Raw genomic sequence first — 72,089 nt, forward strand, 5'->3', positions numbered from 1 at the left:
GTATAAAAGTAGCCGGAATAACTGTGGGTCTTTAAAACCAAAAAGAGCTGACAAAAGGAAACTGCAGTGAACCAACGAAATGAACAACACTAGCATGCCCTTACCTAGTTTCCTGATAACTATCGCTAATTGTGGTTCAGGTTCAGGCTCTATGAAAGGGTCTAAATAGAATATTTTCATTGGCTGCGTTTCTTCATAGGTTGGATCCAAATTATTAGGTCCTAGAGTCTGGAAAAACTCAAATAAGAACTTGGAATCACAAAGTAATAACCTAAATAATTGCGGATCCTCTAAGTCAATCAGATATGACTTACAAAATTGACCACAGTGAGAATAGTGGTCATTCTTAAGCAAATGTATCGATTCTAATTTCCTAAGGCATTCAGGTTTAGTCTCACAACTTAATATTCGACACATTTGGAATATAAACGTTCCCACAGTTGGAAGAAAACTATTTGGTGGGAAAACAAAATCAATCTTGGTATTATTGCCTGGGTTAACCACATCAACCAGAGGATGGGTTTCTAACATTTGAGACTCTTGTTGGATATCATTAGGTTCTGGAAAACGATTATGAAGATAATCTTGTAAGATGGTTGAGGCATTGATGTCAAGTCCCAAGTGAGGGACCTTACTAAGATTTAAAGCATATGGAGAATGATACTCACCCCCAAACTTAGAGTTTTCGGCGTCTCTAGATAGACTGGTCATAACCTCCCTAATTTCTAGGTCGGCAATTGATTTTTCTAAGTCAGGTTCATCCTCGCTAATCTCTACGAGTTCATCTAAGACTATTGTTTCTAAATCGTTTGACTCGATCTCAAGATAAACTGGTTCCTCTAAACCATCATCGGTTTCGTAAACAGGACAGACTACATCGTCTGAAACGGGGGTATCTCTAGTCAAATCCTCGTCCTTTTGAATAGGTGAATAATTTTTAAAATTATTAGGATCTGAACCAGAAATAATATAATCATTATAAGGCTCAACTGGGGTAACAAATTCCTGATCACTATTCCCACATATTTCAGATTCTTCATCATCATGATACAATTTTTGAAATTCAAGAATTCTCAATCTTTGTTCCAAACTACATGGTCTATGTTTATAATATTTCTCATAGATCGTTAGAGGTGATTCCTCAATAAAAGTTGGAGTATCCATATATCGCTGCCCACGCATATATTCACCAAGAGTCATTTCCGAAGACGTCTCTTGATAACGAGAATTTCTAGACATATATTCTCGCAACGTCATCGCAGGTGGCGTCTCCTCAAAAGGATTCATCACCGAAGAAATATAAACTACAGAGGGATTCTATACAATCACAAACAAGGCCGACTCGACTCCACCAAAGCAAACCTAAAGAATTCTAGCAAACAAAAAGCATGATGGCTCCACTTAGATTGTTTCTAGACCAGCTTCTATCTTTCGAAAGGGAATTCGTTGCAATTTGAGCAAACCCCTCTGGAATCAATCCGAGTCAAAGTAAGTTGAATTGAGGCGAGGGAAGCTCAGTGGAGCTTTGATACCCAAGGCCTCACCGCTATCACAAGGCGGCGCAGTCACGCATTCAACCCACAGAAACCATCATGAACTTTGGAGTGTGCTTAAAGAGCAACCAATATTTTTCGAACGAGTTTCCTATTAAGATCGTTACCCTATCGGTCTCGTTCTATTCCAAATTTTAAGCTTGGGTTCGCGTTAGGTTTCGTTTTCCTAAGGCGGGCAAGAAGGGAACGGTGATGAAATCCGAACCCTTATCTTGTTTAGGCCAGGCCTTGCCCTTTACTAGGAAAATAAAGACAGTCTGGTTCGTCCTCAAACAATTATCACCTTAAGGCAGACAGTAACCCGCTTGCAGGAGATTCGCGGGTGTTTCGATTGGACTTACCTCCCGTACCAGACGGGCGATGAACCGTTGTCGTCGACTCGGGCCACGACTCCTATGCCGTGTGCGAACCCGAGGGGCCGAGACGATATAGTAATCGTCGTCCTTCCCTGCACACAATTTATATAATAATTATTTTTTTTTTATAATAATACCCTTCCGTAGGGTAAAAAAAAAGAATAAAGTCCAAAGTCCAAAATAAATAAAAAAAATTTACAGTTTTCCTCACACACTCTAAAAAAACAAATTTAAAAATTAAATCCTAAAATTGTCCTTTTTTCTTCTCTTTTCGCTTTTCGCTTTAAGCTTTTTCCTCTCCAAGTCCTTAGTGCTCCACTTCGAACCTGTAAATCAAAGACAAAAAGACAAAGTAAAAAGGAACAAATAATAAAAAAAAACCTAAAAATTCTACCTAAGCACAAATCCGCGTCGGCGGCGCCAAAATGATTTAAGATTTTTCGTGGTGGTTGTAGTAATAAAGGTTCAAACTCTCGGACTTGTGAAGGTAATGGATTTTTAGATTTAAAAATATATATACAAATATTGACAAATTGGTAGAGATTTACTGGGACTAAAGATTCGGCCATTTTTCATTTTCAAGTGGTTCAGAATTTAATTCTAAGCGATTATAGTTCAAAACAAAACAAATATTAACTCTAGTTTATTGCCAAGATAGATTTTATAAAATATTACTTGTATTTCTTAAGCATGGCATATCAAAAATCCCTAGGACTAAGCATACTCCATCAAATGAAATCACAAGTAATTAATTTAAAATCTTATTTCAATTAAAATTGGTGCAAAAAGTAAATAAAGAATTAATTTAAATTACCACATGGATGAAACACGGCCTCCTCCGTCGTCCCAGTGTTGGGTTTTAGCTCATCATAGTAAAAATGCTCTCAAAATATTTCATTGATGCTCAAAAGTGTTTTACAATGAAGAGAAATACAAGAAATTGATGAAAAACAGAACTCTGCGACCCACAGAAGGCGTCCAGAATCAACGACAGAGCTGAGTTGCTGTTGTCGTTGAAGAACTACGACCAACAAAGGACAGTCGATGTTGCTATTGATAAACGACTGCTGCTGCGAGTCCGTTCTTCGTGTTCTTCAGGCGTGTTAATGGCAGCAGCAGCAGCAGCATGTAACTTCTCTGCAACTCCTCCTACGCCTCTCTGCTCGCCTCCAAACCTCCCCAAACTCTCGACAGCCTCTCTGTAGCACATTAGGAACATATTTATACGTAATTGAACCATTGAATCTCCTCCATTAATCCAAAAAATCTTCCCATTACTCGGCAGTGAATGAAAATATTCCCGATATATTTTTCTTTAATTCTCTGATTTGTTACGGATTGTTCCATGTTTTATCTCTTCTCACGCGTCATCCTTGAGCTGTAGGGATTGTTTCCATCCAATAAAATCAACCCATGCACGTCTCTTCCATCCAAGAATTCCAAGAATAGAATATTTTTCTTATTTTAGAATATCTTCCCTGATTTGATTACCACCGGTTATCTAACCAATTTTGACCGAATCCAACACCCATACCAGCTCTATCTAGGCCCTAGGAACAAACCCATTTAATTTGGGCCATTGAATCTCCTTTAATCCCGTCCAAACTTCCAACCCTAAATCTGCCAGTTGATAACAATTTTTTCCCGCCAATTTTTTTTTTTTGAATTTGGGAAGAAGATGTCCTCCCCCTAACCAGAACTTGGGTGCGAATAGCATCTGCCTTGGGGTGACCTGGGGGTGCCCCTTAGCAATTAGGTTACCCCTTATCCAAAAGCGAGAGTCCGAATAACACTTGTCCTCCGGGTGACAAAATCAACTTTTCGAGCAGAATTTTCCAAAAATGTTTATTTCCAAAAAATACCTACAAATACATAAAATAACAAAATTAGTACAAAATCGAGTGCCAACAATATATAGTATTGAGATCAAATTAGACACAAAAATGTGTCTATCATAGTCACAGGTGAAATTGACTAAGCTTGATAGACATTCTGTTAAAAAATTACGGATAAATGGGAAAACCTATGAGATTTGAGAGAAACTGGGTGAGTTTGACCGATATTGGGTATTATTGACTGATAACAAGTGAAATTAAACGAATCCATGGTAATTCAGTTTAACTTGATAGATAAGCATATAAATTCATAGAATCACGATGAATTGAGTGAGTTCGAGTCATACCAAGCTTAATTTATGGATAAAAGATGAAAATGGTTAATGTGGATGGACAAAAGGTTAAATTGATGATAATTGGAGAAACCAATCGTTGTGATTCCTTCCAATAAATCGAGTAAGGCCTCAAATATTGGTTAAGATGACATATAAAAAGTGAAACTAAGTAAACTTGATGGAAATTCGGTTTGAATTTAAAGATAACTATATAAACCCATGTAATCCAAAAGAAATTGACTGAGGTCGAGCAATATTGGAAAAGATTGATAGATAACGGGAGAATTGACTAAGATCGATAAACATTCAGTTTAAGTAATGGATGAATAGACAAACCAATAAAATTTGAAAGAAACTGACTGAGGTCGACTTACGCTAGCTAAGATGGACCTGTACAATTGAAACCATGTAAAATCAATGGAAATACGGTTTAAATTAACAGATAACCATATAAATCATTGGAATCGAAATACAAGTGAAGTCAAACGATATCAGATATAATCGATGGATATACATAATAAAATTTTGCAGAAGTGGATAGATATTAATTTGGCGAAGCTGATCTATAATCTTGGAAATCGTTGGAGCTTTGGAGAAATTAATTTAAAATTGTTATTCGTCTTTTTAACAGAGAGGTTTGATGAGAATATTTACAATTGTTATTAGTCTTTTGAAAATAATAAATAATAATAAATCAAATGTAGTTTCAAACAAAGTTTTTGGATGGTAGCCTAGCAACAAGATGGGCTGCAACTCCTCTCTGAATAACGATACCTAATCTATGGAAAAAATTAATCTGATTGTAAGTAAATAAAAAAGCTTTTGGATTGTAAGTAAATAAAAAGTAATTTAATTTAATTCAATTTGATTATATTATATTATTACTGTATAAAATTATTTTTTACATTTTTAACTATTTTTTATTAATTATAATTAATAACAATTAATTAACATAACAGCCTCTCTATAGGAATATTTTATATGGTCTAAAGGTTTTTTTTTTCTGGACGTCTGTACGGGGCAGAGAAAACAAGAGCAAAAGGAAAAACAGGGTAAAGCAGAAAAAAAAAAAGATCAAGTGTGCTGAAATAAAGGCTTGTATGTTAATCGAACTCTATTTAAACAAGACCCTGTTGCCAGCTTATATAAACATGATTTTTGTTAATTTGTATACCCGTATATATGTTAAGGTTTAATAAATAATTATTTTAATTCATTGGAAATTGTGTTTTTTTGTCTTATTCTACTAGAAATTGGTTATTCTTATATTAAAAATAACAAACCTTGTTCCCAATACAAAGAATTGTTGTTTTCATTACAATAAAACAAACAAATCATGTTTTAAGTGCAAAAAAATAATATTTTTAATGAATCTTAACATGTATACGGGTACACAAATTAACAAGACCCTATAAACATTCTAGCGTACATATTAAAAAAAACCGCTTATCAAACCGGATTCCCTAATTAGATTTTTCTTCTTTTGACAAAGCCTCTTAGTACTCTCCCTTAAACGTCGGATCGCTCATTAATCCAGAAATAAATTAAAAAAAAAACCCTAAAATTTACTATCATGTTCTCCGCCTGCTTCTCTACATCTCATCTCCCATTCTCACCGATCCTCTCTGCTAAAACACCATTTCCTCTCATGTTAAGACCACTGTCATCTTCGTCTCTCCCTCACAACCACCACCACAACCAAACCAGTATTTTATCTCTCCCGATATCTCAATCCAATCATCGATGCCAGAGATCCACTTGGTGACGGTTTATGAGACCATGATAGTCACTTTTATATATGAAGTTGCTGGTAGGAAAAACCATTCCCCCTTCAGTTGTGTTAATTAGAATATTCTAGATTTTTTTTAATTGATTTGCGAATTGAGCAGCTGCCTTCGATTGGGTTTAATTTTTGATAACTGGTTGAAATGGTATATGATCTTGGCTCGCTTCATTGTTTAACAGCAGTGGATCACTGGGTTCACTTTAATCGGGTGGATACATGTATCTTCAAAGATTAGAAATTGGATGACCCTTTTCAATGATGTGTAATCAAACAATTCAGTATCTGTCATATCAAAGATATATATATCATAATCCTGTTTCTTAATTAACAGGGGTTAGTCCACGAGTGAGTTGGAGGGAGTTTAATGTATTTTGAATTTTGGGGATTTGGAGAGAGTGTAAGAGAGTATAGGGAGTTTGAGAGAGTTTGGTGTGTTGAGTGTATGGAGTTTGAGAGACTCTCCCAAAATCTCCACTTTTTTGAGAGATTTGGAGTGAGGCAAAAATACACTATAAACTCCCTAGAACTCCCCAGAACTCCCAAAAAAAAACGAACTCCCTATCATTCTAATTTTTACCACTAACAAGGAGTTTAAGAGTTTCTTTCAAACTCCCCCACGACTAACGGAGTTTTTTAGGGAGTTGGGAAGACTCTTCTAAACTCTCCCACGACTAACAGGGATTTTGAGAGACTCACTCGAACTCCCTCACGACTAACGGGAAAAAACACAACTACACCCAACTCCTCCAACTCCCTTGAGGACTAACACCCTGTAAGTAAGTGTCGATCTGTTACGGAGCACTCGTGACGGTTTGAGAGACCATCTCGGTTTGGTGCCGGTTACCGGTAGGAAAAAGCATTTTCTTTAGATTGTTTCAGTTCAAATATTCTAAATCTTATTTAGTTACTGAAATATGTTTCCTTTTCCTTGATTATCTAGGGACTCGTGCAGATTGTATCAAGAGCAGCCTGCCTACCTCAATCTGGAGTAATACATTTTTGATAGACGATTCTTAATGCTTCAGGTATTAAGTAAATTACAAATTTCTACTGCTATTTTGTTTTCCGAAAACCAACTGGTTTTTAACATTTTTCTAAATATTTTTCTGGGAAAAAGGATGCGACTAAGAAAAAGAAGACCTTCCATTTGGTGATCCATTCAAAAGGCAAGAATCACCGATTTTTAAGATGCCAGATGACAATGAATTATTTGTTTAATTATTTTTCTTTGTTCGATTAACCTGTAAACTAACATGTAATTTCTACATAGGGTACAATGATTTAGGTCCAACAAAAAAACATCGTTGATGGGGAGCAAAAAGATGATATTTACAATGAGGTTCTTTGAAGAAGATTTAAAAGAAGAGACATGAGTGTTATGCCTTCTCGGGATTTGGTTCAAAACCAACCAAATCGACGATGAATAGTTCAAGTTATGATTATATGGTTTCAAGTTTTTAGCTTTTGGAATTAGATGAATTTAAATTTCGGTAATTTTATTGTTTTTAGATTTTTTTCCTGGATTTAAATATTTGATGCAATAAAACTTAAGTTTTCTTTTTCGGTATCGATTATGATTTTATGATTGTAAGAAAGAAAACAAATAAAAATTGAATTTTTATTATATTCACTTATGATAAATAAATAAAAACTTGTAGAGAGGAATAATTTTGTCTTTGAAATTCTTTTCTAAGTCAAATAAAGAGTCCTTAATAAAATATTTAGGGACCAAAAAAATCTCTTTGAAGAAGTTGTGTTAGAAACTTGTTTTCTAAGGCAAAATTATTAGTCAAACTTGTTCTCTTTAATTGGAGGCGATTTTTTTTACCTTCAGAGGGGAAGTGTTTGTCTTTAAAAAAAGACATTTTGAGGAAAAATGAGTTGTCCTTGATAGAATAATTAGGGACAAAACATATTCCTTTTTTAGAGAAGAAAAAATTGCCTTCGAAAGTTTGTTTTAAAGGCAAAATGAATTGGTCTTCGACAATATTACAGAAAAAATAAAAGCTTTCAGAGAGGAGTATTGACTCTGAAAATTAGTTTTAAAGATAGAAATTTGGTCACTCATAAATTATTTAGAGACGAAAAAGTTAGTCTCCAAAATTTGACCTTTAGGGGCTATTAATTTGTTTCTGATAAAACAAATTCGAGACCAATTTTTTTGTTCAGATAATTATTATTAAAGACAAATTAATTTGACACAAAATTTCGTTTTTGAGACAATTTTTTTGGTCTTAAAAATAGTTATCATTAAAGACAAATTAAGTTGACATAAAACTTTCGTTTTTGAGACAATTTTATTGGTCTTAAAGAGTTATCATTAAAGACAAATTAAATTGACACAAAACTTTTGATTTTGAGACAATTTAATTGGTCTTAAATAGTAATCATTAAATACAAATTAATTTGTCCTTGAATTTACGTTTTTGCGACAAAAAACTTGCTCGCAAAAAGTGACTTTTGGTGGCTAATTTTTGGTCATTAAAATAACTTTCACAAACAATTTTATTTCGTTGGTGAAAGAGACTTTTGTTGACAATAAATTTTCAGTTGTTAATTAATTTTTCTCGTGACCGTTCATAATTTTGTCGCGAAATACTTTCCCAGACGGGGTATTTGATACAACTTTGTGACAAAAAAAATTTCATCTCAGAAAATATTTCGAGACAAAAAAAGGGGATCTCCTGACAAATTTTTTTGACACTAAACCCCCATTTTCTTGTAGTGATAATATCTTGGTTTATTTCTCAACAACCTCCCTTAAACCAAGATACACTTTGCAAATCACTCCCAACTTTCCACGCAAGTAAATTAAAGTGTTAGACTTCAAAGACTTGGTGAAAATATCTGCTACTTTCTGTTCACTCTCAACAAACTCTACCACTATCTCCTTGTTACTAACAAGCTCTCTGATGTAATGATATTTAATATCAATATGCTTACTCCTTCCATGAAAGCACATGATTCTTAGTTAATGAAATTGTAGACTTATTATCACAAACTATTGTTGTTGGTGTCTTCTGTTCTTCAAACAATGACTTCAGCATCATTCTCAACCACACAACTTGTGTAGCACAATTGCTAGCAGCTATATACTCAGCTTCTGTTGTAGATAATGCAACAACTTGTTGCTTCTTATATGACCAAGGGAAAAAACCAGTTCCCAAGTGAAATCCATAACCTGATGTGCTTTTTCTTCCTTCTGTATCACCAGCCCAATCACTATCAGTAAATCCAACTAGTTTTGGATCTTCTGAAACATTATAGAGAATTCCCATACTGATTGTACCTCTAACATATCTCAGAATACGTTTTGCAGCTTGTAAATGTGATTGTCTGGGTTCTTCCATAAATCTGCTAACCAATCCAACTGCATACATGATATCAGGTCTTGTAGCAGTCAAATATCTCAAACATCCAACAAGACCTTTAAAGTTTGTTGAATTCACAAGCTCTCCTGATCCTTCTCTTGTCAACTTCAGTCTCTCTTCTACTGGTGTTAAGATTGGATTACAATTATCCATCTTGAAACGCTTCAAAATTCCTTCAGCATACCTTTATTGGTTAATAAAAATTCCTTTTTCAGTTTGTTGAACTTCAATGCCAAGAAAATATGACATCAATCTAAGATATGTCATCTCAAACTCCTTCACCATATCCTCCCTAAATTCCTTGATCATCTCAGAACTATTTCCAGTAAATATAAGATCATCCACATACAAACACACTATAATATGATTGCCAAGATCACCATCTTTCAAGTATAAAGTATGCTCATGTGGACATCTTTTAAATCCTTTCTTAATGAAATAAGAATCTATTCTTGTGTACCAAGATCTTGGTGCTTGTTTCAATCCATACAAAGCTTTGTTTAGCTTGTATACTTCATTCTCCTTCCCCTCCACAATGTAGCCAGCTGGTTGCTCTACATAAACTTCTTCTTCCAACACTCCATTCAAGAATGCTGACTTCATATCCATCTAAAATATCTTCCAATTCTTTTGTGTTGTTAAAGCAATGATCATCCTTACTGTATCAAGTCTTGCAACTGGTGTAAATACTTCTGAATAATCAACTCCTTGTCTTTGCCTATAACCTTTAGCTACTAACCTTGCTTTCTTTCTATTCACTTCACCATTTGACTTGTATTTTGTTTTATAAACCCACTTAACACCTATGGGTTTCTTCCCTGGTGGAAGTTCTGTTAGTTCCCATGTATCATTCTTCTCAGTTGACTTCAGTTCTTCATTCATAGCTTGAATCCAACCTTGTTCTTTTGATGCTTCTTCATAAGTTACAGGATCACAATCTCCAAATAGTGAAAAATTCACTACTTCATCATCTCTTGATACAATATAATCATTCAACCTAGTAGGTATGATATATTTTCTTCTTGATCTTGTAGTTTCTTGTTGTTGTACTGTTTCTGTTCTTGCTTCTTCATGTTGCTCTTCAACATTATCTTGAATCTGCACTTCTTCTTCTACTTCAACTGGAACTGTTCTGACAGCAGCAGGTGGATCAACATTCCTTGTTGATCCAATATTATGTGGATCAACATCCTTTGTTTATCCATTGTTATATGGATCAACATTAGTTGTTGATCCATTATTCCAGTTCCATTTTGAATCTTCATCAAAGATCACATCTCTACTTGTAAACACTTTTCCTGCTTCTGGGTTGTATAATTTATATCCTTTGGTTACTGAACTATAACCAACAAGGATACACTTCTCAATCTTGTCATCCAATTTCTTTCTTAGTTCTTTGGGTACATGTGCATATGCAATACACCCAAAAATTTTCAGATGTCTTACACTTGGTCTTACACCTCTCCAAGCTTCTTCTGGTGTTATGTTGTTCAAACTATTTGTAGGACATCTGTTGAGTAAATACACAGTTGTGTTAACTGCATAACCCCAAAAACTTTTTGATAAATCTTTTGTTCTTCTTATAGTTCTTTCCATCTCCATTATGGTTCTGTTCTTCCTCTTTACAACTCCATTTTGTTGTGGTGTATATCTTGCAGTTAGTTAATGCTGAATGTCATGCTCTTCCATAAACTTGTCAACAACATTATATTCTTTACCTCTATCAGTTCTCAAGATCTTGATACTCTTACCAATTTGTCTCTCAGCATAAGCTTTGAAACTTCTAAAAACTTGAAATGCATCACTCTTTTGTTTAAGCAAATAAACCCATGCTTTTCTACTAAAATCATCAATGAAAGTTATAAAATAATTATTACCTCCATGTTAATTTACTTCAATAGGACCACACAAATCACTATGAACAATCTCCAAATGTTGATCATCTCTTCTAGCTTTGTTGACTGGGAATGGATCTCTGTGCTGGTTGCCAAAGATACAACTTTCACATATTGATTCTGGTACCTCTATGAAAGGTAAGCCTGACACCTTATCCTTCTTTGTTAAGTTTTTTAAACTGTCAAAGTTCACATGTCTCATCCTTTTATGCCATAACCAAGAGTTATTGTGCACACTGCTACTGTAACAACTTTCTTTTTGATGCTGAATGTTCAAAGGAAATAGTCTATCTTTAGTCATCTCCACTCTTGCTATCTATCTTCTTCTTCTATCTCTGATGAAACATAAACCATTGTAAATATTCATAGAATATCCTCTTTCAGACAATTGTCCCATACTTAGCAAATTTTGATGTAAACCTGGAACATAATATACATCCATGATGTATGCTTTAGAACCATTCTTAAGAATAATCCCTATTCTTCCTTTTCCCATAACTGGAATTGTTGAACTGTTTCCAAACTTTACTGTAGATCTTACAGACTCATATAAGCTTTCAAACAAATCTTTTCTTCCACACATATGATTGTTGCAACCTGTATCCAAATACCACTTAAGTTGAGGTTATTCTTCTGCTGTATGATATGCAAGTAGCATGTTTTCATCCTTCTTTTCTTCTTCTTTTTTTTCTTGGCTTTCTGCAGTGTTAGCTTTGAAATTTGCTTTGTAATTGTTAGCAACTGTCTTTCTTGGTTTTGGACACTCAGTAGCAATATGTCCAAAATCCCCACAATTATAACACTGCATTCTTGATCTATCAAATGGCTTCCTATAACTTCCATTATTTGATCTCCCTCCATTGTTATATCTTCCTTGAAAATCTCCAGTATTAGATTTTCCTTGATTGTTTCTCCAGCTAACTTGGCTTTGAAGTGCCTCTTCAACTTGTTTTTCAGCAGTTGTCTTCTCTAGTAATCTTTGTTCATATGCTTGTAATGAACCCAATAACTCATTAAGAGTCATAGTTGCAGCAGTGTTACATTCTTCTATAGCAGTTACTTTTACTTCAAACTTCTCAGGTAAGCTTCTTAAAATCTTTTCAACAACTATTGAATCTTCTACAGTATCACCATTAGCCTTCATCTCATTGACAAGATTTAATGTCTTTGAGAAAAAAATATGATATTGTTTCAGTAGTTTCCAACTGCACTAATTCATACTTTCTATTCAAAGTTTGTAATCTAACCTTCTTGACTTTGTCAGATCCTGTGTAGTAGCTTACCAAACCATCCCAAGCTGCTTTAGCTTGCTTAATATAAATAACTCTATCCATGAGAGATTCATGAATACCTTGATGAAGAATATATGTAGCTTTAGAATTCTTCTTTCTGTTATCAGTTAAAACAGTTTGCGCAGCTCCTTCAACTACAGCTCCTTCTGCTGGTTCTACATAACCATCTTTCACAATATCCCATACCTCTTGGTATGTGAAAATATTCTCCATATGCAACCTCCAGTGTTCAAAGTTTTTACCTTTAAACACAGGTACCTTCATTGAACTTAAACTCGTCATCTTATCTAACTCAAACTCTTACCCACAGCCCTAGAATCTGATACCAGTGCTCTGATACCAGATGTAGAAAATCTGATATCAAAGACTTAATGAAAAGAACACAAGACTAAACTCAAACAAGCTTCAACAAGCTTCACTTAATTCATATATTTAGACTGATGGCTTAACAACTTATTTATATGATTCACAAACTTGACTCTCAAGTAAAAAGACTTTCCTAATCAAAAACAAACTCTAACAAGAAACTTCTAGACAATTCTCACGCAAGCAAACTCTTAAAACAGGTAATACTTGTAACCCAAGTAAACTTCTAACAACTGTACCATGGATCAACAACATTTGTTTATCCATCCACTTCATGTCAACTGTACCAGTTGATCCAACCACATCCATGGTAGGCTTTGGGATATGTATAAAATAAGAGCAAAGACAGCCTACAGTGATACCTGCAAGTGCACAGGGTCAGTTGTAGCAATGTATGTGCAAGAACAGGGTCATTCCACAGGGACAAGGTGAGTGAGTTGAAGCTTTCCTACTTTCCTAAGCTAAGATTATCCTACGCAGTAAACTAAGTGGCAGTGATAGTGACAGTGGAGTTAAACAAAGGCAGTGAGCCTAAGGCAGAGAAGCTAAGCAGTAAATGCACTAGGGGATTTGAATTCACCTTATGGCCTAGCTAGGCAGCATCAATCTAGTTTATGCTCTTGTCCCTAATGGACAAAGGTGGAGGCTCATGCCTTCCTATAATCCAGGGCATACATAGATAGAGAGTTAATTTAACTAAGCTCACTAGAATCACCCCTAGCATTGAGTGTCTTCTTACAGCACACTCAATCACAGGTGATGTTTGATCCCTAAGCTTCATAACTTCCCTACTTTAGTTAAATGTGGATGGTTAAGTCCCTAAATTCTCTAGTTCACCCCTAGCATTGAGTGTCTTCTTACAGCACACTCAATCACAGGTGACTTCAATCACCAAGAACACTAACATCCTAATTCAGTTAAACCTACAAGAGTGTTCACTAAGATTTTGCTACCCAACAAGGTCTTCAGGCTTCATCTAAGCCCTAGTAAGAGTAATTAGAACATATTGACAGTAATTGTAAACATGATAAACATAAAGAGTAATTGAAATTGAAACTTGGAATTAAAACAGAAGATTACAAAACCTAACAGTGGAGAGCACTGGCTAATCCAGGCCTCCAAAGGGTGCTCTGGCTAATCCAGGCATGCCCACAACAGCACAAAACACCTTCTATTTATACCCAATTTACATAATTAGGGTTCATACACCCAATTCCCAAAAATCCCCAAATACAGTTGAAATTAGGGTTTGTTGAATCTTACCCATACTTCTCTGATTTGCTTCATAGCCTTCGACCCATTCTTCTGCTTCCTCCCAAGCTTCTTTGGTGCGAGTTGGTGCCCTAATCCTTACCCCTACTCCAACTAGTATTAACCTAATTCTTCACTGAGAGGATAAGGTGAAGATGTAGGTTGATAATAGGTGGATAGAAGAGTGATGGTGATGTGTGAGGGTCGAGTAGAGATGGTGGTGAGGGTTTGTTTACTCGAGCTTTGCTCGAGTTGGTGGAGGCAGCAGGAGAAGGTTGTGGGAATGGTGGTCGCGGAGGAGGTGAGGGAGAGAAGAACGAAGAGAAATTGGGTAAGGTCTGTTTGGTTTGATGGGTATAGGTGTTAGGTGTTGTAGTGTTGAGCGGTTGTAGCGAATTAGATGTCCAGCGAAGATGATACGTTGGATGATCACATCTGGATTGAATCGAACGGCACGAGGGAGACAGGCGTGGAGCGACCGTTGGATGTGTGATACATCAAAACTGACGACTTAGATTGGAGTTAGGTACTATGATGTTTGACAGGAGCTTCAGAGTTTGATGCACGATGATGAGGTGACCGTGGGATGATGTGATCGATCCAATATGACGGCTCTCATGGAAATGAGTATGGATATTGAAAATGGATTTGGGTGAGGGTTTTGGGCCTTGGGTATGCCAAGCCCATATCTTCTTTAAGAACAATTCTTCCTCTTCAAGCCCACTTCTAATTGATCCGGCTCTTGCAAACATCATTCTTCGCTGCCTTTCTGCGGGAGCCTTTCCCGTTTCTTTGCTCTTTTCGCTCCGTGAGTTAACCAGGCTTTATTTAGTACCTAAAAATGCAAAATTAATTAATAAAAATATTTATTCTTGAAAACAATGAAAATACAGAATATGGGATAAAATGTAGAATTAATGTACAAAAGATGAGTTAAATGCCAAGAAAAATATATAGAAATATGCACTTTTTAGCACTCATCAAATACCCCCAAACCTGAATTTTACTTGTCCTCAAGTAAAACAAAGTTAAGGAAATCCTACCTATACCACTGTCGCTGGTCCCAAATGCAATAAGCCTTTTAAACCACTAAGTGTCCCTAGTGGACGAGTGAAGTCTCGTGAAGCTTAGAACGTACCTACAAAGTTCTAGGACAAAATATAAGCTCATATTCCATCAAATGTGACATGTGCAAGACAGTTTAAGCTCACAGCAAAATGGAGATGTCAATCTAGCTATCTAAGGCACAATCCTAGCACTGATAACAAATAAAGACATGTGATAAGAGTGTAAAGTGTATCTACACATGTGTAAAGAAAGATCGGATGTTATGACTACTAATCACCAAGAGATAGTTTCTCAGGCTAAGAACCAAGGTCGAAATCTAGCTAGCTGTCCAGACTTTACAAGAATTGTGAATGAGTTGGAGGTATTTCACAATTACTCGCGTTGTACATCAATGGCATGCACCCTTCCTTGCTTACTATAATACAACAAAAGATGACTCTTTACATGACTCTTATTTACATTGACTACTCTCTTTTATTTTTGGAACAAAGAGAGGGTGGAATTGATAAATACTTTTTTTTTTTTGATTTTTTTTTTTTTTTGAATATACATCATTTTTTTTTTTTAACAAGGTAACACTTTTGATACATAAGCAAAAAGAAACAAAAAATTACATGACACTTTGCAAGAGGTAGCCCTTTTTGATGCACCCAGTTAAATTCGATGGTTGTCTTTCTTAATGTAACCTCCACCTCCTATCCCAACCAACCAAAGAACAAGCTAGTCAAGTTTCGTTCAGTATTCTAAAGTGATTGGCAATCGTGACTTCCGATAGAACACCTCAAGGATGAGGCTATACATGTATTGGTAGATCGTGCGCGTGCAAGTTTCTTATCACTATGTGAATTGTGCTAGAATCAGGGTGCCTAAATATCTAGACTAAGACTCCTAATAATTACATATTTGCACAAGAGTCAACATTTCAAGGTAAATGAGCTCCATTTTTGTGATTTTTTAATTTTTTTTTTTTTTTTTGGAATTTTTAATTTTTTCAAAAAGAAGGAGTTCTTGTTTTTTTTTTTTTTTCAATTATGGCATATTATCAAAGTATCTACTTTTCACCCCCAAACCTAAACTAAACATTGTCCTCAATGTTTCAAAATATGAACAAAATTATAATACAACATATGAAGAGGATCATGCTGAGTAGAGAAAAAGGAAAGAGAATACCCGATTTCGGCGAAAGCAAGATTAGAACTCCGTTATTCAAGGCAAGAATCCAACATATTTCAGTTAAGAGTCACATTGGATTAGCAAAATATGTACAAAAGAAACAAAAGATTTAACTAAGAAACTATCTACTAGATTATATACAAGAAAATTTATCATACACTAACAATCTAAAGAGTTGAGGATCAACCCAAAAGACGGAGTGTAGACATTTCAACAGCTTCACATAATAATAATAGGAAAGAAATGAAAGTGAGGCTGTGAAACAAAATGAGCTACCCCCGAACCTGGATTTTTCAACAGATATAATTTTGGGTACAAAATCTCGCAGTTTTGGGGGTTCATCATGTACAAGGTCTAACTCAAAGTGAACTGTGCTAGGGACGGGAAAACATGCTAATTCCAACTGTGGTTCCTCAAATGTATTATACTTAGAAGCAAAATAGTCCAAGAGGACTTGGGAAGCACACAGTTCCAAACCTAGATTAGGGACTCTCAGAAAAGTCGGTTTGACAATATGGGTACAAACCAAATCTAGGTTGGGTGGAAGGCCATCAGATTGTGACTTATGTAGGAAGATAGGCACATCATTATTAATCACATCAACATCTCCTAAGTCTTCTACACGTGGCACAATATGCTCACAATCATCAAACAAATTGGCAAGATCACAATCAGAGTCATCAACATCATCAACAGATTTATTCTCATGCATCGGCAAATCAGGAGAAATATCACAATGTGACCTAGGTAGAGAATCAGACACATCAAATATATTTTCATGCATATTAACATTAGTGTCTACAGAAGATTCAACTATTCGTATGTCATGCTCATCTTCACAGAATAATTGTACGAATCCCATGTCAATATCAAAATCATATGAATTACAATGAGTATTAGAAAGAACAACATTCATGAAGGTCGAGGGAGAGAAGCCATATGTTTTTGAACCAACAGGTTCCACAATATTTTCATGTTCTTCTAACATATCATCATAATTATCATAATCATTATCATGGTAGCATGCATATTGGTCCTCATTAACAGTGGTGGTGTCATTAGTCGATTCATGTTCCTCTAAATTAGGTTCATATTCAACATCATTTACAAGAATGGGACTAGACACTTCATTAGGGACAACATACATTTCCTCATGAATTTCCTCCTTTTGTAGGTGAAGCAAAATCTGATCTAAACATGCCTGAATTCGTGATGTAGATCTATCAAAGTTTTGCTCACTGAGTCTGAAAGCTTCTGTGGTGGAGTCTAAATTCATGGGAGTACAAAATTCTTCATGTTCAAATTGTGGTGAATGGTACATGTGTGCATGGTCATTAGGGTTTACAAAATATTCATCGCAACCCTCAAAGGATTGATTATGGTCCCAATGACTACCATTCTCACAATTTATGGGCATTTCATACCTTGGATTTTCTCTAGATTGCCTAAAATTATGCAAAATATGACAATTCTCAACAGGGTGGTCTAAACTACCACATGCGGGACATGCATAGATTTCAGGTTGCCTAAGAAAATTAGATGTGACAGATTCCTCATGTGATTGCATTTCTAAAGCTGCGATTCGAGCTTCTAATTGATCGATCTGTGATGATTGTGTGAGTGAGGCACTGGCAAAATGTTCATTTTCACGTTGTGATGAATGATGCATGTGTGAATAGTTATTAGGGTTCATGGATTGAGGCTCGGGACTTTGAAAATGTCCATAATAATTCCTATAACTATTGCCATCATGGTCTATGGGAGGTTCATAACGTGGAGTATGTCCATACGCAAGTTCTCTAAGGAATTTGTTGTATTCCCCAACTGTAGACCAAGATCTAGACATGATTTGGCTCAAAAGCTAAGTAACTATGTTACAAAGACCAAAATTTGGTTTTTAATGGGTTTGGATTTTTGGGAAAAATTTGGTTTTTTTAATTGGGAGCAAAAATTTTGGTTTTAGTATTGGGAGCAAGCCCACATTGGTGGGAGAAATTGCTTTGCCAAGGGAAGGTGAACAAGCCCACAATGTGTATGCAAACTGAAGCCCAATGTAGCTTTTGAGATAGCCCAATTGTTGCTTGTTTGGTCTGCGGCCCAGTTGGGCTTTTAAAAGTTCAGTTTTTCTAATTTAAAACTACAGGCCCAAATCAATCTAACACCACAAGCCCACAAGCAATTAAACAAACAAGCCCACAAGAAATTAATTACAAACCCAACAGAAAAATGGAAAAAATTATTACAAGCCCACAAATTAAAAATGGAAGCCCACAGGTTGGGTTCTCTTAATGGGTTTAGGCTTACTTGCTTAAGCACAGCCCAGCTGCTCAGTTTGGTTGCAAAAGCCCAGTTGGGCTTTGGATCATCCTAAGCTTTGGCTTCAACACTCAAGGCCCAGTTGGGCTTTGGTCTTTCTTCTTTGGCTTGTATTACAGACCAGTTTGGCTTGGTACAAATCAGCAGCCCAGTTGAGCTTGGGTTCTAGCTGCAGCTTTGGTTCAGCAAGTTTCAGCCTTAGCAGCACAGCAACAGGTGCAGAAGGCAGCAGCAGTTAGCAGCAACAGGCACCAACAGGGGAAAGTAACAACCTCAGTTCCACCAGTTCACCAGCAACAGCAGAGGCAGTGCAAGCAGCAGCAGCACCAGGGGCAGATTCAGCAACAAAGGTGCAAATGGGCTAAGCAGTTCACAGCAGTGCACTAAAGCAACAGGCAAGAAGATGCTCTGATGCTGTGCAAGAACAGCAAGCAAACAACTAGATGAAGATGCAAACAGCAAGAATGCAATGTAAACAGCAAATGATGCAAGTGCAGCTGCAAGCTAAGAGCAACAGCAAGCAAATGAGCAAGGAAAGAAAAACAACAGAAGTTGTTAAGAACAGCAAGAACAGCAAGGGAAAATGATGCAAAGATGAAAAATTATGCAAAGATGAAAATGCAAGTTATGATGAGCTAAATGATTATACTAAATGCAAGATATGCAAGTGAAAGAAAGCAAGGAAAAACAACAACCACACAATGCCAAGTCCCCGGCAGCGGCGCCAAAAACTTGGTAGGCTTTGGGATATGTATAAAATAAGAGCAAAGACAGCCTACAGTGATACCTGCAAGTGCACAGGGTCAGTTGTAGCAATGTATGTGCAAGAACAGGGTCATTCCACAGGGACAAGGTGAGTGAGTTGAAGCTTTCCTACTTTCCTAAGATAAGATTATCCTAAGCAGTAAACTAAGTGGCAGTGATAGTGACAGTGGAGTTAAACAAAGGCAGTGAGCCTAAGGCAGAGAAGCTAAGCAGTAAATGCACTAGGGGATTTGAATTCACCTTATGGCCTAGCTAGGCAGCATCAATCTAGTTTATGCTCTTGTCCCTAATGGACAAAGGTGGAGGCTCATGCCTTCCTATAATCCAGGGCATACATAGATAGAGAGTTAATTTAACTAAGCTCACTAGCATCACCCCTAGCATTGAGTGTCTTCTTACAGCACACTCAATCACAGGTGATGTTTGATCCCTAAGCTTCATAACTTCCCTACTTTAGTTAAATGTGGATGGTTAAGTCCCTAAATTCTCTAGTTCACCCCTAGCATTGAGTGTCTTCTTACAGCACACTCAATCACAGGTGACTTCAATCACCAAGAACACTAACATCCTAATTCAGTTAAACCTACAAGGGTGTTCACTAAGATTTTGCTACCCAACAAGGTCTTCAGGCTTCATCTAAGCCCTAGCAAGAGTAATTAGAACATATTGACAGTAATTGTAAACATGATAAACATAAAGAGTAATTGAAATTGAAACTTGGAATTAAAACAGAAGATTACAAAACCTAACAGTGGAGAGCACTGGCTAATCCAGGCCTCCAAAGGGTGCTCTGGCTAATCCAGGCATGCCCACAACAGCACAAAACACCTTCTATTTATACCCAATTTACATAATTAGGGTTCATACACCCAATTCCCAAAAATCCCCAAATACAGTTGAAATTAGGGTTTGTTGAATCTTACCCATACTTCTCTGATTTGCTTCATAGCCTTCGACCCATTCTTCTGCTTCCTCCCATGCTTCTTTGGTGCGAGTTGGTGCCCTAATCCTTACCCCTACTCCAACTAATATTAACCTAATTCTTCACTGAGAGGAGAAGGTGAAGATGTAGGCTGATAATAGGTGGATAGAAGAGTGATGGTGATGTGTGAGGGTCGAGTAGAGATGGTGGTGAGGGTTTGTTTACTCGAGCTTTGCTCGAGTTGGTGGAGGCAGCAGGAGAAGGTGGTGGGAATGGTGGTCGCAGAGGAGGTGAGGGAGAGAAGAACGAAGAGAAATTGGGTAAGGTTTGTTTGGTTTGATGGGTATAGGTGTTAGGTGTTGTAGTGTTGAGCGGTTGTAGCGAATTAGATGTCCAGCGAAGATGATACGTTGGATGATCACATCTGGATTGAATCGAACGACACGAGGGAGACAGGCGTGGAGCGACCGTTGGATGTGTGATACATCAAAACTGACGACTTAGATTGGAGTTAGGTACTATGATGTTTGACAGGAGCTTCAGAGTTTGATGCACGATGATGAGGTGACCGTGGGATGATGTGATCGATCCAATCTGACGCCTCTCATGGAAATGAGTATGGATATTGAAAATGGATTTGGGTGAGGGTTTTGGGCCTTGGGTATGCCAAGCCCATATCTTCTTTAAGAACAATTCTTCCTCTTCAAGCCCACTTCTAATTGATCCGGCTCTTGCAAACATCATTCTTCCCTGCCTTTCTGCGGGAGTCTTTCCCGTTTCTTTGCTCTTTTCGCTTCGTGAGTTAACCAGGCTTTATTTAGTACCTAAAAATGCAAAATTAATTAATAAAAATATTTATTCTTGAAAACAATGAAAATACAGAATATGGGATAAAATGTAGAATTAATGCACAAAAGATGAGTTAAATGCCAAGAAAAATATATAGAAATATGCACTTTTTAGCACTCATCAATCCACACTACTTGGATCAACAACATTGTTGATCCCTTTTTTCTTCTTCATAGTATCTTGGTTTATTTCTCAACAAAAATTATCATGTCTTGACTTCGAGCAAGCGGAAGTATCAGGAGTGGGCTATTCGTCTCTTGGGAACTGTTTTGGATGACTCAGACCGAGCATTGCTTCTAGATGTTGACCCTAATATCTACTCGAAGAATGATCGTCTCCGTCTTTCTAATGATGAGGACTGGATGATGTATCCCCTTGTCCTTGAGGGTCCCTGGGTGTTGATACCGTCGAAATCCGTTAAGATCTCTAAATATCCAAATTGGGAATCACATGGAAAATTAATACGAAGTCGCCACCCAACTTGGGGAGTTAGGACCCAAAATAAATACTGGTACAAAAAAGAAAAGTAACCCGGGAATCAAGATACAAACTAGGAAGGTGTGAGGCACCTAGTTTGTCCAATCCGAAGATCGGTCTCTAATTCATAATTGAGAATTTAGGGTTCTAATTTGCAATATAAAATAATGAAATATATGCATAAAATAATAAATAATAATTAAATCCGCAAGTAAATAGGTAACCTTTCTAAAACCTGTAAGAAACAAATCCAATCAAATCAACGAAATTATTATTATTATCATCCAAAATTATTATTATTATTATCAAATAATGGTATCGCCATGGGCATTTTATTAGAAAACAGAAATATGTTCAACTTACATCGTCAGTGTAGGGCATAGGTAGCCGCGCAACAAGCTGAGCACCTATCCCCTTCTGAATAACAATTCCTAGTCTACGAAATAAAGAACTTATTTTTAGAATTGGCATCATGATTCGCCATACAGTTCCTCAGACTCTTCAAAAGTGCTTCAGTATCGTCGCTGAGACCACCAAAAATTGTACAAGCAAGAATACCAAAACCATAGCCATGTTCAGAACACTTAGCTAAATTCTTACTACATTTTCACGTAATGGCCTATGAAATGGCTTGATCAAGAGTGAAGTTGCAATATCTGCTATTCTTATTACTTCACTTGCAGGATTTCCATACTCTTCAATTCCACAGTGGAATTGCTTCACTTCTCTATTCGAATCCCCACACTGGGATTGCTTCACTTTTCACGATCACACCTTGTGACGGCTCTTCTCAAGCATACCTTGTTTTATCTTCACGATCACAACTCATGGGATTTTCACACATCACCCTTGGTGATTACTTATATTTTCTTCACTCTCTCATCATCTTCACAACCTTACTGTTGTTTCTTCTTCTTTGTTTCTTCCTGATTCTCTCACAATCTTTCTTTTGTTACGCTTCTGCCACAAGCAATAACAATCACAAAGTCTTCCACACTTTACAGGTCTTCCAAGTTTCTGCCACAAACTCTTCAACCACACTTAAGCTTAACATGTTTGAGCTTAAATTCAACATCCTCACTTAAGCTCAAACATATCCACCCAACATTCCTTATCATTCTAAGTCTCTGAATTCGATCAACTTAATCAAACTGTACCAGTCCTTACTGCAATACCAGCTTTGATCCTCCATCAAACCGTACCACTCCTCCTGACTGCAATACCATCTTTGATCCTCCATCAAACTGTACCAATCTTCTGATTGCAGTAGCAGCTTTGATCCTATTGCATCTATTTCGAATTCATGACTTAACCTTTTGAATCAACCTATCACCCAAAGCTTTTACACGAGCTCAAACTACTGATCAATCAAACTTTCCTTCACTGTCACCAATAATCAACAGCACCATCAACTTCTTCCCTTGTCTTCTCTAATCTAGACCATTCGAAATTTTCTGCTCAATATTGGCAGCGAGCCATTCTCACCTGCCAAGCTCTTCTATCACAATTCCCTGAACTTCTCGGTAACAATCTACCACTTTTTTTTTTTTTGTGCAAGCCTCCAAAGAACGAAGTCATCAGAAACTAAAGCTGTTTCAAACCCATGTTCTAGTTCCTTCTAACTTCTAACCACCGTCTAAAACACCAATTGCCCTTAAGGTTCTCGTTTTGATTCTCCGGCACCAAACAAACTTAACCAAATTTCGTTCATCACAGCTTTAAAATGGAAGTATTGGTGAATCCAAATACCACTGATACGTGGGAATAGCACACCTATTGTAATCTAGTTACCATCAACTCATTAGGGTTCTTCTCTAGACTCCGTCTGAAACGCGACTCCCTATTCCACCGTCAACCAGCAGCAGCTCCTTATTACCTTGTTTTCTCGGCATTCGGTTCTGTCCAACAACAGCTCCACCATGTAGCCATCGGAAAGGAACGAGTCTAAAACTGGACGTTAATTACTGGCAGTCCAACAAACTCCCATCACATCTGATTCGGTAACTCCAACAATATTCTATCCAATCATCAAGATTAGTTGCTCATCCCTGTTGAACAGCAAAAAACCCATCTCCGTTTCCAATTCTGGAATTTTTCTTCTCAGCTCAAGATTGAGCCATGACCTTTATTCTACTTCGTCTTCAAATACTTCTCAAATCGAGAGCTGGTGACGTCAACAATCTCCGGCAGTTTTCTCAGTCTCGACTCCCTATCCCTTGAGTTCTCCCGGTCATGACGACCTAAAACAACATTTTTCTTCAATATCGACAGTTCATCTAAACCAAATCTCACCCAGAAAAAATCCATGTCGTATTCAAACTTCTTTGTTTGTTTTTTTATTTTTTAACTTCCACAACAAAGACACTAATCTTTCGTAAATAGTGACACGAACACCAATCGTCACAGCAACACACATAACCAAAGAAATCTTTTTGATATCTCCACTGCTTTTTACTGCCAGCTTAACCCAAATCAGAATACCTTTATTTTTACTCGTAACACAAAAAATTTCTTAACTCTGTCTCTTTTTTTTTTTACCGCGACCTTCTCTTCATCTTTTCTCGACAAACTATTTTTTTATTTTTTACCAAAACTCATCAATCAAAGAACAACGAAAAAACTTTAACACTTTCTCCTTCTCCTCTCTCTTCCTCTCACCTTACTCTGATATCATATGTAGGATCGAGCAAGAGAGAGGAGAGCACAACGCGGAAGCAAGAAAACGACTACGTTGATAATTAAATTCGGTGTACAATTCTTATGGCTCAATAATCTATTTATAGTCTCACAAACTTGACGATCACTCAAAGCAAACTTTCCTAACAAAGATAAAACTCTAAACAAAGACACTTCTAGAAAACTTTAAACCAACCGAACTCTAAAACCAGAAATACTTGCTTCACAAGTTTACTTCATGTCCAAGTGAAATCCACCGTGTCAACAACACTTGTTGATCCATTCACGTCGTGTCAACATTACTTGTTGATCCAAGGTCAAACTTCATCATATCTTGGTTTAACTTCCAACAAATTCAAACAACATTTCTTTTATATTTGAGAGCAAAACACTTTCTCTTGACCAACTAGAGAAGCTAATTAAATTCTTGGGACTTTGAGGAAGAAGATATGCAACTGTCTACAACTAAGATTGTGCATAGAGAGGAGGCAAAGGCAAGCACGCTTCTTTATCTCTGAATGTTGCAAGGAAATGAGGCCAAAGAGCGAAATAAAAGTAGGCAAAGGATGCAGAAAAAACTTCACGATATTTACACCAAATTGCTTCTTTTAAATACAGTTGCAATAGCATCAATTGTTTAAATATAGATGGTGTAAGTTGTTATGATAAGGAGAAAATTGCTTTTGAAGCAAATAATTTTTATACTTCACTTTTCACAGAAGATCATGTTATCAGGCCTAGATTTGATTGTATTGAACTACCTTCCTTGTCTGTTCATGAAAGCATTTCTCTTGAAAGGCCTTTTACCGAGGAAGAAGTAAAAAAATATCATTTGGCATTTTGGAGCAAACAAGACTCCGGGACCATATGGATTCACTATGGAGTTTTTCTAGGCTGCTTGGGAGGTAATAAACTCTGATCTGATGTTGGTAATTAAAGAATTTGAGTCTACAGGTTTTCTTGACTGGAGAATTAATTGCACCAATCTTAAACTTCTTCCTAAGTGTGATGGAGCTGTTTCATTTCATAATTTTATAAGCCTATAAGTTTGATTGGTGGAGTGTATAAGATAGTGCCGAAATTCTTGGCAGAAAGGATGAAACTGGTCCTCCCTTCCATTATTACTGATTTCCAGGGAGCTTTCATTCATGAAAGACAAATTAGTGATGGAATTTTGATTACGGATGAGCTAATTGACTCAAGAAAGAGGGAGAATAAGCCTGGTTTGGTGTGCAAGGTTGACTTCGAAAAAGCTTTTGACAATATTAACTGGAACTGTGCTGATATTGTTCTTCAAAGATTTGGTTTTGGGAATGTTTGGAGAGGTTGGATAAAATGGTGTATCTCGCAAACTAGATTTTCTGTTCTTATCAATGGAGAAGCAACACAAATGTTCAGAAGTTAGAAGGGCATCAGACAGGGTGAGACCATTTCACCTTTTATATTCATTATGGTAGCGGAAATTCTATCTAAAATAATTAGTAAAGATACTTCAGATGGTCTTCTGTCAGGTTTTCAAGTTGTTACTAACGGAACTGTCATAAATCATCCAGAATTTGCAGCTGAATTGATAGTTTTTCTCGATGACTTGTAGGATCAAATTTCAACTTTGAAGAAAATTATTTTTGTTTTCCAGTTGGTATCTGGTTTAGAAGTGAATTTTCGAAAAAGTGCAATAATTGGTAATGGGGATGAACATAATGGTGCTTTGTGTGCTGATTTATTTGGTTGTCAAGTAGCTGACTTTCCTATAAATTATCTTGGCATAACGCTGGGGAGCAAGTATAAGATCAAAGCTGTCTGGAATATAATGCTTCAAAGATGGGGATTAAGGTTGAGAACATGGAGACGGGGACACCTATCCAATGGTCATAGATTGATCTTGATTAATAGTGTGCTTGCTAGTATGCCCATTTATTATTTATCCATGTTCCAGATGCCTATTTCAGAAGTGAAAGAACTAGAGAAAATTATGTGTGATTTTCTTTGGAGCTCTTATACTACTTCAAAGAAAAGAAGTTGGGTGAAATGGTCCAAAGCTATGCCTCCTAAAGCTAATGGAGGTATTGGAATAAAGAAGCTGAAGTTTTTCAATAAATCCTTACATTGCAAATGGATTTGGAGATGTGGAAGAGAAAAAGACCTTTATGGAGAAAGATCATTCGTGAGAAATTTGGAGGTAATCCTAATGCTTTTTTACCTAATGTATTTTTGAGGGCGGTGGGTCACAGTCTTTCGGATGGAATCTTAAAATCTCGAGATTTTTTTACAGATAACACCTCACTTATAATTCAGAACGGTAAATTCATTCAATTTTGGACTAATAATTGGTTAGGTGATGTTCCTTTTAAAGATAGATTCCCAAATATCTTTAAAATTTCAGTTTCAAGAGACTCGACTGTTAAAGACACGATGTCTTCTCAAGGCTCTTAGAATTTTGAATTCAAGAGGGACCTTAATGAAAGAGAATTAGGTGAGATAGCTAACTTGTTAAAGTTAGTAGAAGGTTTGGTTGTTTCTATACATAATTGTACTATGGAAGATACTAGAAAATGGGGTTTTGGAGAAGATTTTTCTGTGGCTAATTGTTACTCATTGCTAGATGTTGATGGTTTTATTTCTTTTCCACATAAGCAAGTTTGGAATCCAAAAATTCCATTGGAAGTGTCTTTTCTTTTTTGGACTTTATGGCATGGGGTGCTCCTACTTTGGATGTTTTACGCAAGGCTGGGATTGTGAATAATAGCCAATGTCTGTTTTGCTGTACCGTTGAAGAATCTCATAATCATCTTTTTCTTCGTTGTTCGGAGACAAGAAAAATTTGGCACTATCTTTTGGATAGTGTTGGGGTTGATTGGGTGTTTCCAGAAACTGTCAAAACAAATATTTGGGAATGGCCTAATAAGAAAAGCAGTAAAGTGGTTAAGAAGATTTGGTGCATTCTCCCCTTCGCAATTTGGTGGACAATCTGGATAGAGCGGAAGTGCAGGTTATATAATCATAAGAAGAGAAATGTTGATCAACTTATTATTTCGGTTAAGTGTACTATGTTTAGCTGGTCATTGCATTCGAAACTTTTTGAGAGATATTCGCTTAGTACCTTAATATGTAATTGGAATGCTATAACTGGTAAAAGTTAACATTTTTTGTATTTGTTTCATTTAGCTTTCATCACTTTGATCATTGTTAAGTTTTTAATGAAATTTACCTTTTTTGTGTCAAAAAAAAAAAAAAAAACACTTTTTCTTCAAATCTTAAAAAAACCCAACATAATCTATGATGCAGAAAATCAACAGAAAGTAGAATATAAAAAAACTATGTTGAATTCCTAAAAGAAACTAAAACATCTATCCTAATACTCAGATCCGTGACTCTTTGCTCATGACTGATTCATTACCCAAAGGCTTACTAAGAAAATTACTCCATTATCAGGGAGAAGATAACGAAGAAAAGAGAAGAGAGAAAAAGAAAATAACTATTTGGGAGCTAGGAAAGAGAAATATTTCCTACTTTGGAAAAAAAAAAGGGTCTCCACATCAGTACATTAGAAAGAGAATTTTTTTTTTAAAAAAAAAATACATCTACATCGTTATTTCTTTCCTTATTGTAATTGCAGTTCTACCTGCAAACAAAACTCAGATCAAGCAAGCCCCTTGCCCGACCCGACGCTGTCAACCCCACCTAGAACAAAAGCCTTATCCTCTGAACAAAACCCAGCAAGTCAGGTTAGCCCCATTACCTGGCCCGACTATCTACCCCATCAAACACTACAGATAAAACGAGAGTTGAGTCCTATCCCTGGACAAAACCCAGCAGTCGGGCCAGCCTTACTACCTGGCCCAATACTACCAACCTTATCGGACACTAGAACAAGTTTGATACCTCATATGAAACGCAGGGCCATCTTCTCCATAAGAAAGGCGATAGGAATCCACTGTCATGGATAATGGTTCCTACGACATATTCAATTAATTTGACAACAAACGGACGTGAAGGGTACAGGTAGGTTCACTTCAGGTACCCCGGGCTTAATTAATATTATTCGGCGCTTGTTTCAGTGTGGTAAATTAGTGTATCAAGGTACGGCTGGAATCTCTTCTCCCAAACACCTTCATATGACCGTACTTCCACTACTGCTAAACTTTCCGTCAACCTATACATTTTGATGCCGACAAATAACTTCCCGCTCGGCCCTTCCAAATTTAGCTTCCAATCACCTTGTTTCGTCATCGTGAGGTTTTCTCCCTCTGCGACTTCACCAATCTTTGTTGCAATGTTCTCCGGTGTCTCTGCAGTAATAAATCGATCACTTTACACTGCGACCGATTTATCGAAACTCTCAAACAAACCTGATAAATCAATCCCCCGAGAGAATGAGATAATATCAAATGCATTCAAGCTGTCGTTTTGAGGATTCATTCCTTTGGTTAGATATTTATCATCATAGTCATGGAATTTGATCTCTTTATAACCTTTCGAAAACCAAGGGTCTTGGATAATTTCATCGACGGTAATCCTAGTAGCTGGATTCGTATCGAGAAGTCTTGAAAAAAGATGTCGTAGACCCGGTGATGTCCGTTTAGGTACACAATACTCGCCTTTATGTATTTTCTCGTAAATACCCGGCAGACTCTTGCAATCAAAAGGAAGATAACCAGAGTTAAGCAAAAACAGTATAACACCGCATGACCATATATCAATCTTCGACCCATTGTAACCTCTTCTAGCTAATATTTCTGGAGCCACATATGCCGGTGTTCCGCAACATGTATACAAAACCCTGTTCTGCGACGTGATCGCACTAAGACCAAAATCTGACACCTTTAAATCACCATTAGCATCGATCAACAGATTTTCCGGTTTAAGATCACGGTGGAAAACACCATGAGAATGACAATAACCAACAGCTGATATCAGTTGTTGAAAATACCGTCGAGTCAAATCTTCCTGACATCTACATTTCGGTATCCTGGAAAAAAGTTCACCACCTGTGACAAACTCCATTACGAAATATATCTTTGCTTTGGTTGCCAACACTTCGAATAATTTGATGATATATGTATGATGCAACTTTCGCATGATCGAGATTTCTTTCTTGATATTCGACACGAATCCTTCTTGTACGATTTTTTGTTTGCTGATTGCTTTTATTGCTACAGTTTGCCCCGTTTGTATATTTCTTGCTTGATATACTTTTGCAAATGCACCGCAACCGAGTAGACGACCCATCTCGTATTTGGCGAATAAAATGTGCTCGGGTATCGGTGAGATGTCACCGTATTCTGATGATGATTCTGAATTTTCTTTCATTGTTGGTGATGGATCAAACAAGAGGTTAGTTTCTGTTTAATTTGCTTTCTTTTTAGAGGTGTTTTAAAAAAGGTTGTTAGCTAGATAGTGGTTTGAGATGAGAAGTGTTCACGACGGGTATGAGACTTTTATAATGTCACCGGCATTTATTTTTCAACTTAGCCGAGTTGTTTCTTCTTTTTTTTTAATTTTTTTAAAGCCAGTTTTTGTGTTCTTCTTCAGGCAAATACGATTTGTTTACTTTTACAGTGTGCTCCACTACTCCTGCAGATATCTATAGGCTGGTTATAACGAATCAAATCGCTGGTTTGCGGATCGTTATGTTCACTAAAATAGTGAGCACAGAACATTTGTTGAAATATATGTTCTGACTTTCAAGTATAGACAGGTGAAGCATTTCTGGCCGCAACGAAAAAAAAAATTGTTCGTGTGGTTACCATAAGGGAGAAGAATGACTGCAAATGTCGACAGTTTGAAGCACCGTGTAATTATTAAATATACTGCTATTGTTTAATTAATTGGGAAAGTTCTGACAAGAAAAAAATGATTATGATTGATAATGATAAGAGCTACAGCTATAATCATTACCCATTTATTATAAACTGTTGAAGAAGATTCGAGAACTTGACCAGCAGTGTAAGTGACGTGCGGACGCGTCAGTTTGTCATGTATTGCAGAGCACTCTCTATACTTTGATATTCGATGGGTAGGGCAAAATAGTGTTTAGGGATGAAAATTTTGGGTTTTTTGTGAACATGCTTGGAGAGTCTGTTAGCATGCACGGGCAAACACCCTATTTTCTCGTAGGTGACTCTGCCCATATGTTGTTGGAGTCTTGCAATAATAGAAGAAACGTCAAATGTATCCAGGATAAGGCTGTCCGATATAACTTGTATTAGTACAATACAAGTTACCCACTCTTAAACTCAGCAACGGGGATGGAAGTAAAACGCCGCACGAAAATAAAAGCAAGAAGATGAAGAAAAGTAGACCTAAAGATGGTCGCTGCTTGTGTGTTTTAAAAAGGGACTTGGTGCTTGGTACACGCGCATGGGCATGTGTCGAAACATGTATATTTTTCGAGTCACCCGCTCCACCCACATTGTTTTACAACATATCCATGAGAACATGGTAATATAGTGGAGCACCTCTTTAGTTTTCCACAATGTGGGACTAAAGGTTCCATTTCATTCACTCAAAAATGAGTGAGTATCTTTAAACCCTTAGATCATGAGATCAAACCACACCAAGACCAAAAAATCATTTATTAAATAACTCATTTTCTCCAACATATGCAAGGTTTTATTCTGCTTCGCTAACGGGTATAAGCGTCACTACATTCATTATTATTTTTTCCGTGGAGTTATAGACATGGTAAATTGCACTATAACAGGTATAAGCGTCACTATATTCATCATTATTTTTTCCTTGGAGTTATAGACATGATAAATTGCACTATACATACCCGAAGGGAGAGTGATCCATTTCTTCATAAACTAGGTTGACAACAAAATTTGTAACTAAATTCTAAAAGTAAAAAGAAACATTTTTCTGGTGAAGTAAACTTTTTATTTATTTCTACCTTCTCGGGTTGATTTCTATTTCTGGACTCTCTCAAAGTTTTTTGCTTTTATAAAAAAAGGTTTCCCTCGTATTATAAATATAAACGGACCGTAACGTCCATAGTTTGAGGTTTGATAAACCATTACATATTGATTCCAGATTTGTATGTTCAAGTAAGTTATTATTGCCCAAAGAACACTTCCAGACCAGGCATGTTTAATAACATATTTTTTATAAAAAAACAAATAACTTTGGATGCCTAAATTATGTTTGATCTTACTATTAAAGTAAAATATTTAACTAAGAAATTAATATCAAAAATCGCGTTGTTGTGGAAGTTTCCGCTGATTTTGTATGTTTGATCTCTCGCGATTGTGTACTTGTCTATAAGCAAGAAGAGAGTAGGTTCCAAAATCATTGTTGAATGTGATGATGTGCCCATTCCATTTTGAAAGATGCCTCGTCTCCTTTTTCCTCTATTGATCTCTCGTTGTAGCGGTTGAATGGAACCCTCTAGCTTCAATAATGTTTCCTATATGATCATACATTGTCAAACCAATTCCTGATTTAGCATTACAATTCATCATTGTTAGAGAAATGCTGATTGTTAGTTTTCATTTGTCCCGCTTGCTCTTCCGTCTATTACGTAGTCACTCTCAAAGTTTCATGTTTTAGAGGTTAGTAGAAAAGGGTTTGCATTATATTATAGTCTGGATTGTTCACTGTCAGGTAATTGTTTATGTATTTTACAATGTTGTTTAATTACTATGGTGACACTGTTTTAACTTTTCTTCTTGAACGTTATGTTACATCTCACTTTCCATTCTACCCCATACCCCCTTCTATCTGGATTTTCAAACTAGTTGTTTAACCATTCATGAAATGAGTTTGTGCCATTAGTAATAAAATGCATATCAAAGTTAAAGTGCATCCAAACTTGACAAGCAAAATTGCATTCTAAAAAAAGATAGGTTAGAGTTTCTTGACCATTTTGGCAAAGGTTATAAGTGGTATTAACTTTTGGATAACAGCTGCAACTCTCATCCTATTATGAAGTATCGAGTGTGCATCTTTCCGTTTGAAATGTTTAAAAGATGGAGTGATATTCATGCTCCAAATGTTATTCCAGTTTTGGTTTGATTCTTCTGAAGAATTTACGTGGTTGTAAAGAGATTTCACCATGAATATACATGTTTTGCTTAGATTCCAAAGTGGAGAATCTTCCCTGCGCGCAAATGGAATTCTAATTTCCTTAATCTTATCAACAATACAACTTTCAAAACATTTAGCAAGTTTGTTAAAGTCCGACCGGTTAGCTGGTGTAAAGGGATCACTCACCTTAACGAGATTTTCAGTTTCGAAGGTATATTTTGATACGGTGGTTTTATGTCTGGATTCCAAAAATCTTCCCAAATGTTAATATTTATGCCTTTTCCAAGGACCCAGAAACAATTTTATTTTATTTGATTAATATATGTTAGTAACCCTTTTCATATCCGGCTATCATTTCTATTTAGGACACAATCAGTGTGAAGATCATCTCTATTTGGGTAATACTTGGCTTTAAAAATAGTGGCACATAGATACTTAGGATGCTCTTTCAGTTACCACTCCATTTTAGCTATCATAGCTAAGTTGAAATTTTTAACATTTTTGATTCCCAAACCCTCCCCCTCCTTGAGGGATTTAGTTATAGAATCCACGTTTTAAGATAAATCCTCTTCTTACCTTGATCGTTTAATCTATTTTTCGTTTTTTCCCCACTAATAATCTCGTCGGAGTTTTGTTATACCATTATAAAATCTTGATTGGTATCTTAATGCAATTCATTTGATAAACATACAATGAAGAAATTACGTTTTTAACCATCACCGTTTTTTCAGCATTATTAAGATGCAAGTTCTTGCAACTAAGCAACCTATTTTTCATTTTTTCAACTAATGGTTCAAAACAAGATATCTTTGATCTATTAGTAAAAACAGGGGAACCTAGATATTTTTCGTTTGGGAAAATTGCATTGATTCCAAGAATCTGTTTAACAGTTTGTCTAATATTGGTTTCAGTTTTCGGACTAAAGAAAACTCCTAATTTATTCAGGTTTATTAGTTGCCCGAGGCTAAACCAAAATCTTCAAAAAAAGTTATGATACTCCCTCCGTTCCATTTTAGATGAGTGGTTATTTTTTTGTTCCACATTACTTGATAGTTTTCATATTTTATCCACAAAACTACCATCAATGTCCTCACATTTTGTCTTGGAACCATAAGTTTATTTTTAAACACACTAATAGCAATTAATGCTTGAAGACTTTTCTCAAAGGCATAAATAGAATTTTTTTATATCTCTTTTTTTCTTAATCTATGTGAGAATTCCATAAACATCATCTAAAGTGGAACGGAGGGAGTATGTTTTTTCGTTTATCTTGCAAAACAATAAGCAATCATCGATAAACAATAAATGTCTAATTGAGAACCACAAACAAAGACATGTAAGCTTTATCGTCTTTGAGATTTTTTATTTTTCTTCTTCAGATGCACCTTCACCACTAACTGAAATATACAACTTTATATAAAATAAAGACATATCATTGGCATCAAATTACATCACATGAATAAACAAATGAGACACACGCATTGAATTAACAATGGAGACAATATATCCTACGGGTACACCTTATAGACAAAGATAAAGATTTTGTTTTCTTGCTTAGAGTTCTTCTAGTGGATGCCACAAGTGTAAGAGAGGCATGACTGCAAATGTCGACAGCCGTAACATTTTTGATCACCCAAGTGTAATTCAATATTTATTGCATTGTTTAATCAAAAATTGTACTAGTTTAATAAAGTATGACTTCTTGTGATCGTTACCAAAATTGATTAAATATGTTTATATTTATTTATTTATTTATTTATTATATATATATATAATAAAATTTGAAATCAAATACTTACTCCGTATTGATTCTGGCTCCACATTTTGGAACTCCACGGAGCCGTGCTGAGAGTGTTTCTAATGAAGATCTCTCATCGATTATGGCCACACAAATTGACAAAAAATATACTTTTAACCGCTATGACATTTTCGATGGATAAATAACTTCTCGAATTCCAGAAAAACCCATTTCAGAAAAAAAGTGATATTCCTGAAACATAGTGATATTATCACTTTTTCTGAAATAGATTACGAGAATGTCATTTTTTCGGAAACGGAAAATTAATCGATCCATAAATCAAAATATGGTTGCATGATGTGTTATGCATTCTTTGTGCTGGTTAGCATAATGGTTATGCATTCAATTTTCAAGAATCGTGCCTAAACTGAAAGTATCACTTTTCTTGAAACAGAAGGAGCATATTAGTTGCAACGGAAAGTTACTTGATGCATAAACCAAAATATGGCTACATAAATTATTATGTATCCTTTGTGGTGGTTTGCATAATAGATATACATAATTTTCTAAAATTGTGCCTAAAATGATAAATACCTCCGAATTTTTCGTAAAACTTGAAATTTGATATTGTTGTTTGTACTCGTTACGTAGACTTTTTTATAACCTTTCCAACGAGATAAAATTTGTAAAAATTACAACGCACGGATTTTTAGATATGTTATAATTAAGTTTGTTTTCCAATTATATCCCTGAAAAGATAGGATACATAAGAAAAAATATGATACATATGGAATTATGTGAAAAGGTTTCACCAACAAAAGGCTCATCAATTCCAATCTTTTTATCGAATCGGACATTTGTGTTAGGTTTCATTTTATAAAAAGGTGGCCATAAAAGGGACTCCCTCCTTTCAGGCCCTTCGGGCCTTCCGGTCGGTCGTCCCAATTATAACTTCCTAGTTTGGGCGTAGCCATTTTATTTGCGCCTACGACTACAAGATTAAAAAAAAAAGATATTTTGAAGTAAAATGGAAAACCCCCTATCTAACTATTTTATTTAATGGCTAATTTATCTCTGATTAGTTAGTGTTAATTCAGGTGATTAATTGATGTTAAAGTCTAGAGAAAACTCATCATCTTCTTCATCCTTTGCTCAGATCTAGTCCTCTTGGGGCTAGATCTGAGCAAAGATTATTTGTTTTTAAGAGCTATTTAATTATTTTGAATAAATTTCTTCGTTAATAGAGCCATTCTTTTCTTCGCTATTAGGGCGATTGTTCTCTTCGCTATTAAGGCGATTTTTATCTACATTTTTGATAGTGTTTTATTCTATATATTTGTTCGTGATTTGGTTCGTTGGATACAAGTACATTAGCGATTTGACGGACGTAAGATCAAATTATTCTTCAAAAAAATAATAAATCTAGGGTTCTGGAGCTTCTCGCTACGCATGAGATTTTGCGAAAATCACTCCTCTCTCATAGCAGTATCTCTTTTCAAGAAGAAAATCAATCAAAATGGTCGAACTTTGATTTTGAATACCATTCCTTCTCCAATCTCTACATACAATATTTGGGTGCTACCGTTGTGGATCGCTCTTTCTCTTCGCGATTTATTTTCGTTTAGCATCTATCATTGTATTTGTTTCATGCTTATGTCGTACTTTTTTTTCCTTAAAAACCATCATGTAAATGTTTCTTATTTGGAATGAAATACTAATGGTTTGATTATAAAAAAAAAAAAAATTGTAAACCTAGAAATCAAATAATCTTGAATCATCATCAAAACATGTAAAAAAAAAATCTCAACTCAGAATCGATATACGTTCATGCACTTGTAAAACTATTTTAAGAATCGGTTTGTAAGGCTTAGAATGTGGACTAATTGTAACATTCAAGAGTTTTTCAATGATTTTTTCGCTAGAATCGGTTTACATGGGCTTTATGTAAACCATTCTGAATCTGGGTTCTTCGATTTTTTTGCTCATAACTTCTTCGTCCGATGTTGGAATGACCTCATTCTTTTTACGCTCAACTCGTATTTTCATGGTATATAATATAAAGATAAAAATTTTAGGGTTTGTGCAAATTTTAAACATGCATGGTTCATGAATTGGTAGATGTGTGCATTAGCGTAAACCGATTGTGGTTGATATAGGTGTACCATATCTACCGATTCCGGATCAACAACCATTGGTTTACGTTAATGCACACATCATCCTATTCTGGTTAGGTTTCAGAAAAAATTGATGAGAAATTTCAGAGATTCATAGTTAAATCATTGATGATTCCCTCTTAAAAGGAATGGATTAAAAGGATTTAACTCAATCACTCGAATTTTTTTGTCGCCGAAATATTGTTTAAAAACCAAAAAATGGAGAACTGAATTTTCGTTTGTGATTAGGTTTTATTTTGATAGATTGAGTTTTATTATTTTGATTGAAGATTGTTGATAGAAATGATTTAGGTTTTAGTTTTTTTTTTTTAGATAGTTAGAATTATTAGTTTATATAAGGGTAATCTAGTATTTTAATTCAGTTCAGACACCCCTTATCCATCTCTATTGGGGATGAAGAAATCCATAGACCCCGAAATAGGAAGGTAATTCTAGCCCACTTCTATTGTCCTTCACAATAACATTTATGTATTTTTCGCTCCAATCGGACACATAATGTTTCTTCAATTTTTCGACAGTAAAGTGCGGTTAGAAAATGCAAAAAAAAAAATTGAGATGAGAGTTTATCACACGGATATTACCCACTGAGGGGAGTGATTCTAACACTTGAGTTAGTAGCGGGCTACGGTTGGAAAATAGGGTCATCTCCCTTCTTCACATGGGATAAATCGCGGAATTGAGTCTATCGATAAAAGAGTCGGCTTAAATATCACAAACTGATTAATAGAGCATATGAATGAAATGAAAACACTTGGTGTCTTTCACTTTCTTATCCAAAATTATTTCCCCAATACGCGCAGCTTCCACATTAGTTCATGGCATTCACAATGGGACCACCGCTTACCGGAATGGTTCATCATTCCTATGCTCATGGTTTAGATAGGTAACATGTAATAAGTGAAAAGTTAAGGGGATATTTCAGGGGACAACAATCAAAGTCAATATGAATAAACGTTATAGCAAAGGTGAGTCCTTTGTGCAATAGATAGATTCTAAGGACTACAAGTTCCTACCTTTTTCTAATAAACAAAATCCTAAATAAATCTGCTTATAAAATTCCATTAAACGTTTTTTGAATTTGGAAGCTGGGTTTTGAAAGTGCATATAAATTGATAATAGAATTTGGAGTAAAAACCAACAAAAAATTTGATATACCACCTGATACTTATTGCAGGCAAACCAAAAGGCAGCTTAATTTCTTTTTGAAGTAAATTAGATTTTGTACGCTGAATAGTTATTTGAGTAATTTCAAAAATCAAAAAATAACTTATGTTGAGTCTTATGGTTATTTAAAAATTGAACTCAAGAAGGAAACGTGTGGTATAAATAGATTGATTCCAACGTCTGCTTCATCATTTTGCTCGAGGCAAAGATTAAAAGTGTTAGAAATATTATCTTATTAGAGATATTATTCGGTAGTACATATTGTTTTGATTAGGCATGTGTATTCTCATTATGTCGTAATATTTTGTTCCCTATATTCAACTGTTCACGCATATAAGAACAAGTTGTATTGTAATCATTTGTTTCACTGAATAAGATTATCACATTCTTCAGAATATACATGCCATGACTATTTCTGTCATGGCATCAGAGCCTGGCAAGATCTGAGAAACCATCTTTCGCTGCAACATAAATCTCAAATATCAAAAACCTTGCACTGATTTTCTTTCATATCAATCAACTTGTCTCCACTCTCTATCTTTTCAACAACAGACTACAGAAACCCTAGCCGCAAACCTTCATATGTATCTTGTCTTCAAGATGTCAAGAGAAGAGTATCAACTCATTACCACAAAATTTGATGGTACAACTAAACGTCCAAACATTGCCGACACGACTGCAAAAGAAAAAGATAAAGAGACTGTAGGAGAAAGCATGAAACCTGGGAGATCAATAACATAACATACTCACATGGATAATCAACACGGTGATAACTTCCATAAGCATGCAACTCACAGATTCGAAACTGCCAAAGAAGCACGGGATTTTCTCTCAACAAGGTATACTGAAATCAACTTTTCTCAACGTTATAAACTTGAACAAGATATCAGATCTCTGAAACAACAACATGATCAATCCATTTCTGACTTTCATTCTGAGATGTCAGTTATATTGAATCAGTTAGCTCTTATGGAACCTAACTGGACAACAGATATTGAAATATGGGAGAAATATAGGGAAAAAACACAATTAGTTCAGCTTTTAATGGCATTAAGAGATGAATTTGAAACTGTTAGGGCATCAATCCTTCATAGATCACCCCTACCAACTGTAAGACTTCACTTTCTGAACTTATCACTGAAGAAACTAGGAAAAGAATCAAAACTGGTATTCCTACCGTACTAGCATTACCTTCTCGAACAAGTTTTAACAATCATTTCAACTCTCAAAAGTATCATCGTGATACAACTCAAGCTCTGTGCTATAACTGCAAGAAACCTGGACATGTATCCAAAAACTGCACTCTACCATCTATCACAACAACATCAAATATTTCTCAAAGTTCAACTTCACATCCTCATTGCAATTACTGCAAAGAACCTGGACATACTGTAGGAAACTGTCATCACCTTCATCCAGGAACATGAGAGAAAATAGAAGGCTAAATGCTGCTACATCAACATATAATTCTGCTCCATCATTGTTAGCCGCACCAGCAGTTGTGGAAAGTGCAGAACCAGCAGGGAGAAAATTTTGATCGCGCACTGCGCAATCAAACTTTGAACTAACACCTCCATCGTCGTTAGATTACTAAGATTTGACGTCATCATATTTTGAACTTTACCACAACTATTTTCCAGATTTTAGGTTTGTAAATGACCAATAATGCCCCTACAACTTTGGGCGCCAAATCAGGTGATGATCGAAAGGAACATTTTCATGAAAAGTTCAAGTTTTTGTGGTCGTAACATTGAACTAACTTATTTCCATAGATTACAGTTAAAGGAATGAGATATCTTATCAAGAATAATTGAGAACTATGACTGGTAGTGATGGTTAAGTTGAAGCTCTCTTTTGTTTAACGATCAATTAGGGGCAGAATTCAAAATTCAACCAGACGAGCTAGTTAAAAAATATTTAATCGCATAAGTCAATCAAGAAGCTTGGTTCGGTGTATTGTTTTGCACTCCTTAAGCAATATAGCCAAGCAGTTGATCTATGCTTGACTATACATGTGAATTCAAATTAAGAATCAAGATAATCTTTCCAAACGTTTCTTACCAGGAATACCGAATACACCAACAAAAGAGTTTTATGCTGATTGGATATGTTATGTCTAAGTCATTTCCAAAATCAGATTATCATAACGATATTTTCCTCGCATGATTCGTGATATCTTAGCGCCCAAAGTTGTAGGAATATTGTTGGTCATTTACAAACATAAAATCTGGAAAATAACTATGGTTAAGTTCAATATAGAAAATAATGAACTGAAGGCTTGTTAGTATAGTTCGTTTTTAGATAGTTGTAGCACGCAAGCAAATTAAGAAAACTGAAAATGTTACAGTCTGTCATGTATGGATCATTTTTTAGGATAAAAATTAAGATCCTACCATTCATGAAAGTAAAGACACACAAATCTACATCTAATATATGAACAACTATTTCCTACTATTTTAGGCCGGAGCATCATCTATATATAGTATGGCCTGAAATATAAGCTATCGGCTTATTTTGGAACTCGTGAGGAGTTTTTTTTTTCCTCAAAGTATAGTGTTGATCAATACCGTAGTGGAAAAAAATCATATCTTACTTAACGTAAAGTTTCACAGCAAAAGTTCATACTAACTTCATATAAAAGAAAGATTAAAGAAAGATTAACCTTAGTTTCTGACTAGCAACTTTGAGAAAATCTTAAATCTCTGCTTCGAATTCGGGTGACAAAAACCTATTCGTTCTCATCCAAAATTTGTCCATTCTAAGATGAGTGAGTTAATATCTCTTCTTTTCAAGTTTGTTCTCGTGGATTCATGTTAATGAGCACTGCAAGAACACAATAACAATCATGAAACAAATACCCAAGATTAGATAAATAGAAACTGGAATAATATTTGGAAAAGTAAACCCAACAAAGGGTGAAAATCAAGTCAGACCTATGACTGAAAAGGATGAGTTAAGTGTTTATGCCTCTTCTTCTCAACCACATCATGTGGATCCATGGGAAATGAAAAATTCAGGAAAACCCTAACAATTGGCAAACAAATACACAAAGTTAGATAAACAGAAACTCAAATATCAAAATTAACGAAAGTAAATATTAAAAAGGTTAGGAATAAGCTAGTCAAACCTAAAAGAAAAGGATGAATTAGATCGAAGAAACTCCATTGAGCAACGAACTATCTGCGTTGAAAAAATAAATAGATATATATGATTCAAACTCTAAAAAAGACAAACAATCTGGGTTCGCTAGATTCATATATCAAGGATGAATTTCTCTGCTAGGGTTTCTCTTTTTCTGTTCCGAATCTGAGGGTACTAATTTCTCTGGATGAAAGAGATTTGGGGAACATAAAATAGAAAATGGGGAATTATAAAAAAGAAGAAAAAAAACTGAATTAGTGCGGAAACTGGGTGTGCGCCTTCTCAAATATTCTTTCCACCATTGGGATATGGGGATTTTGAGATTCACCACGATTTGAACGATATAAAACTTACGCCTTAGACACGTGTATTTGAACGACAAAGCTAATTGATTTAGACACGCGTCATACAAATTCCGAGACCATAAAATATCGACGAACTTGGAGACACGGCTAAACAGATCCCGAGACTAAAGACATGGTGAGTGGTCACGGGATTTCAGAACACCGTGTCGAACGGACATTTAGTCACGTTTATAGATTAGACCGTGACAACGACAACCGTGACCATAACTCCTTATTCTACTAGTGTTCTAACTTTTGGGGAGAATTAGTTCTTACAACAGTATACACCATAAATCATATTCCTACTGCTGTCATAGGAGGAATATCTCCATATGAAAGTCTTTATGGTAAGCCACCAAATTACTCTGAACTTCGTGTCTTTGGATTAACATGTTTTGTTCTCCTTACTAAACGAGAACGTAAAAAACTAGGTAAAAAGAATACCATCCGTGTGTTCTTAGGATATGGAATAGAACAAAAGGGATATTACTGTTATGATCCCGAGAGTAGAAGATTGCGTATCTCTAGACATGTAACCTTCTTGGAGAAAATACCATTCTGGTCTCTTCCTACTAGCAAAACATCTAGTTTAGAAACATTCTCTTATCTAGATCCTTTTGAAGACGTAGCCTCATCTCAGTCAAATATTCATATCACTACTACTCCTGATCTTGCAGTTATTTCACCTCCAGAAGTCTCAGAAACAGTCACCAATGACTCTACGGACAATCCTGACATTGCTTCTCCGGAAAGGAATCATGTGACTGAAGCTACGACACTTCCACCTCGTACTCGTCGACCACCAACTAAGTTCTCTAACTATCATTGATCTGTATCTTCTATCTTGTCTCTACATGAAACCAAATCTTACAGGGAAGCACCTACAATCCCTGACTTCCAAAACTCTATGGGAGAAGAGTTACCAGCACAGAACAATGCAAATACATGGGACATGGTAGATCTTCCTGCAGGAGAGTCTGTTGTTGGTAGCAAGTGGGTTTACAAGATAAAGACAAACTCAGAAGGTAAAATAGAACGATATAAATCTCGTTTAGTGGCTCAAGGGTACACACAAGAGTATGGAATTCACTATGAAGAAAAATTTGCTCATGTTTTTCGCATGACTACAGTGCATACTCTTATTGTCGTTGCTTCTTCTCATAATTGGGATCTTCACCAAATGGACATCAAGAATTCCTTCCTCAATCGAGAACTTGAAGAATAAGTTTATATGCAACCGCCACATTGCATCATGCTCCAAATCGAGTATGCAAACTTAACAAAGCATTATATGGTCTCAAGCAAGCACCTCGTGCTGGGTTTGAAAAATTCTCAAATGCTATTCTTCAATATGGATTTATTCAGAGTGCATATGACTCAGATATGTTTACTCGAAAAACTGAGAAAGGAATTGTTATTATTCTTTTGGATGTCGATGACATGATCATTACTGGAAAAGACTTGAAGGAAATCCATGCTTTGAAGCGTCATCTATGTTCTTGCTTTGAAATGGAGGATCTTGGTCTCTTTGGATACTTTCTTGGGATAGAAATCGATAAATCTTCTAGTGGTTATTTTATTTCTCAAGTTAAGTATGCAACCAACATTCTTCAACGTGCAGGGTTAACTCATAGCAAGATTGTTCATACATCTCTCAAACTGAATGTCAAACTCAACTGTTACGAAGGAAAAGCATTATCTAATCCTACACTGTATCGTCAGCTTGTAGGGAGTCTTAATTCTCTCACTATTACATGACTAGATATCATCCATGTAGTCCATATTGTAAGTCAATTTATGTGATCTCCAAGATCAACACACTATGTTGTTGTTCTTCGAATTCTGCATTATATCAAAGGTACTTTGTATCATGGTTTACACTTCTCAAGTAATTCCGATCTTCGTCTTCGTGCATACTCCGACTCTGATTGGGCAGGTGATGTTACTGATCGACGATCAACCACTGAATATTGCCTATTTTTAGGTAACTCCTTAATCTCTTGGCATAGTAAGAAACAAACTGTGGTATCTCGCTCTAGTGATGAATCTGAATATCGAGATCTTGTTCACACTACTTCAGAAATTGTTTGGTTACGACGGATCCTTCAAGATATGTGAGTTACATTATCCGAGCCTACTTCACTCTCCTGTGATAACAAGGATGCTATTCATATTGCTCACAATGATGTGTTTCATGAGCGTAGAAAACACATTGAGATTGACTGTCATTTTGTACGTCATCACTTCAAACACTTGACAATCTCACTGCCACATGTTTCTTCAGAATTGCAGCTAGTAGACATCTTTACCAAAACTTTACCTTCTACTCGTCTCAAGTTCTTGGCTTCCAAACTCAACATGCACTCTGCACCATTGTGTTTCCCTATATATTCATCTGTTCACTCATATAAGAACAAGTTGTGTTATAACCATTTGTTTCACTGAATAAGATTATCACATTCTTCAGAATATACATGTCATGACTATTTCTGTCAGAAAGAAAACCAAAGTGGTTGATAGTTTAACGCGGAAAAAAACTTTTTTTGTGTGTAACCATTTAGACATAAATTATTTATTACAAAAGATAATCCATGGATAAAGACGAGTTCATATAACTTTAAATGGTACGTGTTAGGACGAGTCTTATGGCAGAGCGTGGAAAGCTAAAGAGAAGATTGACACAGGCAAGGATGCAATCCTCGCTGAAAAGAGTAGAAAAACGATGATCAGGTCCTCGCTTATTCACTTTTCATAAGAAAAAAATATTATAGGTACATTTGCCCCATATTTTGGGTCCACTTTTAATATTTTGGGCGAAGATACAATCCTCACCCATACCAATTCCCTCCTTCGCCACTACACCCAGGTGTTCTACCACTCTACTTGGCACCACTGTACATGTGATACGGGGACGTTCCACAAGAGTCAGCCTTATAAATGTAATGAATTAAAAGAGGAAGAAGAGGGTCCTTCTTTTATTTATTTTTTAGAAGCAATGATTTAGCTCATATGTGCTGCATTTTTCTATGTATTCTTCAACCCTTTAAAACCATAAGACTTTGCCAGCAAGTCAACCTGAGTCGGATGTTGCTTTGAAGTTTGATTTGATGAGCCACGAAACTCTATAGCTTGTTTGGATAGCACCCCACAAGTTATTTTTTGACTTCTGGAAACAAAAAAGTCAAAATTTAGTTCAAGTCCACAATTCAGAATAACTTCTCAAAGTAAAAGAATTAATTTTTTGTGAAGCAAAATCATTTTACTTCAGACTCCTGCTTTCGGCATCCAAACATGGTATGATTCGATGCCTTTAGGCATCTTTTATCCCATTATCCTAAATGGAAATAACCCAGGCACCACAATAAACCATGCTTCCCCAGGAAAAGTATTTGTTTTTTCTATTATGTGTTATATTTAGGGGTGAGCATTTGGACCGTAATCCGCGGATTTAACCGGGACCAACCGTTCATTTGTGGATGGATGCACGGACCGTTCCTTAATGAGTTGGATGCAGATGAAATTTTTGAAATCCAACTGAAAACGGATCGGATCCGGATGCAACCTTGAAAATCCGTTGGACATTCATATCCTTAAATTAAGAGAATTTATATAGTTCTAGAAAATACTATGGATGATTTAGGAATTTTTAAGATTTTTGCTTGGGGTGTTGTACATGACATATTTATATTTGTATACATATATAGGATATGTAGGTTTTATAAGGAGTCATTTGTGTCAGCTTATTTTCTTTACTATAAATTTTAACTAAAACAAATCCATTGGATTATCCGCATCCAATCCGTCCATCCGTGCATCCATTGGATATGGATTGGATGCGGATGCCAAGTTTGAAATCCGTAGTGAAATGGATTGGATGCGGACGAAGCGAAAACCGGTCCATACCGGCCCATGCTCACCCCTAGCTATATTACATACTGAGCCCAATGGGCTTCGTAACGTATTACATCCGGTTCGTTGAACTCCGGTTTGGAACCATCACCTAGAGACTACCTCAAAAAAGGAAAAAAAAAAGAAAGAAAAAAAGAACGCACCTACAGTGACATCAGCCTGGGAAACCTGTTGTAGCTACTAATTTCAGCAAGTAGGAATTACTGTTTAGTCCAGTTTTTCATGACCCAGTTAATGGCTAGTCCACCCGTGAAAAACATTTACTCCCTAGTCCAAAAACATGTTTCCGGACTAGATTATTTACTTGCTAGTCCAAAAACTTTGTGGAGATTATAAAGTGTGTTTTCTAAATGCCTAAAACACCCTTCCAGATCTAATTAGTATCAACAAATGTAAATATTACTAGTAGTATGTTACTACATACTAATAGTATCAATATGGTGATACTACATATTAATATGTACTATACCAGTAGTAACAAAAATATGTTACTAGTAAATTAGGTAACTACTTTACTAATAACTAGTTTACTAGTAGTAACTAGTATACTAGTATACTAGAAGTAACTAGTAGTAATATGTAGTAACTAGTATGTAGTAACTAGTAATATGTAGTGACTAGTATACTAGTAGTAATATGTAGTAACTAGTAGTAATATGTAGTAACTAGTATACTAGTAGTAATATGTAGTATCAATATGTAGTAACTAGTATGTAGTAACTAGTAGTAACATATAGTATCAATACATACTACAAGTAACATACTACTAGTAACATATGTAGTATGTAGTAATATATGTAGTAACAGACATAGTGTTATATGTTAGGGTTAGTAGAGTAATTTTACTTTTTTCAAAAAAAATTTGGACTAACGAGTAAATATATTTTTCCGCTGGACTAGCCATTAACCCGGGTCGGTTTATTGGACTAAACAGCAAAGTTCTCATTCAGCAATAGGAATGATCCAAAGGTTGTTTTAGATAAGTTCATCTTCTGCGTATGTTTCTTATTAAATTTTTTATTTGAACGATTTTTTGGGGACCATGGTTTTTTTAGGGGGACCATGGTTTTATTTTGGGTAAAGACATTAGAAGTAAATCTAGGTCACCTCTTATCTAGATATTTATACTAATACCTAAATTACCCTCCTGATTAATTTTGGGTGATGATTAGTTAGTGTAATGATTAGTGAGATGATTAAGTTAAAGATAATTAGTGAGATTAAAAAATCAGATGGTTTTTTTTAAAGAAGTAGAATTATTGAGAGAGTAATTTTAGAGAAGATGAAGAAGGAAAACATGAAATCGATGGATTTTACCAACCACAACCGGAGGAAGGGTATTTGGGTACCCAGGTAGGCTTCAAACTTAGATAATGTTGGTTGAATTGCTCCAAACTTTCAAAAAAAATGAAATTTTTTATGTAGATTTGGGCCAGTTCGGTTACCATATGTCAAGAACATGTAACCGAACACACCTGAAAGTGTAGTTCGGTTACGTTTTCCAAACACGCAGGTTACCGAACTCGCTCGTTAATGGAGGTTTTGGTCGTACAATGTAATGTTCGGTTACCTAGGATAAAATGGTAGGTAACCTAACTTTGAACTTAACAATTTATTTGGGTACATCTTGTGTGTTCCGTTAGTTCGCAAACTTCAACGCAACCAAGTTCCCAACCGAACTGCAGGTTAAAAGTAACCTAGTGTTAGAAGTTCGGTTAGTTCACAAACTTCAACATATTTTGCGAATCAACCGAACTGGGCTTATATGAACCGAACTTGTGGACTTCTCATTATTTTCGTAAACTAAAGTTCGGTGATATCCTTATTTTGCGAAGGAACCGGACTTATGGACTTGTGTTGTTCTAATACAAGGAGTTCGGTAAAAAGTATTTTTTTGCGAATCAACCGAACTCTGAGTTCGGTTAAGAAAAAATTAATTCTTGATAACCGAACTTTTCTCTGGAAAAAAAAACCCTCCATTAAACCTCTCTGCAACTTCCATTTTCAACTCATTTTAATGATTACTTCTCATTTATTCAACCAAAAACGAATGACAAGTAATAGGTTTGTGAGAATATCTTTGTTAATGTTTTAAATTAAGCTATATATATATATATATATTGGTGGTGGTTGGTGATGGTGGTAATCGGAGGTGGTGGTGGTGATCGGTGGTTGGTGGTGGTGGTGGTGGTAATCGGCGGTGGTAGGCGGCGGTGGTGGTGGTAATCGGTGGTTGTTGTTGGTGGTGGTGGTAATAGATGATGGTGGGAGTTGGTGGTGGGAGGAGGTGGTGGTTATATATATATGTGGTTATTGGGTTGGTTTTAAATTAAATTAGGTTAAGGGCAGGTTAGTCATTTCAATGTTTTAAGACACCCCTTATAACTATAGGGTAGATGACCTAATAGGACCATGGTCCCCCAAAAAAACCATGGTCCCCACAAAAATCGTTCTAAATTTTTTATGGAAAATTTGTCATTTGGTCCTAGGCCCATATAAGATGTTATAACAGGGTCCAACCAGGAAACAAACTTAATCTAGGGTCCATAGTTGTTTTAAACAAATAAAAGACATGACTACCCATCTTAATAGCACGTGTGGTGCGGTGATAACAAAATTTAGAACACGCTCAAAAAGAAGAGAGATAAAATATGCAAAAGAATAGCTTTCCTCCATCTTTTTTCTCCCACTTCTCCCGAGATTTCAATGAGATCGATGGAGTTTGGTTGCAGTGTAAAAACTGGATCTCGATCTCTCGTAAAAACTATATCTCGATCTCTCGTCTTTTCCTCCCTAAATTAACGAAAGAATGTAGTTGAGTTTCAGTTGGATCTCTCCTGTCAGATTAGTCTCTACATCTTTCATTTCCTTTCATTTTATTTACAGATTTTAGATAACAGGTAGTGGCGATGGTGTTGGCGGCGGTGAAGGCGTTGGAATTGAAGATCTGTAAATATGTTTAATTCGTATAATTTTTCTCCTTCTCTGTCTTCTGTTCTTTTTTGTTTTGTTTTAATCATGGTGTAGATTTTGGTTGCTAGTGTACCAGCAATTGTTGATATAAGAAAAATAAAGTTAGTTATACAATCCTAGAGTATATATATGCTGTACTAATAAATTATCTAGGTCGGTTTTGACATTATCAACTCTCGGTACGTATTAGCCATACTGAAAAAAAATGACACTAGAAACTTTCGGTACATATTTGCTATACTGAAAAGTATTGGCTAAACTTTCATTACATACTAGCTATACTGAAAATTTTGCTATCATTAACCTTCAGTACATATTGGTTGCACCAAAGAGATTAGGTCGGTTTGGACATTTTCAATTGCCGGTACAAATGTTCGCCGGGGAATAAATTCCTAGGTCATTTTAATTGATTTAGACATTAGGATCAATACTGATACTGAAAAACATTACAAAAATCTGTTGGGTTTTTCATTAAGTTAGATAGACAACGATTAACCGACAGACACATCAGTTACAATTACATCCTCTTTTCTTAAAACTGAAAACAAAATTACATGAGCCCATTGAACCCTGAACCAATGATCCATCACTTATAAAATAGACTAAGATAGTACAAATCACATGTTGTAGAAATTGAATTAATACAATTAAGAATATACTCGGAGACCTCTCACAAATACATGAAATTTGAAGGATTCGGGTGTATTCTTCATTAATGGATCATGAATCCCCAAAAGGGTATTATCGCAGGCACAAGTATAACAACTCTATGTTCAGGACTTGAATGTTTGTTGAACATCACCCTGAGCTTATGTTCAGCAACAGAGATTGCAGAGGCACACAATATCGATGAACTGAACATTACCACCGCGCATCAAACCTAACTCTGCGGGTGAAAAGAACAACATGTTATATATCTAAATAATAGTACAACAACAAGCCAAGCATTTTAGATTGCCAGCTACATAAGAATGATAAAATGCTATCAAATTAAAAAGTACATCCTAACAAACTGCAATTTCCTATATATATGGGTTAAAATCGAAATAGAAGCACACACGCACAGTGTTTGGTCACTGATTTCTATTGAGCGCAACGTTTATACACCGAGAAATAACACAGTACATTATTTATACACTGACAAAATAACACAATACATCGTTTATACACTACTTTTATTTGGAGTGCATAGTTTATACACTGTCCAAGAATAGATACAATCCTAAAATGTCAAAAGCCTACATAGTACATATAAATTCCATGGAAAAACTTGTACCTGCCAATCTATGTGGTCCTTAATACCATCACAACGTTGTGCCCATCCATCCACAATGACCGGATAAGCTTCCTTCCGCCGCAGAACAGATGCAAAGAAATACTGCCAAACAATGGTTTTACACTAATTTATTAGAGTACATACCTGTTGCACCTCAAGTACATACCCGCTGCACTGACTACAAATAAACGTAAAACAAAAATCAAAGTGAAGTACACTTTAATTTGAATTACACTATCTACAAAAAGTCAAGAAATGTCAAAATGTACTAATTTTTTGGTGGCAGTCATTGTCCAGACAGTTTAATCATCTAAAGGAAGTGTAAAATACCAAACCTGAGACAATCGATCAAGAATAGCTTGTTAACCTGTAGTTCCAAATCGACCTGCTCTGCCAGCCTGCGAAGAGAAATATATACTTAGTTAACAAAATTTCTTGTTTACAGAGGGGTGCTGCCTCTCAATCTTGCTTGGTTACTTTGCAGAAGAATACATTACAATTACAATTAATAAAAAATTACAGAAAATCAAGTTTAGCACTGCACCGCTAAATTATATACAAAAAATATGGGTTCACTTAGAATCAAACTCACCATGGCACCATCTGACAACATTTTATGCAAGTAAAAAGATGCAGATATGTACATACAGAAACTTGATTCCCCCGATAGCCTACAACCCATCAAAATCCCCTTCAAACTCCAACCTTCACATAAATTTCAAAGATGATAAACACTATATTCCATCAAAATCACTACTATTCTATTCTGGTAAAAAATGAGTACATAATAAACGCACTTTGTGGAACTGAGAGTACATAAGAATCGTACTCCCAAAAAAGAAACAATATTAGCATCAAAGCTCAAAAAAATTCCCTCTCTATTACAGCACATTATATTATTATCAAAACTACAAATGCTAAAACAACATTAAGCATCTCCGTTTGAAAACCGTAGTAGTTATATCAAGTTGTTCGCCGTCAAGCCCCTCACATATAAGTTATTTCCAGGAAGGCATCTACATCTAGTAAGCAAAAAAATGGAATATACACACTCAACGATGATAAATAAATAATCAGCACCATCACTCGAATATGCACCATTTCTCGACTACCAAAACCTAAAAAATGCAAGTCATATACAATAAATCAAATCCTAAACACTCAAGATTCAGATAAGTTTACGGTCTGCTTATAATTCCTTAATCACAAATCTACAAACATTAAACTGTATCCAAACAAAGAGTAACTATAATCCTGCATAGCCGTGCTCAGTTTATAAAAATTGTACTCAATTTTTATGACAGTACACCAAATATACACCCAATTCATTTCTCTTTTTTTTTTTACTGAAAGGCCTCAATTCATTCTTTATACATCAATAAATAACATTCCAGATAAGCATTTCAAGCCTGTATCCTTGAATAACCCCAATCCATGACTATATTATTAAGTAATTAAAACAATTTTCAATCTCAAATTAACATATCAGTTTTTCCCATAACATATTTAATAGCCAAAATATCATACCAAACAGATCGTCAAAAATACATCGAATCAATTTACGGATAAGCAATCAAACATCCAAAATTTGATTACTAATAAACTGTAACTAGTAGATCTAATCCAACACATCATTCCAATTTAAGCAAGATCATACCAATTGATGCAATTACCACAAATAAAAGACTCAGATCTGAAAATAATATCTCAAAACCATAATAAAAAAATAAAAATAAGACTAAATTAAGCATCTCACCATTTTTTGGGGTTGTTGGAATAATCAATCGAAGGAGATAAAGAAGATTAAATCCAGGGCACTAAATCTTAGGTGCAAAAACTGACATGTCGATCAAAGACCTAGCAAGAATCTTCATCACCAGTTGCCAGAGCTCTTCAATCCGAGAGAGAAAATGAAAATAAATGAATTAGGACTGGTTCCACCATAAATATATATTTATGGGCTTTTTCCGTATTTTGGACCCTCCAATTTCCTAGCACACGTGTGGCAGGACCTGTGAATAAAAACTTGGGTCCAAAATTCTTTTCTGTTTCTTATTGTGGACCGACGGTTAACAGGCTCTTAACGGTGGACCTGCCATTAACTAGGCCCATAATAATAGTACCTATTGGTAATTCCTACATTTTTTATTTAGTTATTCTATACTTCTACATATTGAGCCCAATGGGCAGCTATGAGCCCAAACTATTTCGCAACCTGGGTAAAAGCTCACACCACCTTTGACAAACTCCATTACGAAATATATCTTTGGTTGCCACCACTTCCAATAACTTGACTATCGAGATTTCTCTCTTGATGTTCAGCAGGAATCCACCTTTGACGATTTTTCTTTTCTTTTTATTTTGCTGATTGCTTTATGCCTTTATCGCAACAATTTGTCCCGTTTGTATGTTTCTCGCGTGATATACTTTTGCAACTTAAGTAGTCGACCAAGCTCGTATTTTTCGAACAAAATGTGCTAGGTCGTATTTTTTTTTTCGGTTCACCTCCTTCATTTGTTTCTTAATTGTTCTTAGATCTGCATAATGAGCCCAATGGGCAAGTATGAAAATACTAATAAAGCCTAAACTATCTCGATTCTGAATCAAACTTAAGCTGAAACTAAAACAATAATTTGAAAATCCGAATAAAATTTAAAACTCAGTAATTCATGATATTCACAACACAGATCAAACTACATCCTCAAAAGTTTCGCGTTTAAAATTTCGGATTTTCAATCCGCTTGTTTACAACTGTTTAAAAAGAAGAGAGACTTTTTAAGTATGGGACCTATTATGTAAGGCTTGTGATGTATTAGGTTGAGTAATTCAAACAAATGATCCCCACCCCCACACAAAGCCAAAGATTTCAATGGGAAATCATGTTTTTCCTCTAAGCTTAACTCCAAAGGGACAACAGAACTAAAGCAAAGATTTCCCTTATCCACTCTTTTTACTTACCTTTCCTTGCAGTTTACTTGGACAATAACGTCTCTTGAGATTTTAATGTGAAATGTCTGATAACACTCTTCCTACTAATCTATTCATCAAGACTTTATCATCATCATGTCTATGGTTCGTTCAACTACAACCTCAAGGAGGAGGGAGGTGTAAGAATCCAAAAATATAACAATCATATAATTATTTTTTAAACTGATTTTAGTCAATTCCCCAAAATAACTCCTAGAGATTTTCTTCATTTGGGGCTGTTAATTGGTCAATTCATTTGATTATGTTACTGAATGTCTAGGCAACAAAATCTATTTTACTATTATTACCTCAAAAGGGGTGGAGCTGCTACTTATGTGCATAAACCTAGTGAACAGTATCTTAGTTCATCCAATGAATCTGGAAAAAAAAAAAATTTAACTTGGACTGGTATTAGGAGGAACGGCAATTGTGGCCGTAAATGGTGACGTTAAACTTGACTTTTTAAATTGTGGCGGCACCTTCTTTAACAATTTCATTACATTTCTTAATTTCTAGCATTAGGAGGAGACATTAAACTTTGGTAAATTCGGTAAAAAATAAAAAGTAAAGAAAACGATGTCTCTTAGTAGCTGCTTCTGCTTGCATGCTGAAAACATGCATTGATTATTTATTTATTTTTCTGATGTGAAAACATGCATTTAGTTTGTTGGCTTGGTAGGGTAAATCAAGAGACGGGTCAAACCTTCTCGATCCACCGGCCACAGTACAAGCATCACACATCAATCGACATGCTCATGCATAGCTACAAAGCACATGCTACGGAATGCAATTAGAATGAACTGTATATTGATCAAGTTAGGTATAAATGAGTGTGGCTTGAATGAACACGTTTCACGGCAGCCATATATTAAGATAAACTAGTTGAGCTTCAGATCGGTGAGGGCAGGCTGCCTGGAATAGGGCTGCACATGGGTCAGGTTGGGTCGGGTTTGGCCTCACCCACCACCCAACCCACTGATGGTGGGTAGCAGAAGTTGCCACCCACAACCAACCCAACATAACAATGGGTCGGTTTTCACCCGACCCACATTACAATGGGTTGGGTCGGGTGGGTGGTGGGCTACCCACCATAAGATACACATTACAGTTACATTGTATTAAAAAAAAAAGTTACAGACTTACCTAAGACTCTTACAGATGACAATTAAAGAACTGACCCCAAGTGAAGTGTAAACAAATGATAATTATAATCCAGAGAAGTAAGAAGTTGGTGCAAAGTTGCAAAGTGCATACAAATTACAAGAAATGAGTTCAATTGTTCGAAGCTCAAAAGATAAAAGACTATTCAAGGAAGTGATTGAAGAAGTGAAGACTGAAGTGAAGTTAGCGATTTAGGTTTAGGCATTATATATCACTACTTCAACGGCTGTGATTTATCTAGGATAGGTAATCTAAGGGTTAATATTAACTAAGAAATATTTAGGTGGGTGGGTGGGTTGGGTCGGGTGAGGGAAGCTTTGATCCATAGTCGACCCACAATACTATGGGTTTTGATGTTGTGACCCATAGTCGACCCGCTCTTAGGTGGGTTGGGTCTGGTGTGGGTAATTTCAGGCGGATGTGGGTTGGGTCGGTGGTTGAGTCGGGTTTGTGCAGCCCTAGCCTGGAAGGTTGTGTATCCAAGTTCTGTCGAGACGTTTGGCAGCCGAGTTAGGCAGATAGTTGGCCACAACATTGCTTTCTTAAATAGGTTGTGAAAAGGCCTTAAACCTACCTGTCTAAACTAAATAGATTAATCTGTCATTATCTAGATTTTTAACTACTGCACGTCATTAGCGCATAACAGTTACCAATAACAAAGCAAGGATTAAGTATTTTTAAGGTACAAATCATGAGGTAAGATTAGCATTCCTTGGCCATAATTAGCCACACCAATTAAGCATTAAAGTAATGTATATTAGTGGTGGATGAGCTTCTAATGACTAATTACACCAACAAATTCTATTTTCTAATCTTGTTCTTACGTACATTATTAATTCATAATTAATGAACCGACTGTATCAATACTTTATTAATTATTTATTTTTGAAAAATCAACTGTAATATTATTAGTGTCACAGATATGAAATGCATTAAGTTATAATTAAGTAATAAACTTTGTACGATTAATCAATGGGAATTTTAATTTTACTCATCATCGATACGTTTTGATTCTTTTGCTTTTCTGTTTTTTTGGTTCACTTGCTTGGAGTTATTGAGAAAGTCGAATATCCTTGCCATTGTTTTCTTTTTCTTATGTGCAGTTCTCGATTCTTTACCAAGGAAAATACTAAAATTTGTTGGTTAATGTCAAAATATGGCCAAAAATGAGGAAAGATGTGTCACTATCTTAAAGAATTATTGTATCAAATTTTTTCTACGATTTGTTTTTCTAAATTTAATCCCAACTCATTACTGTTTGATATTTTACAAGAACAATTCTACATTTATGACTTTTTTTTCTTTAGTTTTTGTGTGAGATTTTTTTATGAATGTGACTGAATTTAGACTATGAATATCGTAGTTCGTTAGACTCTTTTTAATTTCCAAATTAGTGATTGATAATCTTCACAAGGTTGTGGAATGAGGAAAGAATTCTGTTCATGCAGCAGAATTATAAGAAAACGGCAATCTGCAATGTCTTTTACCAAAATGATTAATTTTATAAAATATTGCGACGTCATGAGAAATTGTCAAATCTTTTTTGAAAATAACTACCCAAAAAATTTAAGCAAAATGGAAAAAACCACATGAAATTAAAAGTTGAAGCCAGCCAATTCAAATGGAGAGAAATAAGTAGAGAAATTTGAAATAAATAAACTGGGCAAAAAATTATAACATAACCCAGTTTATCATTTCTTAATATTTCTCCCTATATTATTTTTTTTCTATATTTTTATTTAATATTTATTCACACATACAATTGCTTTTTTCAACAACAGCAAATAAAGTCGGACACGCCAAGGAACTTGCCGACCTGAAGGATACGGGTACGAACACCTAAAGATACCCGAAATCGTGTAATCGGGTTCAATTAGTATTACCCGATCCACTTGCTTCCGGTTGGTAAATCAGTGAACTTAGCTCCGGCTGAATTTTATTCTTCCAAACACCTTCATACGACCGTACTTCCACCACGGCTAACTTTTCCGTCAACTGATACATTTCGATCCCGACGAGTAATTTCCCATTTTGCCCTTCCAACATCAACTTCCAATCTTTTTTCCTCATCGTTAGACCTTCTTTCGCCGCGGCTTCACTGATCTTTTTTGTAATGTTTTCCGGCGTCTCGGCAGTAATAAATCGATCACTTTCTACCGCAACCGAGTTATCGAAATCTTTGAACAAACCCGATAAATCGAACCCTGACGAGAATGAGATAATATCAAACGCATTCAAGAACTTCGAACCGCCGTTGTTTTCTTGATCCACCTCTTTGATCAGATTATTATCATATTCATGGAATTTGATCTCTTTATAACCTTTCCGGAACCACGGGTCTTGGATAATCTCATCGACGGTAATTCTAGTAATCGGATTTGTATCCAAAAGCCGTGAAAAAAGATGGCGCAAACCCGGCGAAGTCCATTTCGGTACACGGAACTCACCCTTATATATTTTCCGATACATCACCATCAAATTCCGATCATTAAACGGAAGATAACCGGAGTTCAACACGAACAATATAACACCACATGACCAGATATCAATCTTCGCCCCATTATAACCCCTTTTCCCTAAAATCTCCGGTGCCACATACGCCGGTGTTCCACATAATGTATGCAACAACCCATCATTCTGCACCTGCGATGTCACCGCACTGAGGCCAAAATCCGACACCTTCAAATCACCCTTATCATCCAGCAACAAATTCTCCGGTTTCAGATCACGGTGGAAAACACCATGAGAATGACAATAACCAACAGCTGAAATCAACTGCTGAAAATACCGTCGACTCAAATCTTCGCTGAATCTACATTTCGCCACCTTGGCGAAAAGCTCACCACCTTTGACAAACTCCATGACGAAATAAATCTTCGCTTTTGTTGCCAACACTTCGAATAATTTGACGATGTACGGATGATGCAATTGCCTCATAATCGAGATTTCTCTCTTGATGTTCGTCATCAACCCGCCCTTGATAATTTTCTGTTTGCTGATTACTTTAATGGCGACACTTTGGCCAGTTTGTATGTTTCTTGCGTGATATACTTTTGCGAACGCACCGCAACCGAGTAGACGTCCGATCTCGTATTTCTCGAATAGAATGTGCTCGGTTACCGGTGATATGTCACCGTATTCTGATGATGATCCTGATGGTTCTTCCATTGTTGGTGATAGAATGGAATCGAGCTGAAGCTCGAAATCAAAGAAGAGTTTAGTTTGTGTTTGAGTTGTTTTTAGAGAGGTTCAGAAAATGGCTGTTAGATGGTGGTTGAAGATGGGCGGTGTTCACGGGGGTATGAGGACTTTTATAATGGGGATGATAAGGAAGAGTAAGGGGACCTTCTTGGTGTACCCTACATTTTTACCCGAAAAGGTGATAATGTGCCATTTTTTAAGCCTTCGAGATTTATCATTTTTAACTTGGCCGTGTTGTGCTGGTTAGTGTTCTCCTTTAAGAAGGGTCTATGTACGTCTTATGTATTTTTTTTTCTTTTCTTTTTTAGAATCGGTAAACAATTTGGTGCCAGCGAGTTTCGAACTTAGATCTTTTCAATGTTCTACAATGACACCGACTATGTTTTGAGGATTTTAACTATCCGAACTGCAGTTATTAAAATCATATGACTTACTATTTGACTCTAACCATTCGCCACAAAATTTTCTCGAATGGTTTGAGCCCAACTACAAATCGAATCTGCGGTGAATATTACTATTCGTATTTAGACTTGAGAGATTGAATCTTACCAGTGTAAATTTGTTATTTTCGAATATTTTTATTGGAAAATAATTTTTTTGAAATATTTTGATTCGAGCGTGAGTACAAGATTCGAAATCAAGAGTCATGTCCACGTAATTAAGTGACCAACCACTGATATGGAGTCTAAATTGTGTTAAACATTCTTTCTTATCCGTATTTACAATACTAATAACATTTATTTGTAATTACTAATCTACAACTCCAATATGTATATGTGTATTTAATTATAGATTTACTATCATGAATCAACATATGAATCGATTCTTAAAAATAAAAAACGATTCGTGTCGTGATTCATGGTTTAATAACCCTGCGACCTTTATGTCTATCCGTTTAATTAAGCGTATTTGTACTGGTTTTCTTGTTTTTACAATCCAACTAAGTTAAGAGGAGGAAAAATCAACTAGCATGGCTCTTGGCTTGCATCTAGGGATGCACAAAACCGACTTTTCCACCAACCCAACCCACACCCGTCTGAAATTATCCGTATCCGACCCAATCCACTTAGGAGCGGGTCGACTATGGGTCACAACATCAAAACCCATCATATGGTGGGTCGACTGTGGGTGACAACTTCCCTCACCCGACCCAACCCACCCACCCACCTAAATATTTCTAAATTAATGCTAACCCTTAGATTATATATTCTAGATGAACCACATCCATTGAAGTGATAATATATAATGCATAAACCTAATCATCGGTAGCTTCTCTTCACTGAAGAGTCTTCAATCAGTTCCCTTCAACGGCAATCTCAGAGGCGCAGTTTATTTTTTCATTTTCTCTTCGCTTTGTAAATCAAATCACAGCATCACCAGCAGCAATCAATCAACATCGTCACCAGTAAACCAACAACCAAAGGTGAGACTAGGAATCATTGTAATTTGTAAATACTAATTAGGGTTTTGTTTCCTAAGATTGATTTTGGATTGGCTTATTTCAATTGGGTTCTTAATGTAGTGTTCATTGTATTTTATGGTGGGTAACCCACCACCCACCTGATCCAACCCACCGTAATGTGGGTCGGGTGAAAATCGACCCATTGTAATGTTGGGTTGGTTGCGGGTGACAACTTCTGTTACGCACCATCAGTGGGTTGAGTGACGGGTGAGGCCAAACCCGACCCAACCCGACCCATGTGCATCCCTACTTGCATCTACGTAGATATTCAATTTATGCTTAAACAGTGTTTGGCGGAAACTGGGTTGCCTCAGTAATGAATCGTGTGGTTGGGTTTAGATTTGATTAGAACATATGGCTTAAGATGCAAAAAGTGAAAAAACAAAATGACTAACCGGAAGGAAACTAGTTTTTTCGTACGAGGACTGGATTTCTGCGCACAACGAATTTTAGCTTCAACGAACTAAGTCATATCATACCAGCACAATAGATTTATAGTCTTCCAAAATGATGGCTTAACTCTTGCTGAAATCTGATAAGTTTCTCTATGATCTAGCCAGAGAGTAAGCCATAATTGCTCTTAGAATATTGTCAATCAAAATTTTTGTATGCACCTCTAAATAGCAGCACTTCAACTACAAATTTAATTAATACTCCCTCCGTCCCTAATTAGATGACCTACTTGGTTTTAAGTTTTGTCCCATAAATAGATGACCTATTTTTGTTACTATAAGAAATATGTATAATTTGATAGTTATGTTTATATTCGTTACGTAGGTGTTTTAAAATGCTTTTCAACGGTATAAAGTTTACGAAAAAACGTGATATAGTTTAAAAGATAAATCATTTCTAAGTTTTACTAACATCCTTGTCTTAAAAATTGTGCAAACTACAACTAGGTCATCTAATTAGGGACGGGGGAGTATGAATTTGAAAAATGTATTTGCTTTATCTTTCCAAAATATAGTTGGGGAGATTGTTTGTAAATTGTTGTGCTTCAATTTCTCTTCCCCTAAAACGAGTATACACTTTAACAATTCTCAGATGTCGGTAGCGAAGTCTGCAGAATCGTTCAGTCAAGGGCATGTTATACTCATCGTAAAAAGAAATTCTGACCCTTTTTGATGTATACAGATATAAATTGTTATTATTTACCTTTCAATCCATTAAAATCGATGCATTTCTAAACCGTCAGACTTCATATTTATTTATGTGCTTCTCTATGGTATGTATTAATATTACAGTTTAACGAAAAAAACATACTCATTACACAATTGAGTGTGTGATAGTAGTAGTCTAGGTTACACTGACATAATAGCCTACCTCCCTCTAGAAGTGTTGTCATGAACATTTTTGTCGAATCTGCCTTGCAATGTATACTATCTAAAGGTATATGGAAAATAAATCAGAGTAAATCTTTCTATCATTATATTCTCCCTCCTAAGAAAACTCTCTATCTCCCGAAAACTTAACGAAAACTCCCAGAAACTAAATCTTGAGTTTCTCCTTTTCAGGCCGGCCCTTCTAGAGTGTACATGGAAAGGAGAACCTCAACCCATCTTTAATATATGTTTCTTTTTTTAATTTTTCTGATTTTTCTTTGGTTTTAGGCAATTTTTAGTTAAGATTTGAGTTTTTGGACTTGGGTTTTTTGTTATTGAACAATCACCTTTCTTCAACGTCTTTTCTAAATTAGATCAGTTTTTTTTTAGTTCAACTTTTGTGTTTTCAGTTTGTAGTTTCAGGATTCATTTCAAGAGTTTGTTGTTGGGTATTAATCTTCAATTGTTGTCCTTTATTTTCTTGATTGAGTTTGTTGTTTGAAGTTGTTCTAGACAAGGGTGAAAAGTTTCATCAAGTGCCGGTTCAAGTAGCAACACAAGATATCCACACCATAAGAATCAACATTATTTTCAACAAGTTCAAGTAGCAACAACAACGAGCATACCATCAACAACAATTTCTGAAGACACAATGACTCTGTTACATGTTCAATAATCAGAAACAACAAGATCTCCAAAGACACGGAAACAACTAGTTACAAAGACATCAAAGACACCGAGACCTAATTTGAGGAAGTACCTTACCGATCTAGACCGATTCAACAATTTGATAACCTATTTAGGTTATATATGTTACTTGTATTACTGTTACTTAAGAAAAATCATTGACAAATGGTTGGGTCTTTGGATCCTCTTCCACCTATGTCATTTGCTTCACCATGATTCTGGCAAAATCCCTGTGAAATGGTTGGATTTTTTGGATCCTAACAAATATAATATTGGTAGTTTTGTTATATGGTTTGGATGTGTTACTTTCAATCCAACCAAGATCATTTAAACTTGTCTCGTTACTTTTGAATCAATTGGGAATGGTAAGATTTTATTTTCTTTCTTTTTTCAGACTTGTCTTGTTACTTTTGAATCAATTGGGAATGGTAAGATTTTATTTTCTTTCTTTTTTTCAGATTAGGTCTTGGGACTATAATGTCAAATGTTCTAGTTACATGTCCATTTTTTTTGAAATTCCTATAACCGTCGGATGTTCTAAAGTTAGTCTTACAACTGAAGCTTTATACTATACACGAGTAGCCTCTTAGAGCGACTGCAATGGTACGACTAAACTCAAAGATCAAAGACCAAAAAAAAAGACTAAATATGAGTTTAATCTGTATTGTGACGTTACGGGGAGAAGACCAAATTTGGTCGCGCGTAAAACAATTTTACGCATGAAGACGGGCGGAAGTATTAGTTACGTTTCATTTCTGCGCGGAATTATAAATTACGTTTCAAACGGGCGTAAATATAAATCACGTCTGTTATCGAGCGTAAATATAAATTACGTTTCGTATGGGGCGGAATCTTAAATTCCGCCCGTTGATCAGACGGATTCCAAATTTATCCAAACTTTCTAAGTCACGGTGATCTTGTAGTTGTCTAATCACTTGAGTTGGTTTATCAGCATGAAATCTCAATAAGTCCTGGCAAATCTTATTAATCAAATGCAAAGGTTCCTGTTTAATATGTCTGAAAACAACACCATTCTTTTGGTTCCAAATTGACCGGACAATGTAAGCAATTTTAGAAACATTCTTTTTAAGGTTATCATCGGACAAACATCTGTTAAACCAAGACTTAATAACATGTATACTGAAACAGTCTCTTTCCAAGAGGTAAGACATAAGAAAGTCTGTTTGAGAGGGGCGGAATTTTATTGTCCGCCCCAGAGAGGCGGAATTTTGGTGTCCGTCTGGCAACGCGCGGAATTCTGCTGTCCGTCTCATCAGGCGTAAATTTATGTTACGCCCGCAACAAACGTAAATTTAAATTCCGCCCCACCAACATACGTAAATTTGGTTTATGCCCGTTAACAAACGCAATTTAAGTTTACGCCTGACAACAAACGGATTTTAAATTTACGCCCGACTATATTAGGATTTGGGATTTGGTCGCGACTAAATATGGTCTGGGTTTTGATCGTGGGCTGGGTTTTGATCTTTACTCCGTCCCGCTGCGTTAGAAAATCAACCCAAATTTTTAGTCTTCCTCGCCCACTGTGGATGCTCTTATCCCATAAAAAATAAGATAAAAAATAGTGTAAAGAAAGGTGTATGGAAAGCCTAACCGGACGTCAACGGTTATTTTAGTTTTCACCTTGTACTTACTTACTAGTGTACTCCTCGAGGTAGGCCGAGGCTGATTCACACCGCGTTATAGTCAAAGGAAAAGATACTGTTTGGGACTGTAAATATCGACAGCCGAATCATTCCTGATCACACACGTGTACCTTTATATTTATTGTTTAGTGGTTGATATTTCGGGACTTTGAAGAATGATTAAAAAAAGAAATGTATGAACACCCAAAAGGTGGTAACCTTGAGGACTTTAATGCAAAAATCAAAAAGATATTTTCTACTTTATCCATCTACTATCTCTGACAAAGAGGAATAGTTAACGGAGAAAAATAACTAATGTGGTACCACCTGTTTTTGAATTTAACATGCCGTTTGGGTACTTGTGAACGGGCATTTGATGAGCCATGATAGTGCGAAGTAGTGCATTCCACTCCAATATGCGTCTTATATCGACATCCTGATCATTATCATTTTTCAGTCAAAAAAAATCCGACAGGCGATTTCACTGCCACGAAAAAAGGTTTTCCAATGAAATTGAATCTATTGATTAGAGATTTGTGGTCAGAGGTTTGTGTTGAGATTATTAGTCCCACATTGTTTGGGCAATCTAAGATCCTGCGGTTTATAATCCTATGGACCTCTCCACTTATCGCCAATTGGATTTGAGTTGGATGCCCGTATTCTAACATGGTATCAGAGCAGGTAATTTGCGACGAGTCTTTAGACCGTGCCTTTACTCCGCGTCACCCGATTTATTGTCCACGTGTAAGACCCAACGAGATTACATGTGAGGGGGCGTGTTGAGATTATTAGTCCCACATTGTTTGGGCAATCTAAGATCCTGCGGTTTATAATCCTATGGGCCTCTCCACTTATCGCCAATTGAATTTGAGTTGGATGCCCGTATTCTAACAGTTTGTTGGAGGCGAATGAGAATGGCATATATATACGTATTCGCCGCACATTTGTAGCCATTCAACAGATATATGATTTTTTATGTGGATTAAAATGTATATATTAATTATACGCACAATGTTCACATTTCCGAAGCTGGTAGTTTGAATGGTTGTTGGTTAGGTTAGCAGCTAGCTGGTGCCGTGAGAGCACCAGGAGTAATGGTAGCAGAAATCCCATGCCTAACAAAAGGGCATATTCAAGAATCATGCAGTTTTTGATCCCTTTTGAGTTTCACCCGGTATGGGGAATTTACTTATCCCAATTATTTGATCAGTCCATCAATGGGAAATGGGAGAAAGAGAGTAGGGAGGGACAAGTTGAAATTACGGCACTATACTTTCTCTGTAGTGTACGGCTGTACGCCCCATGATACAGAGTTATGGCCTTTGGAACATTTTTCATCCAAGCAACGTAACAAAACTGTTAGCCATAAAAATAAAAATAAATTATTAGCCATAATGCTGCTAAATAAAAAATGTTTGAAAATGGTGATGCTAAATCGGATCACTAAACCGTGCGGTGGTCATGTAGTGAGCTAGTCTTAAGAGCAGTTCTTATGGAATGAACAAACTCTAAGTTTGTTCATTTTGCTCCCACAATGGAATGAACAAACATGAAAAATCGATGTTCAAATCAACAGATTTGTTGATTTGAACATTGAGTTGGACGTACGGGCGCGCGTCGGATGGAAGAGCGGGCATGGGTGCCACAAACTCAAGCGTTGGAAGAACCAAAGCGCGACCATGCCAAAAACGTCAGCGACATTTTCATTGACGCCCGCAACTCTTGGATTATCGCCAAGTACAATCCGTGAATACTTTACTACTTTTTAATCTTATTTTATTCCACTTTATCCTATTTTATCTCACTTCATCCTATTTTATCTTACCTAAATATTATATTTTATTTTTCATCTTTATCCTACAAAATATTTTATATTAAAAAGAAATATTAATGGAGTCCTAGTAAAACCAAATCTGTTCATTTTGCCCCGCTTTACCATAGTGGGGAAACTCATTTGACCATCCACGTGGCTCATCAAAATTTTGAGTTTGAACATTACCATAGGAATTGCTCTAAGTATATAAAACAGTCGTCTCAGTATTCAAGCTTACGCACTTCTTCTACAGGGGACTTGGTCCCTGCCAATGGACGGCTCATAACATTTGAATATTTGTTTCTCTCTTTTGTTATAAGGCTGTGGCAACAAAGTTTATTCAAATGACTTTAAGTTGGCAGTTGGGTGCCCCCATTGATGAACTCAACGCCATATATTTCTTTTCTGTAGATTCATTTCTTTTCCTTTTCTACGCGGTTATTGTTTACTTTCTCTTCAAGTTTGAGTTGATTAAACGAGTAAAACGATACCAATTTGGGACACATGTTTAACAAAGTTCATTTCTTAATGAAAGGCCGTTATAATATACCGACTAGTGAATTCAATGTTTACCTACTTCTAGTTATGTACATTTACTTTTCGCTGTAATGGTATGAAGTACAGTGTTGCTTCCTGGAAATATCCATGAAGAAGGGAGGCACCAAAAGTCCAGATGCTTCAGTCATGTCATTGTACTCTTAGAAGGACCAAAGTTTGGGGTCTAGGAAGAGAGAATTTAGTCTAATAGTCTCATCCACAAGCTTATATTCTTTCCCAAGGTCCACCAAAATGGGGACTATCCTCGCGCTGAGAAAACCAAGAGGCGAAAACAATTACTACAGTTGAATAAGCTTGTTTCATGTGCAAATTAACGTGAAACAATTATTATAGTAGCATAATTTGCATATAAAATAAGTTTGTTATTTTGAAACGCATACATAATATTTTGAGAAATGATAATCTATTGAGTCAGCTTCCTCTAGTAATGTGAACACGTAAATCACGAAGGCATCTATATGTTCACAAACAATGTTCGCACTCTAGGTACATACTCGCACTGGTGATACAATTGCATTGATTTCTTGGTTCAAAATCTTCGGGTTTATCATAGCCTCATCTAATAATATCGCGAGAGGCGTTTACGCAGGGGAAGATAAAGAAAACGAAGTATAAAAGTAAAACTCATGGAGCGTTAGACGAATATAAAGTGCTGAAATGTAAATAAGAATGGGATTTACGTGGTTCGGCACTAAGGCCTACATCCACGGGGTTGTTGTTTCACTATGTACTTGATGATTACAGAGATAGTCGAATGACTTTGGAGTTTACATAGGTCTGTGTAGGGATGCACAAAACCGACTCAACCCACCAACCCAACCCACACCCGCCTGAAATTACCCGCACCCGATCCAACCCACTTAGGAGCGGGTCGACTATGGGTCACAACATCAAAACCCATCGTATGGTGGGTCGACTTTGGGTGACAACTTCCCTCACCCGACCCAACCCACCCACCCACCTAAATATTTCTAAATTAATGCTAACCCTTAGATTACATATTCTAGATGAACCACATCCATTGAAGTGATAATATATAATGCCTAAACCTAATCATCGGTAGCTTCTCTTCACTGAAGAGTCTTCAATCAGTTCCCTTCAATGGCAGTCTCAAAGGCTCAGTTTATTTTTTCATTTTTTCTTCGCTTTGTAAATCAAATCACAGCATCACCAGCAGCAATCAATCAACATCGTCACCAGTAAACCAACAACCAAAGGTGAGACTAGGAATCATTGTAATTTGTAAATACTAATTAGGGTTTTGTTTCCTAAGATTTATTTTGGGTTGGCTTATTTCAATTGGGTTCTTAATGTAATGTTCATTGTATTTTATGGTGGGTAACCCACCACCCACCCGATCCAACCCACCGTAATGTGGGTCGGGTGAAAATCGACCCATTGTAATGTTAGGTTGGTTGCGGGTGACAACTTCTGTTACCCACCATCAGTGGGTTGGGTGACGGGTGAGGCCAAACCCGACCCAACCCGACCCGTGTGCAGCCCTAGGTCTGTGTATTGTAAAGGAAAAACTTACACTCACAATCCTTATCTCTCTCCTTCTCTCCCTCCTTTTTTCGATCCCCTCACTTTTGGTGGAGAGGGGGTATTTATAGGGTTAGAGTGTGGGACCCATTTCTGAGGGCCGTTGGAACCTTATCTTCTTGTGTTTTGTGTCCATCACGCGGAGATCTTCGCTCATTACTTGATCACGCAGAGTCATCCTCGTTCGTTCCACGGGTTGATCGACACGTATACTGCTCAGAGTGTTTAATGCGGGTATTTGAGACGCATGCTCGTGTCAGACAAGTGTCTTTTGCCCCTGTCACATCCATGTCATTTAACCTTCTCTTCACCGTTGATCTTAGCTTCTTTTGGGGATGAGATAAAGTAACTCTTCGGGAGTTATTTGGTGCTCCGCAGTACATCTTGTTTTCGATACATCTTTTAACTTCTGCCCTTAGATTTGTTCGGGCAAAGATCCGACGTCGACGGGACGGGCTTCTTGGCTGTGGGCGTGTGTCATCATGTTTTGATGACTTTGTCCGCATAATCTCCTCGTGTCTTCCTGTATACACGTGTTTGATGATGAAATATGTACACACAATTTGCCCCTTTTCTTTGGGCTTGAGTGTTTAGTGGGAGCATTGAAGAAAACATACGTTACATATTCTTCCTCTCTCCTAATAACTTCTCCTAGATACTTGGGCACTTCTTACTTGTGCATTAACTGCTCATTTAATTGGCACGTTTCCCATTCCTCCTTTAACTTCCTTCTCTTTCTTTCGAGTATATTAAGGAGAGGAGAAAAATTAATTTCATTCTCCCTGTCAGTCTTCATTCTTTGTTCTTCAACCATTAAATTCTCTCTGCCCTAGCATTAATCACGCTCGTTTCTTCTTTGTTTCTGGTTTGTTGTCTTCTTTCGGGATTTTGTTTGTGGTGGTAAGTTTCTTTTCTTCGTTTCTGTTGTTTTAAGTTGTGTTGATTGTAAATTTTCTGCTGCTGTCGTCCCTTGTTTGTGATGAAGAACATCTTTTGATACATGTATGCTAGTTTGCCCCTGTTCTTCTTCTCAAGTCGAGGAGGCCATTGTTTTGTTTTGTCTGGATTTTTAAGTTTAAGGTTTTAGGTTTTGGGGAATTCAAGCATGTATGCTAGTTTTAGGGTTTCTGGGTTATATTGAGATGAACTGTTAATTTTGTGTTTTTTTTTTGATCTTTGGTGATGTCCTCGTGTTTGGTTCTAACTTGTTTATGTTGTACGTCTTCGCAGCCATGTCTGACCGTCCGCGGCTTCCTTATCCAACTCCGGCATCCAGTCTACCGAGATCCCCTCCTCTTAGAGAGTCTGATACATATCCACCTGGGGGAGATCTCTCTAGATTGTCTCAAATGGATCCCCGTGGAAGTAAAGTTTCGTATTCTTCTGGGACGAAGGCCTCTCCTCCTAGGAAAGGGGGTCCATCGAAGAGTCCTTCCGGGTCTCGATATGCTGCCGGTCGTGTTGCTTCTCGTCCTCGTGATGACTCTAGGTGTACGCAGACACCTCCTCGTGGTTGCGCCTTCGATATTCCTCCTCTTCGTTCTCTAGCGCCCGTGCAGCACCCTCTGCCGTCGCCTCCAGTACTTTCTTTCAAAGGGAAGAACTCCAAAGGTGGTGTGCCGAGAACTGAATCGTCTAAGAATCCTCCTTTGAAAATAAGAGCTTACGAAGCTTTTGTTGGGTCGTCCGATCCCGCGGAAGAGGATGATGCTGCCCCGGTGATACGCAGCGTTTCGGTCAGCAAGAAGAAAGTCACGTTCAAGCACATTGACCTTGAAGTTTTCAAAGAAAAGCATGAGCTACAAGCCTTCGAGGTTCGTTTCTATTCCCCTGAGGATGATATTACTTACGATCTCATCTCGAAGTATCAGTTTGATGAGTTTCACCTGTTGACTACGGTTGGAGCCTTCGAGGCGGGTCTTATGCTGCCGTTGTACAAGTAAGGTGATTCCTTTTATTACGATGTGTTGTCTGGTCGTGAAGGATCTTCCACCAATACTCACAGTCGTTACGTGTCGCAATTATCGGGGAATTATCTCCGTGCACTGAAGGAATGTTATCTGCGGAGTAAGGGGGAGACAACGATGACATGTTACGTTCCAAATCCCGCTGAGAGGGAATGGTATACTCCTGAAAACTTCAACAACTCCTTTGGGGATTATGTCAATAGTAGGAACCGTAAACCGTGGAGTGTTAGCCTTCGGAACCTCGCTGCTCCTCGGGGCGAAATTCGTCTGTTAAGTGAGGTGAGCGATGCCAATTTGAAATATGTTCCAGGCACCGAGGGGTCGAGTCAGCGGAAACCTTTTCCCGCGCGCGAAAGGATCAAGTGTGACCATGATTATGAGTGGCACGCCACTGTTATTTAAATTGTTGGTCCTTGGGCATATGGTTGGATTCCCAGTCCGCGCGGTTGGCGTCTGATGAGTGCCAAATATTGTATATATTTATCCCTTTTTGTTGGCATTTTAACTCATCTTTTGTGCAGTAATTCTACATTTTATCCCATATTCTGTATTTTCATTGTTTTCAAGAATAAATATTTTTATTAATTAATTTTGCATTTTTAGGTAATAAATAAAGTTCGGATAAATTGCGGAGCAAAAAGAGCAGAAAAGTAGTAAAAAGCCGGGAGGAATTACGCGAGGAAGCCGAGAAGAATGTTGTGCACAAGACCAAGAGGGTAGAAATGGGCTCAAGAAGGAAGAATTGTTCTTAAAGAAGTTATGGGCCTGGCACACCCAAGGCCCAAAATCCTTTCTCAAACCCATTTCCATTACCCAAGCCCGTCTCGGATTTCAGCCGTCAGATTAAAGCCTCTCAGCATCCTACGGTCGCTCCATCGTCGCACATCAATCTCCGAAGCTCCTGCTCTACATCGCAGCGCCGATCTCCATCTTGGGCCATCCATTTCGTTGTATTCCTCCATCCGACGGTCGCTACCCATAGCCTCCCATCTCATCGTTGGATCCACCTACCATCGTCACATCCTACGGATCAGCTCGCCAAACATCGAACCAGATGTCCCCGCCTCACACCCTAGCAACAAATATCTTCTTCCCAACCAAACATTCCCTTCTTCCTCCCATCGAGAACTTCTTCTCTTTCTCCCGACCGTGTGCAGAGAGCTCTGCAACCACCTCTCCCTGCCACCACCATCACTACCAGTCCTTGCCACCGCCGCCTGCGCCACCCTCACCACAGACACCATAAACCCATTCCCTAGTTGCCTCTCTTTCTCGTTCTTAGCACCCCCACAGACTAGGTGCTACAATCAAGAGAGAGATAAAACTAGGGTTTCACCACAGTCGACAGAGGAGACCAAAAGAAGGGGTTGCTCGAAGAGACAGAAGCAGAGGGGAGATGGGTTCGACAGAGGAGACAATTTCAGGGTAAGGGTTAACTTTTCACAGACCCTAATTATGTACTGTTTTCAATTTGGGGGAAATTGTATGAACCCTAATTTTTGGGGTATAAATAGAATGTGTGTGTGGGTGTTGGGAGGATATGCCTGGGCTAGCCAGAGCACCAATTAAGACTTGGGTTAGCCAAGCTCAAGAGTCCAGTTCAATTTCAATTCCAGTTTTAATTTCAGTTCATGTTTTATTTCAGTTACTAGGGTTTCAATGAAGCCCTAACATGTGTTTTGTGTCCACTGATAATGCATGCTTGATTGTTAAAAATGCTTAGTAGAAAATCAAATTGCAATGTCTTCATTTAGCTTTCACAATTCATGCCCTGTATGCATTGTAGTTAGAATCCCTCTATGTGGACATAGCCACCAATCATGCTAAACCAGGCCACTGTTGAGCCTTAGACTAGGTGTACTTTAGCCAGACACTTAGTACTATGGAGCAATACTTATGTTGGTTTTGATTTCTCTGATGGAGAAACTTCTTAGATAAAGGTAAGATCAATATCTTCACCCATGTCAATACAAGAACAAGAGTGTATTCAGTGAATGCTTAAACATAAGTTAGTGGTGGAGTTGAAAACCTTAGTATCTCTCTCTCATTGCTCACTGCCTTTGCCTTAGGCCACTGCCTTTGTGTCACTACCACTGTCACAGTCACATTCTTTTCACTGTTTTAGTTTCACTGTCATCTTTTGTTTATCACTGCCATTGTTTCACTGTAACCTCTTTGTTCACTGCCCTGTCACTGTTACTTAGAGAATTAGCTTAGGAAGCTTCACACACACTCAAGTCCCTGTGGTTCGACCCTGCTTGCCCTTAATACATTAGACCCTGTGCACTTGCAGGTTATATAATTGTGACTCTTTTAGAGAGCCACCAAGTTTTTGGCGCCGCTGCCGGGGATTGGTGCTGTGTTTTATCTGTGTTTTTCTTAGCTATTTTGCATTTCATTTCATAGCATTTGCATCTGCATCTGCTTCATTTCATTTGCTATTGGACCTGCTGATTCTGAACCTGTTTTTCCTCTGCTGGGACGCCACTAAGGAAAAGAACCAAAACCCAACTGGGTTTTTGCAACAATATCAGAGCAGCTGGGCTGTGCTACAAAGGTAAGCCTAAACCCATTCAATTGAGAGAACCCAACCTGTGGGCTTCCAAATTTCTTTAATTGTGGGCTTGTAATAATTAACCCAATTTTTTTTGGGCTTTTTATTTTTCTATTTTGGGTTTGTAATAATTTATTTTTGGGCTTGTTGTTTAATTTGTGGGCTTGTATTTATTTTGTGTGGGCTTGTTTAAATTTTTCCATTGGACTTGTATTTTGGACTCTGGGTTTAAACCCAGCTGATAACCGATTGTGGGCCGCAGCCTTCCTTCCATTTCATTAGAGGCTTGCACAGTGGGCTTGCTCCCATTCAAAAACCAAATTTTATTTTTTTTAATTTTATTTTTCTTTAAAAAAAAAAAAAAAAAAAAAAAAAAAAAAAAAAAAATTTGCTCCTAATTTCAAAAACCAAATTTTACTTGCTCCCATTTTGACAACCAAATTTTTCTAAATTATCCCATTAAAACCAAACTTGCCAAAAAGACTGTCTCCCACCAAAACCAAATTTTTCCCAAAAATCCAAACCCTTTAAAAACCAAATTTTGGGCTTTGTAACATAGTTACTTAGCTTTTGAGCCCAATCATGTATAGATCTTTTTCTACAGTTGGGGAATACAATAAATCCCTTAGAGAACTTGCGTATGGACAAACTTCACGTTATGAACCTCCCACGGACCATGATGTCAATAGTTATAGGAATTATTATGGACATTTTCAAAGTCCCGAGCCTCAATACATGAACCCTAATGACTATTCACACATGCATCATTCGCCACAACGTGAAAATGAACATTTTGCTAGTGCCTCACTCACCCAATCATCACTTATGGATCAAATAGAAGCTCGAATCACAGCTTTAGAAATGCAATCACATGAGGAATCTGTCACATCTAATTTTCTTAGGCAACCTGAAATCTATGCATGTCCCGCATGTGGTAGTTTAGACCACCCTGTTGAGAATTGTCATATTTTGCATAATTTTAGGCAATCTAGAGAAAATCCAAGGTATGAAATGCCCATAAATTGTGAGAATGGTAGTCATTGGGACCATAATCAATCCTTTGAGGGTTGCGATCAATCTTTTATAAACCCTAATGACCATGCACACATGTACCAATCACCACAATTTGAACATGAAGAATTTTGTACTCCCATGAATTTAGACTCCACCACAGAAGCTTTCAGACTCAGTGAGCAAAACTTCGATAGATCTACATCACGAATTCAGCACATTTAGATCAGATTTTGCTTCACCTACAAAAGGAGGAAATTCATGAGGAAATGTATGTTGTCCCTAATGAAGTGTCTAGTCCCATCCATGTAAATGTTGAATATGAACCTAATTTAGAGGAACATGAATCGACTAATGACACCACCACTTTTAATGAGGACCAATATGCATGCTACCATGACGATGATTATGATGATTATGATGATATATTAGAAGAACATGAAAATATTGTGGAACCTGTTGGTTCAATAACATATGGCTTCTCGCCGTCGACCTTCATGAATGTTGTTTTTTCTAATACTCATTGTAATTCATATGATTTTGATATTGACATGGGATTCGTACAATTATTCTGTGAAGATGAGCATGACATAGGAATAGTTGAATCTTCTGTAGACACTAATATGCATGAAAATATATTTGATGTGTCTGATTCTCTACCTAGGTCACATTGTGATATTTCTCCTGATTTGCCGATGCATGAGAATAAATTGTTGATGATGTTGATGATTCTGAGTGTGAACTTGCTAAATGATTGATGATTGTGAGCATGATGTACATGTGTAGATGATTTAGGAGATTTTGATTTGATTAATAATGACGCACCTATTCTCCTACATGAGTCACAATCTGATGGCCCTCCACCCAACCTAGATTTGGTTTGTACCAATATTGTAAAACCAACTTTTCTGAAAATTCCTAACCTAGGTTTGGAACTGTGTGCTTCCCAAGTCCTTTTGGACTATTTTGCTTCCAAATATAATACATTTGAGGAACCACAGTTGGAAATAGCATGTTTGCCCGTCCCTAGCACAGTTCATTTTGAGCTAGACCTTGTGCATGATGAACCCCCAAAACTGCGCGATTTTGTTTTCAAAATTATATCTTCTGTAAAATCCAGGTTTGGGGGTAGCTCATTTTGTTTCACAGTTTCACTTGCGTTTCTTTC

General features: G+C 36.6%; 2 protein-coding genes, 1 long non-coding RNA gene and 1 pseudogene across 4 annotated transcripts; 1 reads left to right on the forward strand and 3 right to left on the reverse strand.

The window, feature by feature from the left end:
- The first annotated feature begins 25,382 nt into the window (after nucleotides 1-25,382).
- On the forward strand, nucleotides 25,383-26,719 carry LOC113280127. Its single transcript, XM_026528784.1, has 3 exons — nucleotides 25,383-25,601; nucleotides 25,881-26,465; nucleotides 26,582-26,719. Exons 1-3 carry the CDS (start codon nucleotides 25,383-25,385, stop codon nucleotides 26,717-26,719), a joined length of 942 nt encoding a protein of 313 aa, XP_026384569.1.
- Nucleotides 26,720-27,822: 1,103 nt separating this feature from the next.
- Nucleotides 27,823-29,823, reverse strand: LOC113278203 (annotated as a pseudogene).
- Nucleotides 29,824-48,313: 18,490 nt separating this feature from the next.
- On the reverse strand, nucleotides 48,314-52,117 carry LOC113278204. 2 transcript variants are annotated; one of them, XR_003325361.1, is made up of 5 exons: nucleotides 51,989-52,117; nucleotides 49,623-49,735; nucleotides 49,366-49,428; nucleotides 49,031-49,132; nucleotides 48,314-48,640 (listed from the first exon to the last, which is right to left on the reverse strand). It is a non-coding gene; the product is annotated as an uncharacterized LOC113278204 (long non-coding RNA). The 2 variants fall into 2 exon arrangements; XR_003325360.1 differs by lacking the exon at nucleotides 51,989-52,117 and adding an exon at nucleotides 50,787-50,917.
- Nucleotides 52,118-54,723: 2,606 nt separating this feature from the next.
- Nucleotides 54,724-56,450, reverse strand: LOC113283753 (CBL-interacting serine/threonine-protein kinase 14-like). Its single transcript, XM_026533104.1, has one exon. It carries the CDS (start codon nucleotides 56,324-56,326, stop codon nucleotides 55,028-55,030), a length of 1,299 nt encoding a protein of 432 aa, XP_026388889.1. The 5' UTR covers nucleotides 56,327-56,450; the 3' UTR covers nucleotides 54,724-55,027.
- Between the last annotated feature and the right edge of the window lie 15,639 nt (nucleotides 56,451-72,089).

This window comes from Papaver somniferum, chromosome 5, assembly GCF_003573695.1.
Source record: "Papaver somniferum cultivar HN1 chromosome 5, ASM357369v1, whole genome shotgun sequence".
In the NCBI taxonomy this organism is placed as follows: Eukaryota; Viridiplantae; Streptophyta; class Magnoliopsida; order Ranunculales; family Papaveraceae; genus Papaver; species Papaver somniferum.

Excerpts from the sequence above, each read along its gene's own strand:
- LOC113280127 (XM_026528784.1), top strand. The coding sequence starts at position 25,383 with ATGAAACTGGTCCTCCCTTCCATTATTACTGATTTCCAGGGAGCTTTC. Across the intron at positions 25,602-25,880 it reads AAAGATTTGGTTTTGGGAAT|GATCAAATTTCAACTTTGAA; the intron begins GTTTGGAGAGGT and ends GATGACTTGTAG. Across the intron at positions 26,466-26,581 it reads CATTCGTGAGAAATTTGGAG|AACGGTAAATTCATTCAATT; the intron begins GTAATCCTAATG and ends CTTATAATTCAG.
- LOC113283753 (XM_026533104.1), bottom strand. The coding sequence starts at position 56,326 with ATGGAAGAACCATCAGGATCATCATCAGAATACGGTGACATATCACCG.